General features: G+C 35.1%; 1 long non-coding RNA gene across 1 annotated transcript; it reads left to right on the top strand.

The window, feature by feature from the left end:
• The first annotated feature begins 44,246 nt into the window (after window positions 1-44,246).
• On the top strand, window positions 44,247-53,799 carry LOC136309502 (uncharacterized). The gene is made up of 4 exons (XR_010726281.1): window positions 44,247-44,368; window positions 45,772-45,825; window positions 47,351-47,549; window positions 53,495-53,799. It is a non-coding gene; the product is annotated as an uncharacterized lncRNA (long non-coding RNA).
• Window positions 53,800-72,089: the final 18,290 nt, after the last annotated feature.

The following is a 72,089-nucleotide window of genomic DNA, read 5'->3' as shown; positions in this document are numbered from 1 at the left end:
TATTTTATCTTGGTTGGTAGCTTGTAATTTTATTCTCTCTGCAAGGGTCCTTTACAGGGCAATATTTCAATTATGACGAGTTCTACTTTTTTTTTTTTTTTACAGGGACAGAGAAAGAGAGTCAAAGAGAGGGATAGACAGGGACAGACAGACAGAAACGGAGAGATGAGAAGCATCAATCATTAGTTTTTCGTTGCACATTGCGACACCTTAGTTGTTCATTCATTGCTTTCTCATATGTGCCTTGACCGTGGGCTTTCAGCAGACCGAGTAACGCCTTGCTCGAGCCAGTGACCTTGGGTCCAAGCTGGTGAGCTTTTGCTCAAACCAGATGAGCCCATGCTCAAGCTGGCAACCTCAGGGTCTCGAACCTGGGTCCTCCGCATCCCAGTCCGACACTCTACCCACTGCGCCACCGCCTGGTCAGGTTTATGACACATTCTAATATGTCAATTTGTTCTTTTGTATATTGAGTTTTGCTGTCAATTCTAAGAAATTCTCAGCTTGTCTTAGTCCTCTAAGATTTTTTTATTTAAAAAAAAATATTACATTAAAATCTGTGATCTATTTTGAGTTAATTTTCATAGGAAGCATGAGATATATGTTAAAGTTTATTTTGTAAGTCTATGTATTTTTGATTGTTTCAACATGCTTTTTTTAATTTTATTTTTTATTTATTCATTTTAGAGAGAGAGAGAGACAGACAGACAGACAGACCTAAAGAAGGAGCAGGAAGCAGCAACTCTGATATGTGCCTTGACCAGGCAAGCCCAGGGTTTCGAACCGGTGACCTCAGTGTTTCCGAGTCGACACTTTATCCACTGCGCCACCACAGGTCAGGCAAAAATGCTTTTTTGAAATGGATATCTTTCCACCATTGAATTATTTTTGTACCTTGGTTAAAATTCAGTTGGGCATATTTTGGTAGGTTTTCTTCTGAATTCTGTATTTTTCCCGTTGATGTATGTGTCTTCCTCCAGCGATACCACACAGACGTGGTCGCTACAGTTGTATGCTAAGCCTTCCCATGAGGTAGACTAATTCCTCCCATTTTGTTTCTCTTTCAAAATGTTTTTGACTATTCTGTCATGTGCTTTTTCTTGTACATGTTAGAATAAGCCTGTCTATATCTGTAAAATAAAACAAAACAAACAAAAGGCCTTGAAAGGATTTTGAAGGGAATTGGATTAAACCTATAGTTCAATTAGGAGAGAGCTGACATCTTTCTTAAGCTGACTCTTCTAATCATGAACACAGTATGTGTAATCATTTATTGAGTTATTTTATTATCAACTTTTTGTAATTCAGATAAAAAATCTGTGCATGCTTTGTTAGTTTTATACCTCAGTACTTAATTTCCTTTGGGAAAAAAAAAAACGGTATATGATCGCATATTCTAATATTCCTTAAGCAATACGACCTATCTCACACTCTGAGACACTCCCCAGTTCCAGTCTTCAATGGTTTTATTTCTTCTAAGGATGAAGAAAGTGAACATGGTGATCAAGTGTATTTTGATAAGATTCATGAGGAAATGGTGGTAGAATCTGAAGGGTCTTCTTCTGATGCCAAGCAGTCATTAACCCCTCAGCAGTTTAGCCAACCCGAATTGAATGACTTAGTAAGAGATTTGGGCCTATCAAAGAAAGCAACTGAGTTATTAGCCTCCAGGCTTCAAGAAAAGAATGTACTTCACTGGTCAGCTAAGGTAACCCATTTCAGGAAGTGTGAACAAATTTTTGTGGATTTTTTTTCTGAAGACAAACACTTTGTTTATTGTCATGATATCAGTAGTCTTCTCAGCCAGCTAGGTGTTACTACTTACAGTCCAACAGAATGGCGGCTATTTCTTGACAGCTCTAAATGGAATGTGAAATGTGTTCTCCTACACAATGGTAATGTTTATGCAGTGGTTCTAATTGGTTATTCAACTCATCTGCAAGAAGATTATAATAACAGAAAAATTGTCTTCGACTTTTTGAAGTATGAGGAGCATACCTGGATCATTTGTGTGGATCTAAAAATGGCAAATTTCCTGCTAGGACAACAGAAAGGTTTCATGAAGTATCCTTGTTTTCTGTGTTTGTGGGGCAGCCAAGCTCAGAAGAAACACTGGACACAGAGGAGTGGCCGAAACGTGAAGCTCTGGAAGTAGGGATGCAAACTATTGTGAATGAACCTGTAGTTAATCGAGACAGGATCATTTTTCCCCCACTTCACATCAAACTTGGCTTAATGAAGCAGTGTGTTCAGGTTTGAATAGAGAAAAGAATGCTTTCAACATATTATTTCTACTTTTCCTGCCTTGTCTTTCAAGAAGACAAAAAAAGGTTTATTTGATGGACCTCAAATTTGAACTCTCATACGTGATGAAGGATTTGCCAGGAAGATGAATAAGGAGGAGAAAGCAGCATGTCAGTCTTTTGTGGCAGTTACAAAGAACTTCCTTGGCAACAAAAAAGCAGAAAACTATGAACTTCTGGTTCAGAGGATGCGGTTGGCTTTCCACGACATTGGATGTAACATGATCGTTGAGATTCACTTAAGGAATGGTCACCTTGATAAGTTTCTGGAAAATCTTGGAGCTGTTAGTGATGAGTAGACTACTGCTAGAGCATTAAATGAGATTGTCCTCAACAAGTACACAAACTCAAGAGCTATAAACACAAATATTTGACTGAATAGAATTTAAATAAGTTTTGTGCAAATTTTATGATTAAAACAAGTGTTTAATGCAACAAAAATTTTATTTCCCAGTGTTATATATGCAGCAAAAATATTTATCAGGAAAAGGATTAAAAATTAAAAAAAATTAGACAAAGAGAAACTTACTGAATAAAGTGCCAACGGATGAATTTCAAAACAGGGAAGCATGAATCTTAAAGATACGTGAAGATGAACAGAGAAAAATGAACAAATACTTAATAAATGTGTGGACAATGTCAAACAAATATTGACTATATAAAACAATATTATATCTAATTGAGGAAATATGTCATATGAAAGAAGGTTAATACTGAACAATAATAGCATGTAAGATAGGAATGGGTGTTTATTAATGTTAAAATACTCTGAATTTCTTTTGTAGTGCATGTGTAGATATATTGATTAATGGTACAATCTGTTAAATAAAGTAGGCATGAAAATTTCATTTTTAAACACTAAGATAAACAGTGTTTAATTCAAATTGGTACTATGATAAATTAAATAAAATTAATTAAGATTACAGAGCAGGAGAAGAATGTAAGCATAGAAGAAAATGGAACTAGGATTAAACACAAATAAGATAACTGAAGTAAATCCAGATACGTCAGTAATCACTGTATGCATGAACAAAATTAAACGGCTCATTTAAACAGAGTGATGTCAAATTGGTAAGAAAAACAAAATCAAGTTATGTTTACAAGAAACACAGTTAAAACAAAATGTTATAACCTTGAACTTAACATGGAGACACATTCCACTAAGATCAGGCCAAGGACAAAGATGTCCCATCTCACTACTTCTCAAAATCTTCCTGGAAGTTCTACTTAATGCAATAAAAAAAAATAAAGGAAAAACAAAAGATAGGCAGATTGGGAAGTTAGAAAGAAAATTGTCTTTGCTTCTACATGATATGATGGTCTGTGTAGAAAATACAAAAACAACTGACAGAAAACTCTTGGCACTAGTATGGGAATATAATAGAGTTGTAGGATATAAAATTAATATACACATGTAGGTTTAAAATATATATACAATATAGATAGAAAGAGAGAGAGAGAGAGAGATTTTGAGAAATTTATTTATGTCATATTAAAGGTTGAGAAGATCCATAATTTATCATTTGTAAACAAGAACTGGGAAAACCCAGAGGAAAAATTAGTCTGTTTTTGAAGGCCTGACAACCAGGGACCCTATGGTGTAATTTTAGTCCTAGAGTTTGAAAAGCTAGGAAGTGTCCCAGCTCAAGCAGACAGTCAGGAATTAAAAGTGTCAAATTCCTCCCCTGTCTGTCTTGCTTTTTGTTCTGTTCAGGACCTCAAGAGGGTAGATGGTGCCCACCCACATTGAAGAGATCGATTTTCTTTATGGAGTCCACCAATTCAAATGCTAATCTCACCTGGAAACATTCTCACAGACACACCCAGATATAACCTTTAACTTGGGCACCCCATGACAAGTCACATAAAATCAATCATCATAAAGTCCATGCATAGTTTTTTCAGGCAATCATGAAAGTATTATAATAAATTAAATGTATTTAATCATAAATCTCAACAAGTTGCAAATAACTGGAATCATACATATGTCATCTGAGCGACCATATGAAGGCGTGCCAATAATCAATAACAAAAATATAGAGAAATGTTCAAATAATTTAAAACCAATTTATATACCTCAAAGAATTCAGATCAATGAAGAAATCATAAGGTATTAAGAAATATATTCAACTAATGAAAATTAGATATAATGTTTCAAAACACCCAGGAAATGTTTGTGTGCATGTCTGTGTAAACCTAGCAAAATGTATGTAAAGTGTTTAATAGAAAACATGATAAAAATTAATTGAGTCATTAAAAGAAAACAAATATAAATGGAGAGCTATATCATGTTTATGACTGGAAGGAAAAACAATTAAACCAGCATTCAACCCAAACTGAGCTATAGATTTCATTTTAATCAAAATTGCAACAGCACTTTTCAAGAAAATTTGCAAGTTGATTTTATATTTTTTGGAAAAGTAAAGGTCTAGCTAAGCCACTCCTGTAGAATAGAAGATGAGGACGATTACCTTACCAGATAACAAGAATTATTAAAATTATGGACTATTTAAGCCACTAAATATCAATGGGGAGTATAGGCAAAACCCCCCACACGAGGGGCACTTGGTATATGACAAAGTAACACTGTACATCCTGAGGTAATAGGATTCTTAAAATGGGGAAGATGACAAATTGAATTTGTATTTTACCTTAAACATTCAAACAATTCTTAAAGAATTTAAAATTTAAAGGTCGAAAGAAAAAAAAAATCATTTTCATGGATCAGGTTTGGCACAGAATTGATTTAAAAGACACAAATATTTGTAACATACATAGAAATATTAATATTTGACTACACTAAAAATAAGCCATTTTATTTATCAAAAGGCATTCTAAGTAAAGAGATACACAAACTACAAGATGATAGTTAAGCACATACTGGCAAGAAAGGATTAATATCCAAAATATATGACTTCTATCAATTAGTTAGAATAATGAAACTGAATTTTATACACATTAGACTGACAAAAATAAAAAGTTTTATAATTCCAAGTTTTGGTGAGGTTTCAATCAATTCAGACTGCAGACATTTTGATGAAAGTAAAAATTGATCCTACCTCTTCAGAAAACAATTTGGAATTATCCTGCAAAGTAGACTTTATGCAAACATGGTTCAGCTAGTCTACTTCTTGCTATTTATTTTTGAAATAGCTCATTTAAAAACAGGGTTTAAATGGAATAATAAAAAAATTCAGGGTAGTCATAACTTTCATAAAGAAAATGGTGAGACCACAGGAAACACATTTTTTATCAGATAATTTCTAATTCTTAATTTACTTGATTAATCATTGCTGTGCATTTTATAATAATGCTTTATAGTGTATGTCTATTTTACATACATTCTTTTGTACATATTAAGTACATTATACATTTTCAAAAATTGCTCTAAGTAGTTAGAAAAAAGATTTATAATTTAAAATATATATATGTATATGAACTCAAACTAAAAACTTTAAAATATTCTTAAGCAGAAGAGGAAATGATGTATTTTTATGCTGAGGGAAGTTTAGTAGAATATTTTTTCAAATGATGCTCATAGTATTTATTATGGAATGTAGCATGATTGATCCAATATATATATTGGATATATTTTTTTTAGAGAGAGAGACAGAGAGAGGGACAGATATGGACAGACAGACAGGAAGGGAGAAAGATGAGAAGCATCCAGTTTTTGTTGGGACACCTTAGTTGTTCATTGACTGCTTTCTCATATGTGCCTTGACGGAGGGTGGGGGTACAGCAGAGAAAGTGACCCCTTGCTCAAGCCAGCGACTTTGGTCTCAAGACAGTGACCATGGGGTCATGTGTATGATCCCACGCTCAAGCCAGATATCCTGCACTCAAGCTAGTGAGCCTGTGCTCAAGCCGATGAACCTAAACTCAAGCTAGAGAACCTCAGAGTCTCAAACCTAGGTCCTCCGTGTCCCAGTCCGACGCTCTGCCCACTGCACCACTGCCTCGTCAGGAAAGATTGATCCAATATTAATAGTTAAATATTGCCTGAAATTTTTATGATAATTTTAGATGCAGTCAATGATTTTACTACAGGTATTTTTACATAGTCATCATTTTTTTTGATAGATTGGAAATAAATTAGTGCCTCATAAGCCTTTGTCCAGTATTCATGCAAATGGACAGAGTATGATAACTTTTTTAAATGTTTGTTTTTCCAAGGTAAGTTTTTCTATATTAAATATTCTTAACAATTACATGCACAAAACATGTTCAGCAGCTACATTATTCTAATCACTTTGTACTTAATATCAAAAGATAAGTAATGAGTTGAACTTTCTTGAGGATCATTTTTTAAAATGGAACCCTATGGACTCAGAACTTACTAGCATATGGGCATATATAAGGTCATGATAATACTAATACTCAAATTTCCCTGAGGTATTATCCCACCTGCAGAATACCATTCTTTATTCACTTAGCAACATCTGTATTATCTGTTTTTTAATTCCTAAGGAAAAATAAGTCCTAATAGGATTCAGTTCTCTTTCTTCTTTTATTCTGGTCCCCTCGTTGATAATGTCCCCGCACCTGTTTACCTAATGTTACACTAACTCTCCATGGGGATGCTGGCTTCCTGTCTATAAAAAAGTCAATGACAAGTGGACCCATTGTTTCACCCTGAGAGAGACCTGGACAACCTCCCATGAGGCATTAAGGAGAATGGTCTCCCCTCCAGAATGGATGTAAATGGGAAGCTGTACAAGGAGTTCTCTGGGAGATAATGGTGGCTCAGACTATAACAGAAGGTGAGAAGGTTAAGAGAAGTGAGTGAGTGGAGACCAGTACTTGTTCCCTGATTCTTTGTTAACATAAATAAATAAATAAATCACCCAGGGACACCATTATTGATATGGGTTTAGAAACAGAGATAAAATCACAATGTCTTTTTGTAGAGTAGTTAAGAAGCTTCTGTTAAATTATTATAAATCTAGGTAAACCAATATGGCCAGACCACAGATTTTTAACGTAAGGTTGCTGTAATTTCCTTCTAAATAAAGAAGTCCCTAAAACTTAAAATTCGACAGGGTGCTCACTGTCAGGGCTCTGTGAGTGCAGGGTTTGCACCTGAGCGTGAGTGTTTGGGCCTTAATTACGCTGTTTGCCTTCCCTACTCCTGACTCTTAGTGTTCTAGTGGATGCCTACATTCAATAAATCTCATTGTGAAACAGGCTGGGACAGAAATGTATAAAGGCAAAGTATTCTCTGCAAATAATCACTGCAGATTATTTTTAGTTACCTACACATTGACACTCTACTGGGATAAACGAAGGAAATGATATGAGTCAGTTTTCCAAACACCTTTCTTCATATAGACAGTAAACCTGGAAACAAGTTGTCCCAAACCTCTGTTTCTCACCTGATACAATTTAATTATAGTCATGTGATAAACTGGCTTATTTCCTTTCTTGTTAAATTCCAAGCCAGTAGAATTTTGAATTAGAGCAAGTAAATCCAGTCTCGCTACGTGATCTAGACAGGTCTGTGTTGCGGTTTGCATACACACGTGCCTGGAGGTGGAGGTAGTCCCTGGAGCAGGCCCCAGTGTGCATGCCTTGTTTATGACACTCAGCCTCAAGTTCACAAATACTGCGCTAGAAAACCAAATGGTTCTGCTCATACAGCATGTCGTCTTTCGTAGCTACCCTTTAAAGGCTCTGTCTATAAAATGTAGTATTAAATGTTTCTATTTCCTCTTAATCTATCTTCCTCCTTCCCAACTACAAAGGACATAACAGTAATAACAAAATCAGTAAAAACTCAGCCGTGCACAACCGAAGCTAAAACGATGCTAATTTGTGGCCATTCTATCCAGGAAGATGGGAGATGGGAAGGTGCTCCTGACCACTGAGTGTGGTTTGCTCAGCAGTAGCCAGCCAATCACCGAGCCGGACACTGAAGGATGACAGAGAGCTGTGGTTACTGTGTGTATGAGGAGACATCAAGTTCCGAGGCAGACCCAACAGGCTGCAACCAAAGTGACATCAGCACCAGCGTAGCGAGATGATGCCAGTAGCTAAGCTGAAAGAAATTTGAAAAGAAAAATGAGCGAGACCAGGGAAGGCCAAATTTGATGGATTTCTAAATATTTTTATTAATTTCATTATTTCGTGTGGGACTGGTGCACTGGCCACAGCTTTACTGCCTTTAATTTCTTTCCTTGTTTCTGCAATGACTATTTTTTTTCCATCGGAATAATTTGGAACAATGCTAGCGTGCTGCTACACCTAACATAATATTTGTAAATAATTAATTTCCTTACTTACTTGAACTCAATCGGCCTTGATATAGTTATAACGTTGTCTACACAAAGGCCACTGATATCACCGATTGTTTAGTTTTTAAATGAACTGGTAATTAAAATATAGAAATAACCACACACAATTACATGTGCAAAACAAAACCTCCTGTCGCTTTGTGTCAAGATCTGTCATGAAGAACAAAAAAGCAGTGAAAGCAAAGAAAATGTTCATTTCTGTAGTGGGTTCCTGAACTCAGAGAAGAAGTCTATTTCAAGAGAACATGCACTGAAACGCTTATATAATCATTGGCCATTTTGGAAGGGTTCCTGAGAAATCATACACCATTATCCCATGTCTCCTGGTCCCAACACCACTATTCTTTGTATCACTTTTCATAGCATGAAACTTTTGTTCCTGAGAAATCTGAGAATTAGATTTCATAAGCTTCCCTGGTGTCTCTGTCTAGCATTAATCCTCAGGCTACAATTATACACAGCTAAATTTAATCAAAAACTTATATTTACCTAGCGGAAAAATAAAACACTACAGAGAATAACTATGGGTACTATTATCTTATTTGGCAAATGTTCATTCATAAAAAAAAAAACGTACTTCCCACCTTTGAAATTGAGTGCTGACATCCAAACTTATTTTGTAGAAACGCACAGGAGCATTTCACCTGAGAACAGATTTCCAGCTCACTATTGGAGTTCTCCACAGCCTCATTCAAAATCTCATTCCCGATTGGCTCCCCAGAGACTGGAATTTTCCTGGTTTTTATTACATTCACTAAGAAGTGAGAAATTGCTTTTATCTTGCACTTTTTTTTATCATTTTAAAGTAGAAATTTTTAGGGTATTCCACCTCCCTGAATCAGGAAATGCCACTCCATTGGAATCAATCATCAATGTATATATCAAGTGTTTCTATTTTTTGTTTGTTTGTTTTGATATAGAAAAAAAATATATTTTTTTAATAAAAGTTATTCCAGACTCTAGTTTGTTTTGAATTTTTATCCTCTTTTTAAAGATATTTTAAGACATTTCTACTGTGCAAAAAAAAAAAAAAAACTGTTTGAAAAATTGGGGGGCTGGAATGAACAGTAAAGTGAATTAGAATCTGAATTTTTAAGGATTGCCAAAAGTGGTTTTTACCCATCTTTTGCGGTGTTACTGATGTTATAGCAAGATCATATTATTTAACTGAAACTCATCCTGTAATTTTCAGTTAAATTTTAACACAGAATCAGAAAATTACAAAACCTTGTTTGATGAAATTACCCCCTGAACATTTTCTGATTTTAAGCAGTGACCTAATACTTTTTTCTTTTTTTCCATTGTCTTTTTTTTTTAATTGAATTTATTGGGATGACATTGGTTCACAAAACCATGACGGTTTCAAGTGTACAACTCAATGCAACACCATCTGCCCACCACATCCCGCACCCTCTGCCCCAAGCAGTGTAGATTTCATTCCCGTTACCCAACCCCCGCTCCTGTAAGTCAATGGTAACGGTTAACTGTGTCCTTCTTTACTCTTAAATACACAAGTTTTCTAAACAAAAGAGGAGCAAAACAATTGTATCCACCTTTTTCCACATGGGAAAACCAAAAACAATCGCTTGCTTCACATAAAATTATTTGATTTTACGGTATAGTAAATAGATAAAAGATCAGCTAATGAAAAAATTTCTTCTCAACTTTTGTCCTATTCTTTTCCAGAGTTTGTTAGTGGATTTTTATCCTTTATAAGTGGAATCCTGGAGTCGATGTAGTTAAAGGTCTTTATTAACCTAAAGGTATTTCTAAAGTTTTATCATTGCCTACTACTTTTAATATGAAAGAATTAAAAGAGCTTTTAAAAAATCAAGTATATAAACAGGGCATAGCATGGCCATTAAACAAAAATGGTCTCAGATTTTCTCAACAGTAGTTTTAACTAGGGTTTAAAAATTTTTTTAACATGTAATTTGTCAAATTAAAATAATATAACAACAGAAAGTGTGAACTCAATAAAACAGTATAATTTAAAATAAACATAATTTAAAATATATCTAGATTTTCCAATATTTTGTAATCAAAATGATTTTTGTTGTAATAGCTCAAGTGTTTACTAATTAGTATATTAAGAGAAGAACAAATTGAGTAATCAATGTACTCCTACATCCTTGCTGTTAATTCTTAAAAAAAATGCAGAAAGAAATAGAAAAACAATGTGTCAAATTTTTATCTCTTTAAATTAAAAAATAGCAATGGATTACTAATACTGCTTTCAGTGAAACACACTTAGATATTTTAGCTTAGAAATTTAAAATCCACAAGCAGTGTAGCGTCCTTCCTTTTGAATCAAAGTCTCACGCATTTTTATCTATCTCTCTTATTTAATATGCTACACCTTACTTGAGCTAAGTTACTATTCAGAAGCAAAATTTTAAAACTTTGCACCGGGAAACATTGAAAGTGCTCTCTGCCAAATATTATTTTACCCTGGCCATATTTAGGATATCCTCGATAATGTTTTTTGCTATACTTTTATTTTAGCTGTATTTTTTATACCTTTGTAACGACCTTGGGCATGAATAAGCTCATTAAAAATTAAATTGCTTATTACAGCCTGGCATCACTTTCCACTTTGATCAGAAAGCACAATGGGATCTTTGAGTGGATTTACCTATAAAATATTCTATCAATGAGAACAGAAAAGGCAAGTTTAATAACCACAATCCTGAAACAAAAGCTACACAAACGCCACCAAGGGAGTGATAAGAAAAATGTTACATGACAAAAATAAACTACAGATCTGTGATATTGAAATTTGGTGTTCTATCTTGTTAAGTAAAGCTATTTGAAAACTTGAAAATCTAGTCAATTTCAGTTCTACAAAATTATGTTCTGCCAGTAAACATATTTTATGGATAATGTTGATGTTATCATCTCTTTTCTTCCCGCCTAAAACAGGAGAGTACTATGAGCAACTCTTGAATAATTTCACTGAAAAGAAAACAATTTAAGTAGGGAGTATTAAAATGGTTCCTAAATTAGGTATCTGGATACCCTTAAGGCTTTATTCTCCTTTTTAAAATCTGGTTGCTGTTATTCCATGGTTTTGATTGTGCTATAGCAGTTTAGTTCGATGTACTCTATTCCTAGAGTTAGAGTATAATTTATAGTTGTGTATCTTTTCAGCATATGGGGAGAGTATTAAAGTAGAAGCAAAAAGAATTATAACAGAGATTTACAGCAATTACGTATGAACTAAAATATTCTAAAAACTTTGACTTGCATCAAAATCACTTCATATTTACAGTGTATAAATTCATTTGCATTTGAAATTTAAAGGCTTTACACTTGGGATTCCATTGTATAGATGAATGGAAAAAGAGTTGGCAATAAAACATATTATATTTATGTCTACCTTACGTCCTTGAATGGAGTTATATCAGCACGGAGAAAAAGAAAGCTTTTAAAGAGGTTTATTTTTTTACTGTTAAATTGAAATATATTCTAATAAAAATGTACAATTTAATAGTATATAAATGAAAATTCCAATATTATTCAACTCAAATTGGCGCAATATCCTTGGAATTATCAAAAGCCTGCCATGATCACCATCACTTCTGTTTGAATGTCAAGTTGAAGCCAATGAAAGGAACAGAGGGTCTATAGAGACACTAATCTGTGCTTGGGAGTTTCCATGATTATAAAATAAATTTAGGCCATTTTAAAGCAAGAATAATTAAAACAAGTTCTGGAGATGAAATGCATTTCCATTATTAAACACTAAACTAATATTAGTTTCTAACTTATTTTATACTTAAAATATAAGAGAAGGGACTTAGAAAAATAAGTATTTGTTTTCTATATAACATACCTTTATAGGAACACACCATTTTGCTAGAGTGACTATGTACTTATAGCCCTGGATATTTCTTTACATTAAAATTAATTAATTTATAGCATTTATTTATTTCTAGGTAGCTATACTGCCTCCTGTCTGAAGATTTAAAATATATATTTTAAGAGTTTTATGATATAACATAAGCAATTTGGAAATACTCGCCAATTTTGCATGAGCTCTCACAGTAAAGGACATTTAAAAACATAGCCAGCTGGAAGTACAGCTGGAGATGTAGGCTGGAAATATATCAGCATATAGCCTATTCATGATAGTCAGTTTTTCATGCTGACATGTAGTTGCAACATTTTAATACATTTATCTCTTCTCATATCCTAATTTATTTTGGCTGTTAAAGTTTTTGTTATTATAATTATATATTCATGCCTTATAGCATTTTACCTATGCCTGAATTATCTCAATATATAAATTAGCAACAATTATATCTTTCCACCAAGAAAGATATATGATTTCTAGGTTATTGACATACTGGTGATTTGATTTATAAAAGCCATTTTATTCATTTATAGTGATATCAGCAAAAAATAAGGAGTATAAATTAGCAAAGCAAAACTCATTGTTCTTTAACTAAGGAGTTTGTAAGTTATAATTGTTATCCGTACCATTTGTCCCCATATCTACTAGAATCTACAGTATTTTATTAAACTATATATTTACTAGCCTAGGTTATAACACTTTTCCTACGCATATAAGTTTTCTTTAGTCTTTTATTTTGTGTGTTTTGATTTTATTTAAAATTGAAGGAATTAAAGCAACTGGACCATGACCCATTTTTCTCTCCTTCCCTGTGGGACATTCTCGGAAGGCAGGTGACCCAAGCTAATCTTCCTGAACACACGCTGATAATTGGACCTCTTGGCAAAGAGACTAATTGTATTGCTATGAGGAGACATTTTATCTATGGAATATTTTTAACACACTGGCTGCAGTTTCGTATTGCTTTTAGAAAGCAGACCTAGAATCCCTACACTTACAAGGCATGCTCTTTGGAAAACATCATGTAAATTACAATTGTATAATTCGCAATCAGAATTCTCTTCCTGTGTGATACATCTCATCCGATTAACCTCCTTAGAGTCCTCATCTAGTACTCTGGGCCAGAGAGCTCATGTGAATATTTTCAATTAGTCAAAAGTGATTCAGAGGCAAAGGTCTAAAGAATAGCTCTTTTTCTTAGGTTCAATGTATCTGTAATTAAGACTCGAGGGAGACACTTGCCACACAACTTGAGGAATGGTTCTCAGAACACGAGATGGACTGGAATCCACCAGTGGACTGAGCTTGAGCCCCAAATTCCAATGGAAAATGAGCTTAGCTCCCACGGAGAGACTTCCCTTTAGTGTCTTCTTTGGTTGCAGCCAAGGGAAATATTGAAAAAGAATATCCAGAAGACAGAGACAAAGTCTATGGAAAAGAGTGGACAAGAGTGTTACCAGCCCAGTGACATTACCGAATTATTATGAAGTTGTGTCTGCTTTGCAACTTTAATTCTTTCCCTTTCTGAATAAGATTATAATTGAATTTATTCTGTACTTATTGGGTATGTCCTGTTAATTAATTCTTTGATCTCTGAATCCAGATAAGCTACCTGAAATTGGGCATAGTAAATGTGTGGTCCTGGACACTGATTCTAATGCTAGGCTGGACTCCTGGACTTAAGGCTTGGGGAAAGGGGGCTGAGCATATCTGCATATAAATAGCAGGGAAGTTCATTTTTTAACTAGAAGACAGTTTTGTAAATTAATTTTCAAATTATTTACCTCTTCTCTGCTGTTATTAGGATGAATAATGGTCTCCCAATAGTGGCTGTGACCTAGTCCCCAGAATCTCAATAAGATAGTTTACATAGCAGAAGGAACTTTTCAAAGCCGATTAGTATGATTAGTTTGTGAATTTTAAGAAGGGGAGATTATTTTGAATTTTTCAGGTATGTCCAGTGAAATCATCAGAGTGCTTTCTAGAGAGAGAGGCAAGAGGGGTCGATGTGGGAGATTGGCTTTGAACTCGGGGGGGGGGGGGGTGTAAGAGGAGGGAACTAGGAAAGAAATGCCAATAAGTTGGATAGGAAAAAATTAAATTCTTCCTTCGATTTTCCAAAGGAAATGAAGCCATGTGGATACCTTAAATTTGAGACTTCTGACTTTGAAACTCTAAGGCAATTCATTTGTAAAATAATAAATCCATAAGATAATGTGTGCCTGACCTGTGGTGGCGCAGTGGATAAAGTGTCAACCTGGAAACGCTGAGGTTGCTGGTTCAAAACCCTGGGCTTGCCTGGTCAAGGCACATATGGGAGTTGATGCTTTCTGCTCCTCCCCCCTTCTCTCTCTCTCTCTCTCTCTCTCTCTCTCTCTCTCTCCCCTCTCTATAATGAATAAATAAAATCTTTAAAAAATTTAAAAAAAGATAATGTATAACACTGTGTTACAGCATCAATAGGAAACTAATAGAATGATTTTCAGTTCTTTCTCCCATGGAAAACTATACTTTCCCACCATTTTGACATCATCCTTGCCAATGTGACTTGCTTTAGTTAATGAAGTATGAGCAGAAGTAACATGCCATGCCATTTCCAAACAGCTATCACATCGTCACCATAGTTTAATTTTGGTTTGTTTCATTTTCTCCAGTTCAGAACAGCCATGTCCTAGATATGGCTATCTTCATTTGCCTGGGCTTCAGAGTGGAAACAGACATAACAAGACGATAGTTAACCCACAACGAATCTAGGACATGAATGCAAAACAAAACATTGCTGTTATAACTCCCTTGCTACACGGCTATTGTTTAGTTTTGACAGATTTGAGATTATTCTTCAAAATTTCTAAGTCTTTCCATATAGGAATGTATATATCACCTTTTGCACTTTTTTAAAGTCTCTCCATACATTTATTAAAGCTTTCATTATATATTGTATGCATCTCCTAACATTTTCTCTAGAACTGCTATTATTATTCTTTATAGTTTTTAAGCAGTACTTCTTAGTATATAAGAAAAAAGAAATATGAACATGTCTTTATGTAACTTAAAGCCTATATGTGTAAAAATAGAGGTTATGAGCCCTGACTTTTTTTTATATCTCTTTTCTGTTGGGCTTCATTATTTGTTGGGTATAGATTTTCTGTGTTATATAAATGTATTTCCTTATTAACTTGTGAAGACCCATGTATTAAAGAATATTGTGGCCAAATAAATTCTTATGTATAAGTACGTAATGCATGTTATATATATATCATATGTAGTATTTATATTATATATACACATATGTACCTCTCTATATATTGAAGGTTCCATTCCAAATATGCTCTGGATTCTTGTGGTAGACTGAATTCTTCTTCAGTTCTATACTCACAGAGTTATACATCTACAGCTTGCCATAAACTACAGAGGACTTCCTAGGAAAATAGGTAGAGAACGCATTCCTACTCATCAACCATGAGCTTAGCCACATGACTCGCTTTGATCAATAAATGTTAGTAAGCATGCTATGAAAGGAACAATGTACTTGATCAGTTTGGGATTAGCTTTTTGTACGTCTGAATTCCTTCATGAGAAGCACTTCCCCTTTGGCAGTCACCGATCCTGGAAAGAAAATACATATGGAGCAGACCTGTACACAGTAACAGTGTGAAGCCAAGCTCAGCTGATTCTAGTTGAGTTCAGTAGAGCCACATTTGACTGGTACATGCCAATAAGAAAAATAAATTTGCATTGCTGTTATCCATTGAGAGTCTGCGGTTGTTGATTAAGGAAGATTGTCAGAGCTTCCGGGTTGGTGAATGTGTGGAGATTGGGGGAGAAGAGAAGTGTGTGCCAGGGGAGAAAGCTTCACCCCCTTTCCTCGTACCTTGCCTTGTGTAGCTCTTCCATGTGGTTGCTCATGTATGCCCTTATCACATCCTTCAATAAACTGGTGAAGAGTGCTGGTATGTCTTTGAGGGACTCTGCACCTTGACACTTCCACAAGGACCTGATGAATTTTTATGGAGCTCTAGCAGTCCTGATATTGCCTTCCCATAATGTCATTCATAATACAACTATCTTAAAAATGTATTTTATTGAGAAACTTCTAAAAATGAAGAGCTAAGAGAGAAGGCTTGTCATCAGTCATCATGCTTTCTCTTTCAATGCTATAAGACAGTGGAGATGGGGGCGACAGCAAGCTGGGAGGTGGCTGTGCGGATGAAAAGAGACTTTGCTGGGGGCTGAGGGTGCACGATGAGGGGTTCGGCTGGTGTTAAAATCTGTATGGTTTTGCGAACCAATGTCATTCCAATATATTCAATTAATAAAGGAAAAGATGAAAGATATTTTTACCAGACAGATTTGATACAGGGCAAATTATTATTAATGAGTATGTATATGTCAGAGTATATCTACATAATTCAATCAAAGAATTTCTACTGATTAGTCAGCACTAAAGACAGAGTAAATAACTGGAAGGCAGGTGCAAGAAATAACTCAGACCACATCTCAGAGACAGGGGAAAAAATAAATTAAAAATGTTACAAAGATGTAGGATAGAATATACAAGACTAACATAACTATTTGGAAGTCTAGAATGATAGAGACAGAGGAGAAGTTATTTGATAATATAATATTTATAACACAGTTTTTCAGAGTTGTTGAACAATGTCAATATTCATTTTCAGATAACACCAAATTTCTAACTTGTCAAATTAAAAAAAAAATTAAGGAACAAATACACATATCCTTGCAGAACTGCAAAATATAAATAATAAAGTAACTGAAACACAGCCAAAAATGCTGATAATTAAGGGGCAAAATTAATTTGAGTATTAATTCTTTTTTTTTTTTTGTATTTTTCTGAAGCTGGAAATGGGGAGAGACAGTCAGACTCCTGCATGCGCCCGACCGGGATCCACCCGGCACGCCCACCAGGGGCTACGCTCTGCCCACCAGGGGGCGATGCTCTGCCCCTCCGGGGCGTCGCTCTGCCGCGACCAGAGCCACTCTAGTGCCTGGGGCAGAGGCCAAGGAACCATCCCCAGCGCCCGGGCCATCTTTGCTCCAATGGAGCCTTGGCTGCAGGAGGGGAAGAGAGAGACTGAGAAGAAAGAGGGGGGGTGGAGAAGCATATGGGCGCTTCTCCTATGTGCCCTGGCCGGGAATCGAACCCGGGTCCCCCGCACTCCAAGAAGACGCTCTACTGCTGAGCCAACCGGCCAGGGCTGAGTATTGATTCTTAATGATACTCTTTGGAAGCCATAAATCAATACGCTACCATAAAAAATGTACAGAGGAAAAAATTAGCTGTCAATCTAAAACTTTTTAACGAGTGAAAAAGCTTTTCATATTCAAGAAAAAACAAGTATCATTCCAGTAAACAAACTAGTAATATTCATTATCAATGCAGACTCATTTAAAATATCCAGTGTGTCCGGAAAGTCAGGGTGCACTTTTGATTGGTCACAGGAAAGCAACAAAAGACAATAGAAATGTTAAATCTGGCCTGACCAGGCGGTGGCACAGTGGATAGAACATCGGACTATGATGCAGAGGACCCAGGTTCGAGACCCCAAGGTCACCAGCTTGAGCACAGGCTCATCTGGTTTGAGCAAAATCCCATCAGCTTGAACCCAAGGTTGCTGGCTCCAGCAAGGGGTTACTCGGTCTGCTGAAGGCCCACAGTCAAGGCACATATGAGAAAGCAATCAATGAACAACTAAGGTGTTGCAACACGCAATGAAAAACTAATGATTGATGCTTCTCATCTCTCTCATTTCCTGTCTGTCTGTCCCTGTCTATCCCTCTCTCTGACTCACTCTCTGTCTCTGTAAAAAATAAAAAATAAATAAATGAAAATTATAAATATTAAATCTGCACAAATAAAAGGAAAACCCTCCCAGTTTCTGTAGGATGATGTGGCAGCATGTGCGCATGCGCAGATGATGACGTAACACCGTGTATACAGTGGAGCAGCCCACGCCATGCCAGGTAGATATGGATGGTACAGAGGAAAGGTCAGTGTGTTCTGTGGCTCGCTAAATTCAAATCCCTGACCAAAGTGCAACGTGAATATCGGCGCGTTTATAATGAAGCGCCACCACATAGGAATAACATTACTCGGTGGGATAAGCAGTTGAAGGAAACCGGCAGTTTGGTGGAGAAACTCCGTTCTGGTAGGCCATCAGTCAGTGACGAGTCTGTAGAGGCTATACAGGATAGCTACCTAAGGAGCCCTAAAAAATCTGTGCGTGAGCCCACATCGAACTGCACTTAATAGGTATGAAACTGGGAGAGTTTTCCTATTATTTGGTGCAGATTTCAAATTTCTATTCTATTGTCTTTTCTTGCTTTCCTGTGATGGGTCAAAAGTGCACCATGACTTTACGGATACACTGTGTATGAAGCCTGGCCAGGCAGTGGTGCAGTGGATAGAGCATCGGACTGGAATGTGGAGGACCCAGGTTCTAGACCCTGAGGTCTCCAGCTTGAGTGTGGGTTCATCTGGTTTGAGCAAAGCTCACCAGCTTAGACCCAAGGTCACTGGCTCAAATAAGGGGTTACTCGGTCTGCTGAAGGCCCGCAGTCAAGGCACATATGAGAAAGCAATCAATGAACAACTAAGATATCGCAACAAAAAACTGATGATTGATGCTTCTCATCTCTCTCTATTCCTGTCTGTTTGTCCCTCTGTCTCTGATTCTGTCTCTTTAAAAACAAAAACAAAAACAAAAACAACAACAACAACAAAATATATATATATGAAGATCATTTTGTTCATTTGTTTCCACACAGAAATGAAGTCATGTGGTCCTTGTCTTTCCCTGACTGGCTTATTTCAGTTTACATAATGTTCTCCAGGCCCATCCATGCTGTCGCAAAGGGTAAGATTTCCATCTTTATTTATGGCCGAGAAGTATTCCATTATTTAAATGTACCACAGCTCTTTTTTAACCCACTCATCTACTGATGGACACTTGGGCTGGCAACTGTCAAAAAGGAGGGTGGCTGGATACAGAAGGAAGCATAGAAAAAAAAGAAGTTAGAAAAACTCATGGACACGAAGTACAGTGTGGTGACTGTGGAAAGGGGAAGAAGGATGGGAGCAGGTACAGGAGGATAGAGGGGGATCAATGGTGATGGACAGAGATTGACCTGGGGTAGTTGGTGAACATACAATACAGGGTACAGATGACGAGTTGTGGAATTGTGCACCCAGAACACGTATACATTTTTTAACCAGTATTACAGCAAAAGATTCAATAAGAAAAAAAAAACCCATAAAAATTAAAAGAAATAAAAAACACCATATTCAGTAAGTGCTGCACAATATTTCATAACAGTGTGAATATAAATTACAATTCTTGGGTAGTCTCCCCACTAAGGTACACATGGTTTATAATGCAGATGAACACTTTTCAATAACTATATATTTTAATGTATACTTTTAATGTTTTCAAATTTTAATGCTGATATAAAGCTCTCCTTTTAAAAATCTGTTTTATTAAAATAAGTGGTCAAACTAAAGCGTCCCAAACAAACACTGGCTGTAGAGTAACGATAATGTTTAATTGTAAGGATAAAAAGATGGATGGGTATGAACAAAGATTCCATAAAGGTAGAGAAGTGACTTCAAAGTTAAATAGTTCTGATATCCTAGTTTTGTGCAGAAAAGGTAAAAACTTTCTGTGCAGCAAAACAAACAAACAAATAAAAAAAACCTCATCAACAAAATGAAAAGGTAATCAACAGAATGGGAGAAATATTTGCAGATAATTTATCTGATAAGGATTTAAACTGTAACAGATACAGAACTCATACAACTCAGTCAGCAACCAAAAGATGGACTCCACAATGGAAAGAGAATTTGAATAGACATTTTTCCAAAGAAGACCAACAGGAGAATGAAGAGTGCTCGATATCAAGAAGCATCAGGAAATGGAAAACTGGAATGACTGTGGTATGTCACCGAATATCTGTTAGAACAGCTGCCATAAAAAAGACAAGACAAAGTAAATACTCGTGAGGGTGTGGAGAAAGAGAATCTTGGTGTACTCTTGGTTGGACAGTTCCTATTAGGAAATCAGTCTGTTTAAACCACTAAAAATTTGGAACTATTTATACCTACAGCCTAATCTAATCTACCTTGTTGGTTCTTTGAAAATAATAATAAAAAAACAAAGACTTGGTTATCATAAACACATACACACAAATACATGAGCTCATGTGCACAAAGAATATATTTGAATGGAAAACAACAAATAATATAGATGCCACAGAGACTAAAATAGAATGCAAATATTATATATGACAACTGTTATGTCAATAAATTGATAAAATAAAAATAATTTTAGAAACAGCCTAATAAGATTGAGTTAGGAATGATTGAAAACCGATAATAATGCTTTACTAATTAAAAGATTCAACAAGTATGTTAAAATTTTTACACAAATGAAAGTTATATCAAAGTGTCTTTAGAAGCAAGTTTTACCAACTATTCAAAAAAATAAATCATTCTAATCTTAATAGTCTCTCAGAGAGACTAAAAAAGAAAGGAACATATTTATATATCATCTTTTTTTATTTATCTACCAAGACATTAATTCCAAAACCTAACCAGAAAAATAATATGAGAAGAGAAATTTACATATCATATTAGTACTATAATAACAAAACAAATTCTGTAATGAATTAAAAATAAAAAGATAAACCTGACACAGTTGGGTTGACTCTCAATAACAGAAAAAATGGATAAAATAAAATATAATTATTTCAAAAGTTACAAAGGCTTTCAGGAGAAATATGTATCTATTGTGATTAAAATGTTACTAGAAATGTAAAATAGTATGCCCTGATAAAGAGAACAATAATGAAAATGTAGTGTTTAATAGTCGAACATTAAAAGCAGTTACTTTTAGACCAGATACAATCAAGCCACATCTATTTGACAATGTGGTAGACACCGTCAACATGAAGACAGGAAATGAAAAAAAAAAAGATTAAAAATGAAAAAAAAGAACACATCATTTATTTTGGAATCATATGATTGTGATGTAGAAAACCAGAAAGAAAACACATGAAAATTTTAGAAGAATATACAAATGTGCCAAATTTTGGGGATTATCAATATATATGTCAATTGCAATATGATACACAAGGAACAATATTAATTAATGTAATCTAAAACTGGCAATTATATAGTTGTATTAAAAATGACTTAAGGCCCTGACCGGCTGGCTCAGTGGTAGTGTGTCAGCCTGGCGTGCAGGAGTCCTGGGTTCGATTCCTGGCCAGGGCACACAGGAGAAGCACCCATCTGCTTCTCTACCCCTCCCCCTCTTCTTCCTCTCTGTCTCTCTCTTCCCCTCCTGCAGCCAAGGCTCCATTGGAGCAAAGATGGCCCAAGCACTGAGGATGGCTCTGTGGCCTCTGCCTCAGGTGCTAGAATGGCTCTGGTTGCAGCAGAGCAATGCCCCAGATGGGCAGAGCATCTCTCCCTGGTGGGCATGCCGGGTGGATCCCGGTCAGGCGCATGCGGAAGTCTGTCTGAATGCCTCCCCATTTCCAGCTTCAGAGAAATACAAAAAAAAAAAAAAAAGGACTTAAGATATGCAAACTCTTACAGAAAAATATTTATTTATATTTATAGAGAATATAGTTTTAATAAAAGACATTGAAGCAGGTATAAATAAAGGAAGTTTACTATGATGTTGACTGCAAGACTCTGTGCTATGGAGTTGTCAATTTTCTGCATGTAGATCTATTTATGAATGCAGTTATAATCAAACCTAACAGTACATTTTTAGAATCAATAAACTGATTACAAAATATATCTGAAAGAACTGAAAGACAAGAAATAGCCATGACTTTTTTGAAAAATAAAGAGCAAAATTTAAGGATCTTACTAAAACTATGTGGTCTTGTGATAAGAGAAAGCACACAACAACATATTTAGAAGGTATTTTAAGAGTGCATTTTTGCCTCTGGATGGAAAGGAGTTCTTAAATCAAATGTAAATGACACAAATCCTAAGTGGAAAATATTGATTATCTGGTCTGTATTTAAATGTATGCCTTCTTTTCATTAATATATATATGTATATATATATATATACACATATATATATATTTTTTTTTTTTTACAGAGACAGAGAATCAGAGAGAGGAATAGATAGACAGTAACGAAGAGAGATGAGAAGCATCAATCATCAGTTTTTCGTTGCAACACCTTAATTGTTCATTGATTGCTTTCTCCTATATGCCTTGACCGCAGGCCTTCAGCAGACCGAGTAACCCCTTGCTGGAGCCAGCGACCTTGGGTCCAAGCTGGTGAGCCTTGCTAAAACCAGATGAGCCTGCGCTCAAGCTGGCGACCTCGGGGTCTCAAACCTGGGTCCTCTGCATCCCAGTCTGACGCTCTATCCACTGCGCAACCGCCTCGTCAGGTGAAAAATATAATTTAACAACACAACAGTATACAGAAAGATTAGGGTGTGCTATAATGGCTACTCTCATTACACATCACTGATTTTAGAGTGTAAACCTGTCCAGTTGTATTATAAACAATTTAGAAATCTTGAGTGAAGTTGAACCTTTGGGTACTGTCAAAAGTTAAGAAAGGATAAATTAAAATCAAGATCAGTTAAGGTAGCATTTAGTAGGAGTTCAGCCTGCATAGAACATCACACTTTCTCTATGGACATCTTGAACTGGACATCTTGAAATTCAAAACTTATATGAAAGTAAAGTCATGACATTACAGGGCAGCTTATAAAGTGAAAATGGGAATGTAGTTCAACCTTCACACTGATTGGTTATTACAATGGGGTTTTGGGTGACAAGGGATTAATTAAAATATTATCATGTACCACCTTAGCAAAATGATTTAAGGTCCTTTAATGAGTATCAGAGACATTCACAAGAAATAACCTAAGTTAAGTTTCCCTTATGTAAATTAAATAAGTTAGATTTAGTTTTGCTTACGTGGCTTAAATGGTTCTGTCTGCTCAGGGAATTTGGTCTGCCAAAGTTTGGTCTGCCATATGTATTTTACTTTAACAGCACCTTATGGTAAAATCTCGACATAAAGCTTGCACTAGAAATCCTTTATCCATAGCTGCATTGATAAGAATAAAAAAAATTAAAAAATAAACAGCTGCCTCAATTTCCATTATTAGAATAGTAAAATAGGTGAGTGCATTATGGCATAATTATATCACAAAATACTACACAGCAGTAAAAATTAATGAAATAAAGTTGTAATGCACAAACTTGATTGATTCTCAGCGTATACTATAAATTTAAAAATCAAGTTACATAGAAAATAGAATTGCATTTATATAAAATAAGCAGCAAAATTATAGATAAGCACATAAATGATAGATAGATCAATAAATAGATAGGTGGTAGAACCAGAAATTCAATAGAAAATATTAAGAAGTTATGGTTATGATTACCACCAGAGGTATTTGTGTGGGTATGCTATATATGTTATTTTAAAATATGATAGATTTCACAATATTAGCAATTTTAAAATTAAAGGTAAAGGCATTCCTGTTTTACTTTTCTTCTAATGCTTTTGACCTGCGTTTCTATATTTTTCCTTGTCAGTGTTAAAATTCAATCATGTTCAGTCTTCAACTAGGTTTAAAATCTTAATATTGTTTATGTTTCCCTAGTGTGCCTGAACACCGAGGTCTTATGTTTAGACTTTTAAGACAAAGTTTCCTTCCTCCAGGTATGTTCTGCATACGGTAAGTTTCCTAAGATCTGGGATGCCTAGAGTCTCTTTATTTTGCACTCATGCATTTAAATGATAGTGTAAAATGCTTCACTTTTACAGTAGTTTAAGGATATTGCTTCATTTTATTCTTGCATTCGGGGCTATAGTTGAGAAACCTGATGTTCAACTTACATTCTTTATTTTTATGTGATCTACTTTTGTTTTCTTCCTGAGTGATTGTCCCTGATATTCTTAAGTTCCCCTAGCATGTGTCTAGTGCAAGTTATTGCTTCTTTTTCCTTTTAGGAGTTTTATGAGCCGGACGTCCAGTGTAAGTGTGTTAGATGTGATTTTGAGTCCCATGGGGCATCTCCTAAATTTGAGCAGCAGCCGTGGTGGATAAGCATCTTGGGGGCTTCGCAGCAACCCACCCCGGATCACTCTGCTTCTCTTCCTTAGGGGACTGGCTTCCGCAGCTACCTAGGACGATCCACAAGTTTTAGAACTTTGGCCCCCAAAGACCACTTTTGGGATCAGTGGATACCAGTCCCGAGTTTCTGTCATTAGGAAAGACAAATCCGAAGCATATTCTAAGATGGTCTTCAGGGCCTCAAGTTGTTCACGAACAGATCAGTTTCTCTGTATCCCATCTTGTTCACTCCTACACTCTCACTTCCTGTGATCACCTGGATGCCTGTGTCTCAGGTATTGTTTTATGGAGACACACCTATAAAGTTTATATTGTTTTCTTAGACTTCTGGAATGCTATACTTTATATTATTTCTATAAATGCACACTCTCCTTTTTCCTTTTCATTATTCTTCTCTTCAAAGGCTCCTGTCAGAGAGAAATAAATCCCTCTAAGTCTATCCTTTACATGGATTACTTTTCTAATAATTTATTCCTAAGTAAGCTTTCTGGAATAGTTTCTCACTTCAATTTTCCAACTCACTAATTTTCACTTTGCCTGTACCTTGTGAGAGTTTTAATTAAAAAAAATGAGCTTTGGATAGCTGATGCAAGGTCTGACAAAATGTAATTTGTATTGTGAACATAATATGAAAAATAATCATTTGTCAAAAAGTAAAATAATGTGACTTAGTTTATTCTTTGTCAAAAAAAATTACTGTATCTCAATCTCTTCAACCACTTAAAGATATTAGACTGTTATACTCACTATAAAATTTTTATAGCATCATTTATTATAAAGATTTTTGAATTTTCTGCCTGATCAGGCAGTGGCACAGTGGATAGAGCATTGGACTGCAATGCAGAGGACCCAGGTTCGAGACCCCGAGGTCACCAGCTTGAGCACAGGCTCATCTAGTTTGAGCAAAGCTCACCAGCTTGGACCCAGGGTCACTGGCTTGAGCAAGGAGTTACTCGGTCTACTGTGGCCCCATGGTCGGGGCACATATGAGGAAGCGGTCAATGAACAACTAAAGTTCCACGGTGAAGGACTGATGATTGAGGCTTCTCATCTCTCTGAATTACTGTCTGTCTGTCCCTTTCTATCCCTCTCTTTGACACTCGCTCTGTCTTTGTAAAAAAATATATATATAAAATTAAAAAAAATTTTGTGAATTTTCTCACAAATTCCATATATTCTTTGAACATTTAGGTGTCTTTATATGTGTATATACACACACATAGACATATATATGAGCATTTGTATATTAAATTTTAGTAGTAGTAGTTTAAACAAATTGAATTTTCTTATTATCACAATTTTTCTGGGCCACTAACCAAAATATTCTAAAGCATTACATTTGAACCCCCCCAACCCCTGAGATCTTAACTAAAACTGTATTTGAGTGCTTAAATATATATATATATATATATATATATATATATATATATATATATATATATCTCAATTGACCCAAAACAGTACCATGGTCTAGTCACTTCATATAATATACTCTGTAATTTTTACATTTTCAAATTTTATACATTTTTTCACTGCTAATTTTAAAGATCTATTTTGAAACATAATTACACAGATCTCCTTTAAAGTTTTGGAAAGGAGTAGGAAGAAGTAGGGAAATTCCTGAGCAGGAAAAGAACTCCCATATTTTTGCCCTATGGCTTGTGATCAAGTTGCTTATGAACACTTATTCGTACTGTGAATATACCGCTGATTATATCAGTAGCCTTTGTCCCAACCTCCAGTCTTCTCTATTTGTCATCTAAATTAGGAAGATAATAATACTTACCTGCTTCCCAGGGGTGGTGAAAAAAGGAACTTATTTTTATTTATAAAATGCAGAAAAATATATATTAATAAAATTAAAACTAGTTTGTCTATTTTAGTTTTCCTTTAGAAACTGAAATTATTTAAAGAACAACAAAATCTGCAAAAGAACCTTCAAATAAAGTTTATGTACAATAACTTTGTTCTTTGCTCTATCTCTAGACTTTAGCTACAAGCATTTTTTCAAAAGATGTTAAGTTCCTATATTTATTGCAGAGTTAACCTTAATTTTAAAACTTTAAAAATATATAATTCATAGGTTAATTTAAGTTGGCTGAATTCCATGTCATAAAGCAAACAAATCGCATTATTTATGTTTTGGAAATTTTTAAATTTTGTAGTGAATTATTATTATACAGTACAGTATACTTCAGTATTTAATCTTTCTATCCAAAGGTATATTTTGTATTATCAAAATTGCTTAAATTTAAGTACTTAAATACTCAAGTTATTATTTATTGGCTAAAAGTAGCAATATTTTGATTGGCTATCTTAAGTCTTGAAGGAGTAATTAAACATAAAGTTGACTTTCAATTTTTAGTGACACATCAGCTTATTACCTGAAAGGTAATTTCACCTTGAATCAATACTCACATTTAATTTAACTCTGTAATTCATCATTGCACATCACACCAATAGAAATTTACTACATATAGTTTGAATAAACTAATTTATGGTAGCGGGTAAGAAATGTTAGGACACTTGTTTTGCTAAATCAAATGGAAAAAGTTTCTGTTTGATTGATGTCAATACCTAATTGAAGTAGCTATTTCTGTTTATATGATAGCAATTTGATGATATAGTGCTAGGTAACTAACTGCATTTTTTTTGTTACCTTTTTTTATTGCATTTCTGAGTCATAGGTCATACTATAATCTACTTCTATTCAATGTAGACTTTGATTAAACTAATCGGTCCCGTGGATTTGCATATCTTCATGTTTTACTTAAAATCTTTCAAGGACGTCTCTTAAATCTGACACAAATCCCTGGTGAAATTCTCACAACTCTACTATGTAAAATAGCAATAAAAATCAAGAGTTAAAAGATATAGCACATATTTACAGCTGTACTTAACAACATTCTGTAAAGAGCATCTTGACATTGAACGTCTCAGCATACAGGATGAACAAAGCACTTCATGTATAGCTATTTCTACTCCAAATCACATGCCCTGTCTTCATTCATGAAACCTATGGTCACAAGGGCACCTTTATAATTCATACATTCAATAGCTGTAGTTTAGCATTACTTTTTAAAAAGAGATTCTACTTAGATTTGGGCTAGCTTTATATTGGTCATGTGAAGGCAAAAATAGAGAGCCGATGGGATTTGACCTAAGAAATCCAGGATGCCTTACTTCTCAACCTTTCCTTTTATCCACGCAGATCTCATCATCCCATTAATTCAAATTCTCCATTCCGGTTTAAGCAAAGGTGAAAGTACAAGTTTAGATAAAGGGAGCCTGTACTTAGTTTGTATGGATTCACGTAAAGGGTATGTGAAATATGAGAAAATGAATACAGTGATAATAATCTCTTTGTTATTGCAGGTTTTTATGCAACTCAGGGAAATGCTTCAAAAAGAAAAAAAAGGATTCTCAAGGAAATTTTTATTGAAAATCTGTAACAATACTCTTTCTTCTGTATCTTTAGGTTAAAAACTGAGTTTTAACTCAAAATATGTCCCCCACACGGGTAGTTCCCCCTAGTTTGAAAAGAGTACTTAATTATCTTTAGGATGTTTCCTTTCGGATCTACCCCCTGAGGTTCAACCGCTTGTTCCATACTTGTCAGAGAAAGGTCAGGTCTCCCTTGTGTTTGTGGATGCTTGGTTCCACTTAAAGAGTTTAAAAGTCAAGGAAGAGAAAGAAGATGAAACCGTTACTTTTTTTCTTACGAAATACCTCTTTTGTATTTATCCTTTAAGGAATAAATTTTATCTCAACATAAAATACAGATGATTTTCACTTATTCGGTGCTCAAAATTGGAGTAAATATTTTCAAGCTATAAGACTGAAATTGTGAGTTATTATTAAACAATTAACAAGCACAAGTTATTGACGGTGAAAAACCAATTTAGGATAAATCACTCAAAAATCACTAAGTGAGAAAAGTACATGCTATCATTTAATAACATTCATCTTTACCCATGTCATAGAATCATAATTCTGTATCAAATTCTTAGAGAAATTATTGTGTAAATTATAGTCCCATTAAAAAAAAATGAATGAAAAACTAAAAGATTAAAAAAATGAATGAAAAACTAAAAGTTTATCCAAATCAGCAAATTGTAAATAAAAGTTGTCAAAGTTGTCAATATCTGGGACACATTCCTCCATGCTTGCATCAAGTCACCTGCACGGACTCTGGTCAGGGACGTGGACAATGCGTTTAAAAATATATGAAGTGGCTCACAGAAGAGCAGCCTGGGGAGGAAGATTCTGAAACCTCACTGGAATTAGACAGAGCAGGAGACCGAGGTCTGACAGCTGAGCAACACCAGGAGGGGAGAGTTGTCCTCTACTGTCTGTCACCGCATTTCTGGACGTTAGCCATCGTCACTGTTGTCCTCAATTTCAGCAGAGCTGCCAGAGGAAAGCGAACATAGCCTCTCTGCACCCCATCTTCTGGCTCCCGCACTGTGGGTGACAGTATTGTGGGTTCTCCCTCCACCACAGGCAGGTGCTAATTGAGAGAGCTCAACTCGCTTTGAAGATGTCTGCAATCCCGCCAGCAACGAAAACTTGTGGTATGAATTTTTCTAAAAAATAAAAAATAAATAGCCTTTAGATGCCCACAGATGATGTCCTCTACATAAAAATGTTTCATTCATTCATTCCTTCATGTATTTATTACTTATTTATGGCACACAGAGCAAAGAATTTAGCAATACTAAATTTTTTTTTGGTTAGATGGGCAAAGTGACTATGGAATCACTCCTTGATACGTTCATCAAATATTCAAAGCACTTAATTTCATCAAATAAGAAAAGAAAGAAGTGAGGGAGTAGACAGCGTTGTCTGACATTCACATCCCTTTCTATTGTTAGTTACAGCCGCTTCCTGTGTAACCACCCAGCCTGATGGAACTTCTGGGTTGTGTTCGGTGTCCAGGCCTTCCTGTGACTTATGCCTGAAGGAAATGGGAGGGGCTCCAGGCGGAACCTACTGTCTGCTTCCTCTTATCGGCACGGCTTGCAACCAACTATCTGGTTGCGTACATATTTAATATGGGCGATATTTTAATGGACAATGGTAATTTGGGGAGTTTCAAATAGTTACTAATTTCCATACCTATTACTTATGAAGTACCTTAATTCTTTCTTCAATGTTTTCTAGGCTTTATTTTCAATAGGTACAAAAGAGAAGTAAGATAGATAAGTGGATAGATAGAAAAGCAGATAGATAGTAAGAGAAAAGGAATGAAAAAAGGAAAGAAGGAAGGGAGGGAAGAAGGAAGGAAGGAAGGGAAGGAAGAAAGAAAAAGAAGGATAGAAAGAACAAAAATATATTCAGGAAACAAACATATCACAAAACTATTTGATATTTATTAGAATTATATTAATATTTCTAGTCTTTCCTAATAAATTCTTTTTTCCTAATAAATTCTTAATAGTTGTCTTCATAAATTCTCCAGAAGAATATTGTCTGCCATATTTTAATGCTTCATCAAACTGTCTAAAAGTTTGTGCATGTTTTTTACTTTCCATGAAATCATCAAAATAACAGAATTCAGTGGTTTCAGCTTCTTGAACTGATTTTTAAAGTTTATCTGTTGTAACTGTTACTTGTATCACACAGAATCCAGAGGATGACAATAACTGTTCGAAGAATAACCTCATCATTCAACAGGAGCTGAATAACCTTTGGCAGAAAATAATGCACTCCGCACTTGTTTTTGATTTCCTACTACCTAGATTAAAGTTTGCACGAGAACGGCGTCTCAGACCACTGCAGAAATAACACTCGCAGCTGAAGTGCTTGAGCGCTTGTAACTTCAAATGAAAAGCTATTGACTTAGCTCACCTTTCAAGGACAAAAACTTTTCTAATGACCTCTGCAAAAAAATAATAAAAAAAAAATGAATCTTTATGAAAAGTATCAGAGTCTAGGAAAAACTTTTCTCCTCAGACCTTGGAGAAATATCTCATGGAGATTCAGAAGCAGAAGAGAGATTCTTTTAACTACAATAATACATTCAGCTGCCTTGAAGATTAGACTAAATTTTTCTCCGGTTCAAGATTCACTCTTGCATGACCAATGATATCTTTAGTCAATTGTCAGTTATACCGTTTTAACCCCGCAGTACCCACCAACTCTTAGATATAAAAAGTAATTTTATGGCTAAGCTGGAGTAGATTTCTCTTTAACTCATTTTCTGTATGCTATATTGTTTCAAGATTAATGAAGTTAAGCTATTTATTTATTTATTTATTTATTTTTAAACGTGTCTATCTGTTTGTCCCTCTAAAGAAGGGGAATGAAAGTCCACTACCTTCCTTCCGGGCTCAGACCAGGATAGCATACATCCATGTGTCCTCTCCAAAGACATGCACCATGACGGATAAGAAAAGGTGTGTATCTCAGACTCATTTTTATATTTGTATCCACAGGTGCCACTCTATGTGCTACACTGGCCCCTCAAGTGTGATGCCAGAGTTCTCCTTGAAAAACGTGCCCGATCAGATAATTCCTCTGATTCGTATCATCAGATAGTTCCTTCTTTTCCACGTAGTAAAAGCCAAAGCCCTTAGCATGGCCACTGTATGAACTTCCCAGATCTGTCTAGTTACCTGAGGCCTCTTTTTTCCTGTTATTTTTCCTCACTCACACGACTGCACCTATATGAGTATCTCTGCTCTCCCTCAAACACCCAGGCATAATACTACCTTAGGCCCTTGTGCCTGCTTCTGTCATATTCCACATGGCTCATTTCTCATGGTCACTCCCTCACCTTTCTCAAGGTTTGGATTAAGTAGCATCTACTAGGGCTTATCCTAACCTTTTTTAGTGCCACCTGCACCCCTCTCACCTCCAGCAGTCCATACATTTCCCCCTCTATTGCATGACTGTCCACTGAAGTTTGTTACATCCCTTTTAAAAAACATTTTCTTAAGTGAGAAGTGGGGAGGCATAGACACAGACTCCTACATGTACCCTAACTGGGATACACCTGGCAGGCCCCCTACTAAGTGATGCTCTGCCTATCTGGGGTCATTGCTCCGTTGCTCAGCAACCAAGCTATTTTAGTGCTTGAGGTGAGGCTGTGGAACCATCCTCAGCCCCCGGGGCCAACTTGCTTCAACCGAGCCATGGCTGCGGGAAAGGAAGATAGAAAAAGAGAAAGAGAGAGAGAGAGAGAGAGAGAGAAAGAGAGAGAGAGAAGCAAGAGGATGAGGAGTGGAGAATCAGATGGTCACCTCTCTTGTGCATCCTGACTGAAAATTGAACCCGGGACATCCACACACCAGACCGATGTTCTACTGCCGAGCCAACATGTCAGGGCCAGTCTGTTATATAGTAACATACTATAAAATTTAGCAAAATTTAACTAAATAAACTGAAATATACTTCAATTTACTAAATTGTGTATAAAAATAAAGCTACTCACAATTTTAGTCTCCAGTGCCTATCCAGCTGTGATGCTGAGATCAAGAACAGCCATCACATTTCTACATGGTAGGGCAGCACGCCAGCCACGTCCTTGAGAAGCCCTGCAGGTGTCAACAAGGAGATGTGTTCAAGAATGACTGCAGCACCCCTCGTCGTAAAACAAAAACATGCCAAGCTAAAACCAGCGAGTACATGAACAAACAGAGATGCAGTCCATCAGTCATGAAGATTAAGTGGTGACATGCTATGAAAGTGTACCAGGAACTCTTAGTAATATAACTTATGGTCTTATGTAAAAAAATTTTTTTGACAGAGAAAGAGAAAGAAACAGAGAGAGGGACAGATAGGGACAGACAGACAGGAAGGGAGAGAGATGAAAATCATCAACTCTTCATTGCAGCACCTTAGTTGTTCATTGATTGCTTTCTCATATTTGCCTTGATTGGGGGCCTTCAGCAGACTGAGTAACCCCTTGCTCAAGCCAGCAACCTTGGGCTTCAAGCCAGTGACCATAGGGTCATATCTATGATCCCATACTCAAGCCAGCAGCCCTGTGCTCAAGCTGGTGAGCCCGCACTCAAGCTGGTGACCTTGGGGTTTTGAACCTGGGTCCTCTGCGTCCCAGTCTGATGCTCTATCCACTGCACAACTGCCAGGTCAGGCAACTTACATTCTTCTTAAACATAAGAGAAAATTGATTGTTTGATACTACAAAATTTTTCTCACCTGCCAACTTCAATTTTACAGAATCCGTCAATGATTTGTAAATATGATCAGCATCACCAATTGGAGCAGAAAATTAGGTAAAAAAAATAGACTCTCAACAATCGTAAGTAAAAAAAAAATACAAAACAAAAGTTTGTTAAGAAAGATCTATTTCATTCAGAGGAAAATAATTTATTACCTCACCTCTTTGCCTGCGAAATCCCTCTCAGTACTCCCAATCACAGTCCATCTACAAGAAAGACCTAACACGTCACAAAGGCCATGCCATTGGAACATGGTAAACTCCTGTTTTGAGGATAAAGGACAAGAGAGTTTGAGAAACACTCCCATAGACCTGAAGGTTTACAAGTCGCACTGAACCGTCACTGAGCATCGAATCCCCAATGACAGAGATATCCGTGTGATTTTTAAAATACACTCTGTGTGGTATGTGTTTGTGTCTGTTAGTTTGATATGTAGGCTTACCTTGTATTTCTTTAAATAGTGTCTGAGCATACATCCCTACACATCTGGGCAGCTGCACTCTATAAATTTAATTATACCAAAAAAAAAAAAAAAAAAGGAAGAAAGAAAGAAAGAAAGAAAGAAAGAAAGAAAGAGAGAAAAGGGAAGATAGAATAAAAACAGGATACTTCTTTAGGAATTAGATTCCATTCTTTTCGACATAAAAAGGAGGGTGTATACCAAAGTCAAAGGAACCATTAAACGAAGTCAAGATTTTTTCTTCTTTCTTTTTTCCTTTTTTGTCCTATTCCAATTTGACCTGTGTGTACACTTAAGCTAATTCAATTTCTATTTTTGTTTGGTTGTGTGGTGAACCCAGAGAAAGTCTCAAAGTGACTAAAAGATAGGAAGCCAGCACATGTCACTGCCCTCCATGGAAAGAGCAATTTTTATTGTTACATTTGATGGAACAAAAAAAGTGGTAATACATTATTCAAGATAATAATGGTCTTAAGGCATCTCTGTAATTTTTTAAATGGTAAGCTGAGCTTTATATCAGAATATTGTATGGTAAAATTTGTGCTTGGGGCTGATGATCTTGTTAAATTTAAACACCAGTTTCTTAATATTACGTTTATATTTTTCACTTTTAAGCCATCATTAAACAAGTCTACCACATTGACTGTATATACATACATTGAGGTACTTGAACTACTATATTTTTTAGTACACTGTGTTTTTAGTCAATATAAAAGTTCTTTACATGAAGTCATTGGTGGAATATAGCCTCAGGCATATTGCAAGGTATCTATAACAAATCAGATTTCTGCGAGCTATACTTTAATTTGTCCTAAAATTCCACTTTGAAATATCCAATTAACTCTTCTGTTTGACCTCTACCTCATGAGGTGCAAGTAGAAAAGCCTTTAAGGCAATGGTTAATTAGATACACATTTTCAAAGTTAGGAGTTTGAAGAAGTGCCTTTATAACTAATTCCTTGGAAGTAGACAGATATATATAAGTAATGTATTTTACTCTAATTTCTGTGTTTCACAGAATAAAAAAGCTTGACCTTCTTTATGGCTTTCTCTTTGAAAAAAGTGATAACTGATTTTTAGAAATCGTATCATTGCAATTAAGAAAAATTATTCCTGTTTGTCTCCTGGTTTAAAAATGAATCCCTATTAAAGAGGCAGGAAAGGCTAGAAAGTCAACTTTGTTGTTGATTTATCTCAGGGCTTTTATTCTGATGTTTTTGGAAAAATGTTGAAATGAAAAAAAAGTGTTATTCCTAGAGTTGTTGATCGGTATGTTAGTTTCATTGTGACAATAATCTGGTTAAAGGCTTCACAGAGCCCTGGACGGTAGGCTCAGTCAGTTAGGAGCATCATCCCAAAACAACAAGGTTGCGAACAACAAATAAATGTTTCCCTTTCCCCCTCTCTTCTCTGTCGCTTCTTCTCTCTGCTTCTCTGAAAATAAAAAAGAAATTAAGTCCTGGCTGGACAGCTAGGTTGGAGCACTGTCCCGGAGCACAGAGGTTGCTGGTTCGATTCCCCAGTCAGGGCACAGACAGGAGCAGCTCCATGTTCCTGTTTCTCTCTCCCTGACTCTCTCAAATAAACAAACAAACAGAAGATTTCATAGAAATGAAGGCAAAAAAAAATACATGCTTTGATGTAACTCCTACTCCAAACATCAATTATAGACAAGGTATTATTTATATGTATACACCTAGCTTCAGAAAGAGTATCTTCACAGAATAAGAAAAGAAAGAATAAATGAAATAGTAATTTAGACTGAGCACTGAGCCCACTGTGCCACAAAGCAGGAAACTGTTGTAGTGCTTTGATTCTAGAGGGATAAAGAGAAATTGGAGGGGTCCATGTTAATTACATCTGGCACCAGAGATACCAAATTAAGCTTACAACAACAGAGGTAGTCTCAAGTGGTGAAGCTCGGATATGGTTGCATCAGCTCTCAAGAAGCAGCCTGTGGTTACTGAATTCTGAACCTTAGGAGGGAGGACAATACTGAGCTCGCTCTAGCTGTCATAGAGATTCTCCTTATAACATATAACTGTCACCATGAAGCTGGCAACGTGCAATGTGCCAGGAAGCTAGTTGTCCATAAACAAAACAACCTCTTTCTTCGTGTGTAAGTAAAAGTAAGCACACAAGGACAGACTGAGAAAAATAGAATAAAACCAAACCATAAAAGTAAATGCCTCCTATTTAAAATGAGTATATAAACATAAATAGAAAGTAAAAACTTAGAATCTGATTGTACAAAGGATAAGCAGTAAAACTATAACATAGCTCTATGTTTGTTCATGAATTGTAAAAAAATCCGGCAAGTATTTAAAATTTATTTTCAAAAATATAAATGAAGAAATGACATCCATAAAAAATAAGAAATTATGACATATTAACATGATCAAATGAGGCAAATTAAGTGGAATCTGATAGTGAACCAATTATATTTCTTCCACATGAAAAATACAGCCTTTAAATGTAAAAATGCAAAGAAGGAATAAACTTTATGCAGTATAAAAATAGGTAATTGGAAGATAAAATTGAGAATAATCACATAGAATTAAGCATCAAAAGATAAAAGATTAAAAATGAAGAAAAGCAGAAAGTGAAAGAAGGATCAATTAATTCAGAAGCTAGTATTCTTCTGAAAAGTTAGAAGACAGAGAAGGAAGTGAATAGCAAAGAAATGGTATTCAGATTTTATTTCCAGCATAAGTATATTTCTTACGAAGGCATTATGTTGAAATAGCACTCAGTATATTAATACAGAAAACAATTACACACGGGCCCTCACTGAACACCAGGAATAAATAAGCAATTTTAAATAAATATCAGAAAAAGGAAGCACATGAACTAGTGTAATGATAATTAAGCTTACAGCAGTGTGTCTACTGCAGCCATTACTGCTGGAGGCTAATAGGGCTATATAGGTAATGAGGAAATGGGATTCTAGGTCCAAGCATTTACCTTGCTTCAGATGATACCACAAGCTGCCACTTCCTTCCAGAAGGAAGTAACTGTGGTTGAATTATTTCCTCTTGCTCCCACTTTGAACAACTAGAAATCCAGATTTACTCTGTGAACCGATGGCCTTTAGCAAATTGGGGATCAGGTGATAAAGTACTGCAATCTCACAGAGAAGACAAACGAACCAGGTGAGTCAACAATGGTTCTGGCCATGTGAGGTATGAACAGTGGGCCAGTCCAAGCACCAGAGCAGGAAAGGAGTGGAGAGAAAACACTCCAGAAATTAGCAAATGGTCCTCCCCCTTCAAGTCTAAGGTCCTACACCGATCAGCAGACTGTGTAAGGAAACTGACAGAGGTTGGCAAGGGAAATAAATACCTGGAAGGATTAGCAGGAACAGTGCAGGACAGGCAAGCAAGGCTTGGACTCATGCCCATTTCCACCAAGCTGAATGCACAAATCCAAAACTAATGGGACACTGAATAGAGTATAACATCTAGTGGGAGAAAACCCCCTACACTACACTGTTTTAATTTGACCTAAGATTGCTCACAGTTGAGGTTCAGAATAATGAAATTATTTCCAAGGAAATAAGCAAACAAAGCTCAAAAATTTATATAGGAATTCAAAAAATATATAGAACTCACAACATTAAAATCCAGCATCTGACATCTAATCAAAATTATGAATCAGACAAAAGAAATAGAAAATTATAACTCATGGCGAGGAAAAAAAATCAGAGTTGACTCAGAAATGGCACAAGTAATTGATTTAATACACAGTAACATTCAAAGCTAGATTACAACTCCATCACCTATTTCATCTAGAAGCTAGGACCAGGTTGACAATGTTAAGTAGAGCTATGAAAGAAATAATAAAAGACTCCAATTAAACTTCTAATTATGAAAACTGCAAAGACTAAGCTGACAATCCATTAAGTTGATAAATGTAACATGAGAAACCTCAGAAGCGAAGATTAGTAAACTTGAAGGCATAGCGAAGAAATAACCACAAGTGAAACAGAGAGAAAAGATTGAATGGTAAAGAACACATCGCCCTGGCCGGTTGGCTCAGTGGTAGAGCGTCGGCCTGGCTGCAAAAGTCCCGGGTTCGATTCCCGGCCAGGGCACACAGGAGAAGCGCCCATCTGCTTCTCCACCCCTCCCCCTCTCCTTCCTCTCTGTCTCTCTCTTCCCCTCCCGCAGCTGAGGCTCCATTGGAGCAAAGATGGCCCCGGCGCTGGGGATGGCTTCTTGGCCTCTGCCCCAGGCGCTAGAATGGCTCTGGTCTTGACAGAGCGACCCCCCGGAGGGGGAGAGCATCGCCCCCTGGTGGGCAGAGCGTTGCCCCCTGGTGGGCGTGCCGGGTGGCTCCCGGTCGGGCGCATGCGGGAGTCTGTCTGACTGTCTCTCCCCGTTTCCAGCTTCAAAAAAATACAAAAAAAAAAAGAACACATCAACACAGCATCAGTGAGGTGTGATAAAATTTCAAGCAGCCACTGTAGAGGAAACCGGAGCTTCATAGAACTGGGATGAGCGGTAGGGAGCAAAAAACCTTTAAAGGTATAATGGCTTAAATATTTTAATGCAGGTAAGAAGGAAGCAGCACATCTCTGAAGTACTAGGAAAAATGGAAAAATTACCTTATAGACGTATACTTAGGAGAAGACATCTTTCAAATAATTAAGGTAAGATAAACAAAAAAAAATCATTACACATGAACTTAGAATTCAGGTTGGATGTATTAATAACAAAGTAGATTTCAGAATAAACAATAGTATATAATAAAGGTAAAGAGGATGAAGAAACTGCAATCAATACATCAGCAGAAATTAACAATACTAGTCTTTCATGTTCTAACTGAAAGAAATTCAAATACAAAAGCAAATGCTGCTAAAACTGAAAGGAGAAGCGCATAATCCGTAACACCACTCTCAAAATGAATGATAGAACACAGAGACAGAATATCAGGGGGATATTAAATACTTCCAAGATACTATTAACTAATACTTTCCCGTGAATGTTTGATAGAACACTCCGCTCAATAATCACAGGATACACTTTCTTCTCAAGTGAATACAGAATATTTGCCAAGATAGATGATAATCTGGACCATAAAAACCAGTATTTTTAAAAGGATATATTGTTACAAGATATGTGCTCTGCCTATAACTGCATTAAATTATAAATCAATAACATAAAATATCTATAAAATCAGCCAATATTTGGAAACTATATCATATTCAACATGAGTTGAAATACAGTCATTGAGATTATTTGTCCTAAATTTAAAGAGAGGTTATTTAGCATTGTTTTTCCTTTTTCTCTAGGCATACTGAGTGAGAGAATTGGAGTTCAATTACAGTTGCATTTTACTAATTCAACTCACAGGAAGTGAGAGAGGACCACAATTGTTGAGGGTGTACACAGGAGACTTTATTATAAAGTTTGACCTTGGAAATTAAAGGACGTAAAACAAACAAACAAATAAACAAAAAAACAGTGTTTAAAGGAACAGAGGTAGAGTGAGCTTCCGTGGGGTTAATGGGTCCCTGGAATTGGGGTTGGCCTTGGGAAGATGGAAGGGAGTGGTCCCAGTGTGACACTTGAAATTTGTAATATAGAATGTTTGAATTATTGCTATTAACAGGGTCCCAAGTTAAAGAAACTACTTTCAGACTGATAAAAAAATATATTCGGAAGAAAGTAAATTGGAAATCTATGTGGTAGTATTTAAAATTCAGTCACCACAAAAAAGAGAAAAAGAAGTAGAGATTGAAAGAATGTCTTTACAACACAAATAACTAATAAGGAAGCAGAAACAGAAATATGAGATTTCAAAAAAATATATATATGTAAAGCTAACTTATCCATAGAAACAAGGACAAATAATGTGAAGAAATTACTCAAAGTAATAATGAATGGTCATCGAACATAAATGAGACAGCCTCATTACTGAACAGAAAAATGCATATTTAAGAAGATGAAATCCCTCTCATATGCAATAATTTTAAAAGGTGATTCATCCCAATACATGGAGACACAAGAATTATCACATTGATTGGAATATGAATTGGTCAATCAATCATTTTGGAAAGCAATTTGGCAATATCGGTGGAAGCTGCATAGACTATAATCTAGCATTTCTGACTCTGGATAAATACTCAAACATGTGTACGGGAAAGCATAAACAATAATATTGTAACACTAGTTACGGTGTGAAAGAAATTATAATACTCACACATAAGAGAATAGTTAAATACATTGAGGTATTATGCCATGGATAAATTAGAATAAAAGAAAGCTTTGTATCTGAACTGAACATATGGATATTAAATTTAAAACCAAGATACAAAAAAAAGTAGGTTTAGTACAATGTTGTTTATATAACATTTCAAAGCAACGTATATAGTATTAGTGTTTATGGATATATAAACATAGAGGTATATAAAAACTATATACAGTAATAATACAAATGAAGATTTCCTATGGAAATGAAGACAATGGAGTTGCATAGTAGCATGAGAGAAGGGATTTATTTTATTTGTAGTGTTCTGTTTGTTTTAAAAAATCTTAAAGAAATATTGAAAATAATAATATTTTTATAACTGTTTGATGGGTATAGAATGAGGGTTATCTCCATGCTTTCCATTATTTTTTGAAATATATCATCATGAAAAAATATATAAAATACTTTTATCATCTGAATGTAAATAGAAAATAGGTAATATTCCAGGAGTACTATAATTTAGGATAAACAAAATTAATAATTTTAATATTATTAAATCACTAAGAAAGTATTTATATTGGTTGGAGATCATATACTCTCACAAGTGCAGTGTGCAATTTGGCTTTTCACTGTGTATAGCCATAATCAAACACCTCACCTGGTCATAGCTCGCTTTTCTTTCAAATATTTGTGGAAATTCAGTTATACTGTAAAACTATTTATGTTCTATAGTTTAAAATGTTTTTTATATATCATGAATGTAATATTTCATACAAGAAAAGTAGATGCTCTTTCAGCAAATAGTTTAATAAGTTCTTCTGAGAATTTATTCATATAACTAAGGCATTCTCATTTTATAGCTTTCAAATTCATCAAAAATATTCATTTACTTTAAAGTTTGCATTTATGACATAATCAAGGGGCCTATTCAAAAATTAATTAATACTTAGAAGTTAAGTGACTAAATGTATTTGCAGAGATTTTATCCATGTTGTAATTATGCTAAGCTATTTACAACTGTTTCATGAAAACATTTCAATACATGAGAGAAGGAAGTAACCTATTTTGTCTCAAGAAATCTGGATAGATTTCAAATAATTGAAAAAATGATAATATGTAAGGAATAATTTTAATAATAGGAAAAACTTAAAAGTTTTTTAACATGCTAAAATGTCATTATTTTTCCATTGTTTTTGATTATTGAGATTATTTTTACTTTTTTTACTGTTTCAGACATTTAAAAGGGCTTTAAAAATTTGATATACGCCTCACTTTAGCATTATGTATATTTTTTCCTAAAAGTTTCCATAAACACACACTCACACACAAAGTGCTGTTGCTCATTATAAAAATATTAATAGCTGCTATGTCATCAATGGTGAAATATTTTTTTCTACAGTATTCATTAGTAAAAATTTTAAACTATTTTGTTAAGTAATCAGAGTGACATTAATAGATGACTAGAAATATTTTAAATGATATCTTCAGTATTTTAAAATTAACTTTTTATATTGATAGTATAAGATTAGTGTCCCAGACTGCTTTAATTATAAAGACTTTTCAACAATGAAACTATTCAATGTGGGCTCATGATTTCTCTCTGTCTCAATGAATAATCATGAGCATAGTTCAGGAAAGATTTTGAATAGAAAAATGAAGGTTAAGAACAATGAGTACACATATTATAATTTTTAAAATAGTATTAGCACACTCAAAAATGAATTTAAAATTTTGTGAGTCTTCTGAAGCATAATTATTTTTATGGGTGGTTTTGTATTGAGTAATATCATTCTAATTATACAAAAAAAGTTTGAAAGATCTTACAAAAATATAGTTAACAACGATTTTCTTTGTGGTTCGATACTGCTGCTTGAAATAAAACAGAAATTCGGTTGTGGAACAAAGAAGACACTCCAAAGTTACAACGAGCAAGAGTGAGTAAATTTTTATTATTCCAATAACAGTGGAGAATGTTTACAGGGTTTCGTTTCTCAAACAAGTTATGTATTTCATTTTGTTGGTTAAAAAGACAGACATTGCAAATAATACTGGCTTTTCAAGAGTTAAGTAAAATGATCTTAATTCTTTCTCCATTTATGTTATAGCCAGCTTAAAGTTTCAGAAAGATTACAGCATCTGTTTTTGGACCATCATTTATACCCTGAAGGGGCTGAAGAGAGGAGCCAAGATAGGCTTTCCTGAACCTGCACCAGCTCCTGCACAGGTGATATGTGGTCCTAAGCAGCCTCTCCATGGTTACATTGTTGGATTGTCCAACACTATCTGGATATAGCTACTGAATGGGCCAGGAAACCGATTGTAATTCTGTCCAGGCTAAATAATAAAATCGTGTTGTGATACTTTGAATGCCAATTAACTAATCTCTGTGTCTACTCCTCTTTTTTAAGGGAGGGTTATTTCTTGTTTGTAGAGCGTAACAGAAAGGGCTTCAGAGGAAAGAATTTGTGTTTGTACAAAGTAAGGGCTCTCTATGAGAGTGTGAATAATGAGGGGAACATGGCAGGTCACAGAGAAAGAGAAAGCAGAGATGGAGCATGTTCTCAGAGAGGTTGGGTGTGAGGGAAAACAGGGTGGGATTCAGAGAACAGGCATGAAAAAGTCAGTTTGGTGAATGGCTGTCTGTCTATCATTAACACACTTTTACCAAGGCTGTCAGCATTGTTACAGCTAATGGTAGTCTCTTTGCCACTTACCGGCTTTGCAAGTTTTGGCTTGCTCCAGCTGTGTTACAGCTGTGTTACTTTGGTGAATTTTTCTCCTTTTGAATCATTTTAAGGTGGTGGGATTATATTTTTAGTATTATAGATTTGTTAAGATGATCAATAAAGCCAAAACTTAAAGTGCTGCAAACAACCCCTAGTTGGTAATAATATTATTTATTACTATAATTATATTTGCATTTATAATCATGTTTCTATCATGTGTTATTTAATATCATAACTAATTATATGTATAATTATTACAACTAATGCTATTTAGTATATCATTGTATTGGCTTCTGTTTTGTCCTTTGTTGCTCATGCATATGTATTGATGTATACAAGGGCATGTAATCTGATACATATATACAGCATTCATAGAAAGCATGCACCTTTTCAATAACAATACGGGCATTTACGTGCTACCCCCAAACATATTAAGTATGTCTGTAGCCTTGAAAAGACTACCGTGCCCATGATAATTGCAATCCAAACTTATGTCAAGGTCACCACTAAATTCACATTTGTATTATTCATTTCTATGTTTTTATTTTGGATTTTTCATTTGTATCTTAACACAAGGTTGCTTAACTACCACCGGAAATATATGCTCCTCATTTAGTGTAAAGCTACCTCGAGGAAGTGGCTGCTGCTCAGGGACTCTGTCTCCCAGCCCCCTTGTGTGTAGGGAGTGACAGTGTGACAACGTCTTGCTTCCCTGGAATATGAGGAGAATGTATGGCTGGACGGAAGTGTGACCGCTGGTCACAACTGAGTCAAGAAACAGAAGGAGCCTCCATGCAGAGTCAAGCTGCCCACCCACGATCACATGCTTCAGGCAGTCACGTGAAAAAGTAATGCATTCTGAAATTCTGAGTTTTTCTTATTGGATGCAGCTAACAGCTACACAGTATATGTCTAACTATCATTTATTTTTTAAATGATGCCTGTTTTTTACACTTTACAAAAACACTTATGATAGGTATCATTCTATGACTTGTTTCCATTTTTCAAAATTAAATTTTGTTTTCTAACATATTTTTATGCAAGTATCTATAGATCTTTTCTTTCTTGTTCAAATATAATATTCTGTTGAAATATGCTACATTATATTTATTAAACTTGTCTTTTGATTCAGCTGGGAAAAAATGTCAACTTTATGATGGTTAATGGTATACCTCTTCCCATATTGTTCAATAGATTTTTATAATTTTATTCCTAAAGGCCTCTTACAAAATTTGCTGGAATTACTTCTAGATACTTCATGATTTTTATTTCTGCTATAAAAAATATTGATGTTGACAAGTATTAAAACTTGCTTTGGAAATGTTAGAATATAAAGAAATGACCGTTAACATGTGTTGATTTTTTTGTTAATCAACCATAGCAAAATCTATTATTAACCCAAATAATGTATCTGTAAGTTCCTCACATGTATATATATATACACACACAAAAAAAAGATTTTTATTTGTAAATAATTATAATTTTGTTTCATCATATTAAATCTTTTTTTTTATATCCTGTTCAGGATCTCCTGAAAAACAAGATTCACAAAAGTGTATAGAGTTTGCACCCTGTAATCTCAATTCTAATCCTCAAAAATGCAGTGCCATGTAACTACTAGGATTATGTTTATAGTAAATTTTGAGGTACAACATTTACTTTGTAAATAAATGCATTTAATTTTTGCTTGCTGAGAGCTTTTATCAAAATTTGGATAATAGATTCCATTGCCTTTTTTTTTTCTTTTATCAATGGTAATTATATTTTTCTTCTTAATTTTAAATATGCCTGTTTACAACATTTTATTTCGGAATGTTCAAACAAGAATACATTCTAGCTAGGACTCTAAATTGGAGATAATATCTGTTTTGCATGTCACTGTGTTCATTTGCTAATACTTTAGTATTTTTGCTTTTATATCCATGAATGACATTGAGCTACAATATTTCTGAGATAAAATGTTCTTATCTGCTTGGACCATCAAGGATATATATTAACCTCATGGCATTGGCTGGAGCATGTTACTCCTTTGATCTGCGGAGTATATTGTATAAAATCAGCATCATCTGTTACCTTCAATGAGAGATTAAATCTGACCTTAACATTGTTTTGGCTTGTTAGTTTCTTTGTGAAAAGACTGACAAACAAGTTTAATTTCCTTAATTATTACAGAATTATACTGTTTTTCTGTTTCATTTGAGTCAAGTTGGGTGAGTTGTGTATTTCTTTTTCTATTTTAACTTGTTTGTTACTTTTCTTTAAATAATTTTAATATTTTAATAATTTTAAGTCTATAGTAAAGCCTCCTATATTATTAAAAATATATTTCATGTACCATACCTACCTCTTTAAACTTTCTAATATTGAAGGTGTTTTCAGAATTTTCTTAGTCTTTCCAAAAGGAAATTTGTATTCTTGTTCTGATTGTTTGCACTGTTTAGTTATTACTTTCTTCTTCTAAATTCATCAGGGTTTTTTTCTACCATTCTATTTTCTACCTTTTTGTTAAAATGGGATGAGTAGATATTGAATTTTTTCTTTCTTATGTTTCTTGAATTTTCCTCTATGCTCTGCTTTAGAGTCTTTAAACAATTTTGTGTAAGCCACTACACATAGCCATTTAAACATTTTCATTTAATTTTTTAACTGAGGCATGATTTTATAAAGTAAAGTATATAACGGTCAGATTCTACCCTGATGAACACTTACAACGCCATACAGCACTATAGCACTAAACATCTCCTTTACCTAAGTAGGCCCCTTAGAGGCCCTCACAGTCAATCCACACTGTCTGCAGGAAGTCACTATTTACTTTGGAACTTACTATCCAAGGAACTGTATATGTTCTTTTGTGTCTGGCTGCCAGCACTATATATTTTGACAAATTGTTCCATATCCTTACCATCACTAGGTATTGTTCTCTAAAAAAAAATATATCAGACTTTCTATTAAGCACTTCTTTAGCTTTAATTGGTCACATTCCTTATTGTTTAATTTTAACTCTTGTTAATTTGTTTTACAGGCAGTCCCCAGGTTACAAACAACATAGGATTTTGTAGGTTTAAAATTATTCAGGAATTTATATGCAAAGAAAGGTAAAAATAAATATTATGTTAAGATAAACATCTAAGTTGCATTTAATAGGTAAATGTACCTGTTCCAACTTACATTCAAATTCATCTTAAGAACAAACCTATAGAATTTACCTTGTTTGTAACCCAGGGGCTGCGTGTATAATGTTATTTTGACCAATGAACTAGAAATGTGTGCTGTATTTCAGATGAATGTGAATTTTCTAGCTATGGGTTTATTACACGATCATTTTCTATATTATAGCAATAGTTTTAAATTTATGTAACTTCCTGGGATTTTTTTTTTGAATTTTTTATCTTATTGGAGGGATCCTTAAAATGCTACCATTTTGGCCTTAACTTCTATTTGGTTTGATAATAGTAATTAATGTATCATCATAAATTAAATACATACTGAGTTTAATATTATTAAGAATATGTTTTAAATTTTGATGCAATGGTTCAAACACATCTCTTAAATTTAGCATTTTGATTTGTTTGTTATATCTTATTTGTGCTTTCTGTTTTTATTTCCTTATCAGATTGTCTGGTTCTGAGGTTCATTACTGTTTCCCAATCTATTGTCACCTTCTTTTGTAAGTAATTATCCTTGTTAATTGTTAATGGCTACTTGTAGTGGGGAAAAACATGTTTCTGTTTATCAGAGGGTGTCTTTATTCTGTTTGCTCTGTCCTTGTTCTGTTCTTGTTCTTGAAATATGGTTCCAATGATTACAACATTCAAGGTTGAAAAGCATTTTCTTGCAGCACATTAAAGATATAACAATTTCTTGCACCCCCTTCTTGCCCTTGAAGAGTCAGCTCTTAGATTAATTGAAGTTCCTCCATAGGCAATCTCCTTCCATCTCCAACTACGTCTCAGACTCCCTCTCCACCTTGGGTTCACAGCAACTGCATCGTGCTTGCCTAGGCGCCTCATTTCTGTAGTTCTCTGTCTTTTTTTTTTTTTACACCATCAATTTGATTAAATGATATTTCTGAATCGATTCCTTCTATCTGTCTGCCTATCTATCATCTATCATCATAATCTATTTGTAATCTATGCAGATTAATTATAATGGATAATTATAAGGCAGATGGATTTTAACTACTTGATGCAGTATTCTCTACCAAAGAAACTGTACTTTAGTAGATTAGTGGGTCACAGAGAGTATTGGGAGTATACATATCATTTACCACAACAGGTAATACTTAGGCATATTTACAAACATTTAAGTGTTAAATATTGTTCCCCTGAAAGAAAGTATATTATTATGAGTAGACTTAAATAGTTTTGAAAAATAAATCCTGGAATGAATACAGTGGATATGACAGAACAGATGACCCAAATTGGGTCTCCACTTTTGGTGATTATGATTCTGCTTTAATGATGATAGCAAAAATATTTTATTTGTCTTACAGTGAAGATAAAATTTTTATAATTGTGAAGGGTTGAAATAATAATGTGAAGGAAATACAAATAAGAGGGAGCCTAAGATCTATGTTCTATAGCATCTCACAAAATACATTGCTAAGAAGAAAAAGCAAATAAACAAAGAACAATAACAAAAACATCCCTGACAGCCAATAGGTGGCCTTTGGCAAGGAGTTGTTAGGCCATGATGTTTCCTCTTGATCATTTGATCATTTCTCCTGATCAACCAGTTTCTAAAAAAAAATCAACAATAATCAGAGAGCCCCATTTTTGACCATGATAAGTAGAACAAGAAGAAAGCAAGGTGATTCTATACAACTCTATTTACAGAAGCAAAGAGACTCTGCCTTCACATGAATGATCAAACACACCGCCTTCCCAGCTAACAATGGATTATTACTCTTTCATTGAGCACAATAATCCTAACATTGCATTGCTTCTTTACCTTTTGATACAAATTATGAATATATCCAATCTCCTGATTGCTATAATCCCAACAGGACCCAATCCAGGTCAGAATCCTTTTCTTTTTCTTTTTTTTATTTTACCACAAAAACTACCTTTGATATGTCATAAACATATAATAATCACTTCATGACTCCCTCTGATGGAGATACTTCTTCATTTCTTTGGTAAACTCTTATTTTCTACAGCAGATTAATAATCTCATCTTTCTTTGACTATGAGCATATTCCTAGTGCCCTGAATGATGGACTTCAACCAGACTGGAGATTCCACTAAGATCTGTCTGAAAACCTCGCCATGATGAACCTTGACATGTCATGAACCAGAGCCCTTGACTAGGAAATAAATAGTGCATATATCTGAGACTTCTCCAATCTCTACTAGTTCAAAGGAATGGCCTTGTTCTTCCCAAAACCTCAAGGTAAGTTTCCTGAATTCTGATTACTTCATTGAGACTATCAGAATTGGTCTTATTTTATTTGTTTGAGCAATAAATAAAAACATTATTTCTTAATAATGCAATCTCCATTTGAAGGACATATTGACTGAAATATGGATCTTAAATCTGGGTTACACACAGATCTCTGTGCCATTGTTAGTAATTTTCCAAATCCTAGGTCAGAAAGGGAAGAGCTTATTGAAACATTGAGATGTATCCTTCTACTTACAATTTACTTCTTTCTTACCTCTACTAATCTGTGCATTCTTTTGGTACACCCAGAGGATAGAAACATTTTGCTGAAAAAGGTGACTTGGCAAGGAAAATAAACAAAAACACACCTTTTTTAAATAAATACTTGTCATTATTGTAAAGAAAAGAATTAGTAAAAATTTAATCATTACATCCTGCAAAAAGTGAAAGGAAAATGTTAAATTTATACTTTATATATTTTTCCTCATCTTTACATTTCTTCTAGAAGCTTTAACTCACAGGTGAAAAAGAGTTCAATTCTGACTCTTTTTCTTTTTAAATCGTGGCCTTGGTTGCTAGGTTTCAAACCAAGAAAAGCAGGATACTTAAATATAGGTATGATTCAAAGGGTCCTAAAATTTTGTTATCAATTTAGTAGTCTATAAATTATATTAAAGTTTCATGTAACTGACATAATAGATATTCAATTATGCAAATTAAAGAAAGTTAATAATATTGATTTAAAAAAACACCTCTGTTTTTCTTCCGAGGTTATATTATGCAAAAATAATATAATCACAACATTCTACAATGACAAAACATAGAATTAAATTACTTACGGACACCTAAATTATATTGACTTTATGAATCAAGTGTGCTTATAAATATTTTCTTATCTTTAAGATTTTTAAAATATAAATTTAGGTTTAGGTATATGAGATTTTAATGAAGAATATTTTGAAAGTGTTTAAGTTTATGAAATTGTCATAACACAAAATAAAGAAGTATTAATGAAAATTATATATGCAAGTTGTTTTGTTGACTTTAAAACCTTAGCCAAATGTTAAACTAAGTTAATTAAAATATAACATTGGAATATATTTACAATTTTTGAACAAGAATAGCATACATATCAGTGATCACTGAAAGTAGTTATAATTTATTCCTAGTTAGTAGGAAGCTTATGACACTTTGCACAAATGCCTTTGAGTGTTATTCTAATTATGTTTATTTTTGCCACCTTAATGTATAAGTAATATAAAACGTTTGCACATAGAAAAAAATAGCATGCATTTTCTACTTGTTTAGTTTCCTCTTGTGTTTGGAGAAAACAAAGTGAATTGCTTCAATTATCGCTTTTAATTATATGAATATTTGAATGTATACAAATATTAAAATCCCAAAAATACATAGGTATATAAACATACATTGAGAAAATTTTCATGATTTATTAAGATTGTAAATATATTATAAAATCATATTGCCTATTTAAGTTAGTGATACAGTTAGCTGTAAAAGATGTTGAAAGCTTTATACTGCTTATCTATTTGTATATTTACATATCTATGGCAATGTAGGGGTAAAACTTATATGTCCTTGTTATTGAGAGTAGAAAAGAAGGCCTGACCTGTGGTGGCGCAGTGGATAAAGCCTTGACCTGAAACACTGAGGTTGCCAGTTTGAAACCCTGGGCTAGATTTGGTGAAGGCACATATGGGAGTTGATGTTTCCTGATTCTAAGCCCCTGCCCTTCTCTCTAAATCTCTTTCTACCGCCTCTCTACAATGAACTTAAAAATAAAAAAAGTAGAAAAAAATGGTGGTTTATAAATCTTTTACTGCAAATTGTTACTTGAATGGTACTTCACCTAAATCAAAGAGGGTGCTAAAAATAGTTACATTTGTTTGATGGATTCCAAATTTTATTTAATGCAAAAGTATTGTGAAAGTCCTTTTATGTAAGTAACTCATATAAAACATTACAAATGAAAAGAGAAATCTGGTCTTCTTTGTTTAAACTATGTACAAGTAAGTATACCATATTATACTTCAAAAATAGAAATATATTTGATGATGTAAACCTTTTGGGTTAAATACACAAAGACTATAAAATCACTTTCTTCAGAAATGCTTAATTAACATTCTAGATTCAATCATTTGGCCAATCACAAACAATCATAATATACTCTATGGAGATATGTTAATGCTCTTGTTTACTTTGTCTTTACTTTTCTGTATGAGTCACTATAACACCCTGAATCCAGCAATCTTCTCTTATCTAAATTAGACACAAGTTCACAATTCCCCTCTTTTACAAAACAATCTTTGTCATTTGGGGATGCCATGGACATCCTGACTAACCAGTTAAACAAAAGGCAGTAAAGTGTCTCTAATATAAAAAATTGGAAGGATTGGCCTGACCTGTGGTGGTGCAGTGGCTAAAGCGTCGACCTGGAAATGCTGAGGTCACCAGTTCGAAACCCTGGGCTTGCCTGGTCAAGACACATATGGGAGTCAATGCTTCCAGCTCCTCTCCCCTTTCTCTCTCTCTGTATCTCCCCCCCTCTCTGTCTCTCCCTCTCCTCTCTAAAATGAATAAATAAAAAATTTAAAAAAATTGGAAGGATTCACAGAAAATAGAGTTTTGAGAACAAAGTTTCTTCTTTTCATGGTCATTAGTAGATAGATCGGAGAGAGACAGGTCCAGCCGGGGGTCAGACTCTCTGATTCACAGCTCCATTAATTACTATGACATGACAACCCCAGAAGTCAGTCTGCAGCTGCAGCAGTGAGACCAGGAGGGGCAGATATACACAGCAGCAAGTCTCTAAAGTGAGCAGAGGAGACCCAATGGCATACAGGCTAATGTAGGTTTTGTCACGTGACACATACTCTTGCAGAGTGACTGGATGGTGAACAAAATATTCAGGTACAAGAATTTACATGGGTCATATTTGTCTAGCAGGAAGAATAAAAATATAATTTTCAAGTTAATTTCTCTATAGTCTAGTCCAGTGGTTCTCAAAGTGTGCGGCAGGGTGCACTGGTGGATTTTTGGAGTTTAGATTTTTAGGGGACAGAGCTTTGGGGAATTGGCCGCAAGCTGACAGTTGGCCCAACCACCCACCTCACTTGCCTAATTAGGTTGCAAAAGGCTGTTAAGCTGTGCTGCTGGATTGTTTACACTACCCTCCATGTTCCCTGGAAAGACTGGAGGCAAGTTTCTTCTATCCTTCGTTTGGTGTAAAGTTAAGATGATATGTATGGTGGGGGTTTTCTGCAGACAACACAATTAAAAGTAAAAAGAGAGGAATTTTTCAATATATTAATGAGGAAATGAGAGTTTGCCTTTCAAATATATCCCCAAACATTGAAGAAATCGCTAGGACACATCAGGCTCATTTTACTCATAAACACAAGAATGAAAATACAACACATTTGTGCCTGGACCTGCAGAATTTACTACATCTTACTAAGAATGTGCATATATATATATATATATATATATATATATATATATATGTATATAACTTTTTTTTGTCTTTTTTATTTTTAAACCCTCTTTTTTTACAAATTCTAAAAAGCATATCTCAAAAAAATGTAAAATAAAAATGTTTTTAATGTCAAAATAAATTTAATTTTGTCATATTTATTTCATTTAATTATCATAAAAGCATGTTTGGACTTTATATTTTTTCTGTAATATTTGAATTAATGATTATAACATATTTCTCAGAAATTTGTATATAGGGCACCTACAATTATTAGGATTTTAAAAGTTTGGGAACCACTGGTCTAGTCAAATGGACTCAGGAAAACTCTATATTTAAGGAAGGCCTCTGAGGTGAGAATAAGGTAATTTTTAAACTTTTTATTTATAAGAACAGTCTAAAAATAATCACATGGATTTTATCAGGCTATTATTAATCCCTAATTTATTTTATTTTATTTATTTTATTAGGGTGACACTGGCTAACATAATTACATGGATTTCAGATGCCCAATTCCACAAGGCATCTCTGTACACCGTATTGTGTCTTCACCTCTGTCCCCAAGTCAAGTTTTTGTCCATCACCCCTTCACTTTATTTTTTGTTGAGGGGTCGACTATGCTCCTTAATATCCTCAAAAGATCCTTATTTTATTTATTTTATTATTCCTTCTGACTTTCTTGTATGGCTGTTGTTTCATGTTCTCAGTCTGTGTGCTATATTTCTTTCATATTTTCCTTCATTTTGGTTTTCATATTATATTCTGGAATATTTTTCTGGTTCTATATACTTTAGCACATTAGTTCTTTAATCAATAGAGTTCCATTGAACACAAACTAACCTAATAACTACTTTGTTTGTATACTCTAACTACTGTGGGTTTTTTTTTTATTTCAATTGATACTTTTTATTGTAAGACTTTCAGTAGGTTTATTTTCATAGTGCCTTTTTAAAATTTAAATCTCAAAATGATTTTGTCTCGTTCCATAATCTCTTCTCATGGTTTCTCACTAGCTGTCCAATCTCACCTCTATCAGATTCCTCATTCATAAGGCTCCAAACTTACTGAAGCTGTTTACAACCTATGCTTTATTTTATTCTAATCAAATGTATCAGTATTATTTTAATCTTAATTTTCTACAGAAAATTGGGGCATGGTCAGTAGGTGTAAGCTCATAAGTATTGACAAAGATGATAAAATAAGGTCTGATATTCATGTATTATTAATCACTACTTCTGATATGGATAGGAAAGTCATCTTTCAAAATTAGTAGGTTTGTTCCCATCAATAGCCACTTCTTTAATTAAAATGTAGTCTATTAAAAAAAATAGAGAGTAAAAGGACTCATGCAGGAGAGATTTAAGTACAAGATAGGACTACAGATGGACCTGAAATGTACATTCTGATCAAAGTGTACTAAGAAGACTGACATAAGATTAAACTGCAAAGGCAATTAATTGTTGTATGAAGTACTGACATTTATTTTGGCCTTGATATTTCTAGTATTTTGAATACTATTATTTGTATACAAATATAGGAAAGATTATCATGATCCAAAATTTAAATGATTATATTTTCAAAAATCTTTTTATTGTGATGGCTATATAATCAATTGTGTGACTACTTGGTGAATAACTTCATTCCCAAATATAAATTTTGGTTGAAATTTAAGAATGGAAAAAACTATAAACAGATTCTAATATTACTTGGTGAGATAAAAGACAATTCAGTGCTAATTTTCTTTAAAAATGTTACTAATATTTTATAGAATTTTATTTAATAGGCCTGAATAAGTGTATTAAGAATACTGACTGTATTTTACCCCTTATTTTCTGTTTAATAGTAATGTTACACTAACTTACTGAGTTCTCCAATTATAGGCTTATATTTTTAATGGAACATTATTTACACTTTCTTAACTAGAAAAGACATTGAAGATCATTGAAGTTCAACATTTAAGACACAAATCCTAATATTAACTTTCGGTCTATTGCCAGCATAATTAATGTTTGCCCGGACTTGTCCGTGTCTGCTGTTCTTTAAAGTCAAACACTATAAAGTTAGCAATAGTCTGTCATTTAAATACCTTTAACAACTTTGGTGACACTAGGTATGTGTGCTTGTATTCATGTCACTGTATCTGCTGTCTTGATTGAATTATTAAGATTGCTCATTGTTAATATGAACTTAGTAATTTAACATTTTATTTTAAAAATTAGTGAATTCAAAGCAGTGAAACAAGTATGGTTAAAAAAAAAAAGAAAAAGAAAAAATAAATCAAAACTCTATCTTTCTCCAATATGGTCTTTGATATCAGAGGATTTTTTTTTAATAGAGACAGAGAGTCAGAGAGAGTGACAGATAGGGCCAGACAGAAAGGAAGAGAGAGAGATGAGAAGCATCAGTTATTCTTTGTGGCACCTTAGTTGTTCATTGATTACTTTCTCTTATGTGCCTTGATCAGGAGCTGCAGCAGATCAAGTGACCCCTTGCTCAAGCCAATGACCTTGGGCTCAAGACAGCAACCTTGGGCGTCAAGCCAGCAAAACTGAGCTCAAGCCAGTGACCATGGGATTATGTTTATGATCCCATGCCCAAGTCAGCAACCTTGTGCTCAAGCTGGTGAGCCCTCGCTCAAGCCAGTGACCTTGGAGTTTCAAACTTGGGTCCTCTGCATCCCAGTCTGATGCTCTATCCACTGCACCACTGCCTGGTCAGGCAATATCAGAGGACTTCTAATGTGAAAGAGTCATCCTTCATTGTGTTAAAAACATCTGCCCTACCAAATTGAAAAATGGTTGCAAAAATTAAAATACTCAAAATCTATACAAGATAGCAGCTGTGTTTATTCTATTTGAGTAACCTAAGTTACTCATCAAATATTTTTTATCTTAAGAATGTGCATTTCATGGACATGGGGGCTGGAAATTACCCTCTTCTTTATAATCCATAAGTAACAAGCTCTCTGTATAAGGTGTACATGTATATTATATACCAAGTGTATATATATTAATACACAAGAGTATATGTATATGGAGCTTCACTGTGCACACAGACATATGTATACAAACATAAATATATACATATATACTCACTGCCCATAGAGACAGTCTGAAAGAATCGGAAGGAATTAGAAATCAATGCATACATACATCTGTGTATGTGTATAGAATAAACATAGTTGAGCCTTAACAAATGTGGAGGTATATAGGCACTAACCTCCCTCCTCTACTTAATCCTTGTATAATTTAAAATAGCCCTGCACAAACGCAGATACCCAACTGGAGATGGAAAACACAGTTGACCCTTGAACTACACAGGTTTGAACAGTGCAGGTTCACTTTTAAACAGTTGAGATAGTTGAATACGCATTCAGAAAAAAATGTATCTTGATTGCTCTCTCATATCATAAGCACAGTTTTTATCGAAGTCTGTAGAAATAAAATACAAAAGGACACAAAGGATAACCACACACACACACACACACACACACACACACACACACGATTGTGGGGCATGGAAATATTATTAAATGGAAACCCAAAAGCATTATTTATTAAAAAAAAAAAGAGAGGATAACATAATGCCTTTGCATCAATACACCTTTGAATCAATACATAAACTGAAGAAAAACCAATAGATAATCAGCCAGATACTAGAATAGGAGTCTGTTTGTTTACTTACAAATTGTAAATTAACATGGAAATTTGCTTAACCACTTTCCTTAACAGATAAATGCAAATGAAAGCACAATATGATGCTATTAATAGCAAATGATGCTATTAATAAATGAAACACTTTCATAAACTGCTCATGAGAACATAATATCATGGCAGTATTTGAGAAAACTGTTTGAAACTATCCACTAATACTGAAAATACATGACTTATGGACTCATAGTTTCACTTCTAGCAGTAACTCGAAATGTGTACACAACTTTACCAAAAACATGTGCAAAGAGGTTCACTGCAGCACAATTTATTAAAGTCAGACACTGGAAATAGCCAATTATCTATCCACAATGAAATGGAATAAACAAATGTTCATATTCATACTACAGAGTAGCAATTTTTGACATTTTCTATCACATGGCACACATAAACTTCAAAATTCTTCAGTGCATTAAGAAATGTATTATCTTTTTTGTCGATCTGACAAAAAAAGTAGACATAATTTTGACTTATTCCCACTGGAGAGCTAGTGTTGTGTTGGATGTGGTCACTTTTTTACTTGATAACAGGTCAGAGCCCTGACTAAATAGCTAGGTGCTATGTGCGTTAAACATTCCTGTGGTGTACCAGTCGAAAACAGCTGCAACAGTGACGCAAATTAACAAATTACGGTTACACACAACAAACTGGCAAATTTCCAAACAAATGTTTCATGAAAGAAATGTGACACACAAAAAGAAACATATTTAATTACTTCACTGTATAAAGTTCAAAACCAGGAGGAAAGAACCCTGATCACTGATGACAGAAATGAACAGAGGGGTTACGTGGGGGCATTTGCGTCTGAGAAAGGGCAGGATGGGAGGTCTCTCTGGGATTGGCAAAGTTCCATTTCTGAAATTGAATCACGCTTTCATATTTGTGATCACATTCTGAAAATTAATCAATCTGTAAATTTCAAAGGATTCCTAAAAATTATTTTACCTTAATAAAATTTTTCTCTTAAAAATTCTTAAAGGGTCAATAGCTCACACAAGGTTCATAATATGGCAGCTTCTAAAAGAAAAATCTATCTTTTATGTAAGTAACCCAATTACAAAGAAAATTCAAATTTAATTTTCTGTAAAATATTAATAACACAATTTGCATGACTCTCACTTAGCTAGTTAACTAAGACTGGCACCAACATGTTTGTTATTCTCGGCTGCTTTAATCTCATCTGGTCTAGATAGTTCTAGGAAGCTTTTTCTGAACAAAAAATAAATATTTTTATTTACAGTAATCAGTTTTTTTTGTTTGTTTGTTTGGGTTTTTTTGTATTTTTCTGAAGCTGGGAACGGCGAAGCAGTCAGACAGACTCCCGCATGCGCCTGGCTGGGATCCACCTGGCACGCCCACCAGGGGGCGATGCTCTGCCCATCCGGGGTGTCACTCTGTAGCAACCAGAGCCACTCTAGCGCCTGGGGCAAAGGCCAAGGAGCCATCCCCAGCGCCAGGGCCATCTTTTGCTCCAATGGAGCCTCGGCTGTGGGAGGGGAAGAGAGAGATAGAGAGGAACGAGAGGGGGAAGGGTGGAGAAGCAGATGGGCGCTTCTTCTGTGTGCCCTGGCCGGGAATGGAACCCAGGACTTACACACGCCAGGGCGACGCTCTACCACTGAGCCAACCGGCCAGGGCCGACAGTAATCAGTTTTAATTTTTACTTTTCAATTCTCTATTTTGTTGCATTTATTTTATACATTTTATAATATAATACTTATATATAATAATACATATATAAAAATTTATATCCAAACATATAGATACTATTAGAAATGATAGCATACTTAACACATCATTTCACCTGTATTATTTACTTGTTATATATTATGAATATTCTCTTTATCATTATTTTATAAATCTTATTTTTATTAGCTGTTTACAATGATATCAAGAATTATTTATACAATTACCATTGTTGGATTTTTACCCTATTTCTGAAACAAAAAGTTTTTGTTTTTCCTCCTCAGATTCTTTCCCAGATTTCTCACCACCTCACCATCGCTTTAAGAACTTTTTTGGGCCACAGACCAGTTTAATGTCAGAAAATATTTTTACAGACCAGCCTTTAGGGTGGGATGGATAAATTCACAAAATAAAATTATGTGACTGGCATAAAAACTGTGGTATTTTTTTTTTATTTTTTAGAGAGGAGAGAGAGTAAGAGAGAGAAGGGGCAGGGAGGAGCAGGAAGCATCAACTCCCATATGTGCCTTGACCAGGCAAGCCCAGGGTTTTGAACTAGTGACCTCAGTGTTTCCAGGTCGACGCTTTATCCACTGCGCCACCACAGGTCAGACAAAACTGTGGTATTTTTAAATATAATTGTCAAACTTACGAGACAAGCATCAAGAGTGAGTCTTAGACAGATGTAACAGAGGGAATCTGATAATTTTTTAAAAATATAACATTGTTCAGACTTAAATATAAATAAAACAGAAATATGTAAGTTATTTATTCTTTCTCTGAGAACCGGTACCAAAGGGCCCACGGACCGGTACCGGTCCATGGCCTAGGGGTTGGGGACCACTGCTTTAAGGTACAGATGCCTAAGGCTCAGACGTCGATCTCTTCTGATTTCAATGGAGCCATATTATGCACTATGATTTACTTCTCTATTTCTTATTTCTATTTCATCACTAGTTGAGAAGAAACCATTCTAATGAAAGGTTTTTCTTGGAATATTGATTATGGGAAAAGTCTGTAAATAGTATTACAATGTTATATGCAATCTCTCTTTCTCTTGCATTTTCTTCCCCCACCATACAGAACAGGCATGCACACACACACTCACAAGGCCTTATTTTCTGGATTTTCCTTCCTAAACCCTTTATCGTTCTACTTTTTAAATTATTGCTATATTGTTTCAATCCTCTTTATTTATGTGTTAATATGTACTAGTGCTAGTTGGCCTAAACAATTTTTTTTAAAATATCATATTTGCACTTGGAGATTTATTCTAACATGCTTATAAAGGTTATAATTTTGATGAAATTACAGATTAGTTTGCAAAGAATTGCTTTTGAGTCAATCCAGGCTGCCACAGGAAGCCGATGGCATGATACAAATGAGATGTGTTCAGGAATCTTCACATGTTAAGAAATATTTGTAGAGGGGTGAGTGCTGTTAAACAGTACGAAGATGTCCCACTCTCAGGCCAGAACGGAAGAGTGAGGACACCTCAGGATGGAGAGAAGGGCACACGGTTGCGCCCCTTTGAGCAATGGAGCTACACCCAGTTAGGGTTCTCAGCCGAGAGGAGGAGGATACGCTGGGAGGGACCAAGTAAATAAATAGTAAGTCTCTGCCTGCCCTGCCACGCGCCTGTCAGCTCTCCTCATTGGCTGAGTCCAACAGGAAGTCAGTGGGTAAGGGAGTCCTGTGAATGTAGTCCATCGCCAGTCTCCAAGTCGGGAAAGGGTAACAGAAAGGTGACTCTGACCGGAAAAAGAGAAAAAACCCGACATGGTATTTTTTTTTTTAATTTCAGTTGTACATGCCTAATCATATTCCTCATTATTTATCTGTGCTCATATACTCTTCAGAAAAGTTAAAGAATGTTCTTCATGTCTTTTTCAACATGCGCCTTGCAAATTTACCTCTATGTGTTTACATTTGTGGTATATTGGTGAATATTAGGTTATATAGCGCATCTGGTAATCAGTGAAAAAAAGATACAATAAATTTGTTCTTGAACATCTTACTGAAATCTCATGTAAATTCCAATGTTTTTTTTCCTGTTTATTTTATTTTTTTATAGTGCATCTCAATTGGGACACAAACTTTTTTTTTTCTTCTTTTTTCTTAAGTTGGAAACGGGGAGGCAATCAGACAGACTCCCGCATGCGCCCCACCAGGATCCACCCGGCATGCCCACCAGGGGGCAATGCTCTGCCCATCTGGGGCATTGCTCTGTTGCAACCAGAGCCATTCTAGCACCTGAGGCAGAGGCCATGGAGCCATCCTCAGCGCCCAGGCCAACTTTGCTCCAATGGAGCCTTGGCTGCGGGAGGGGAAGAGAGAGACAGAGAGGAAGGAGAGGGGGAGGGGTGGAGAAGCAGATGGGCGCTTCTCCTGTGTATCCTGGCTGGGAATCAAACCCGGGACTCCTGCACTCCAGGCCGACGCTTTTTCCTGTTTATTTTCAGTGATTTTTCTTTGTAATATGATGTGGTGAGTGACTTCTGGTTTTAGTGTTGGACTTTTGGGTCTTCCCAGAGTTATTTACATTTATGGATAGCTGTGTCATTTATTTTGTGGAAGAATGGTGGCTGGTGTCACCCACTCCCCCATTTTGCTGACATCTCTATTTTAAATAAATATTTATGCAGTTGCTTTTCTGATATTTTTATCTATTTAGATTATTTTTCTAGAGCACATATTTTTCCATAAAAATATTAAGTGTTTTGTAAAAAAGTGATGGCAGTTTTATCTTTTTATAAATAGATATAAATATCTTCTGTGTCTTTTGAAATTTATTTTCTATTCTCAATACATAGCTGTACCTTTTCCATCTTCTCGTGATTATAAAAATTAAGTGAAATTTTTATCAAGGTAAGAAATTAAATATCTATTTCAAGGTGGCAGATGGAGCATGGTTGTCCCCAAATGTCCCCCATGTTTATCTGAAGTGGTAAAATATAATAATGGGAAAGTGATAAGAACATAATATTGAGAGAAAAATAAATCCACAACAATGCCAGATCATCCTAAATTATACTACTGAAGGACCTTACAGTAAGAAGACATTTTAATTGAGATCATTTAGAGCAAGTCAGAGTAGCGCATCTTCCACTCAAAACTTATAAAATTAATGTCATCGTTAGAAAGAGTCATTCTTCCCACTAGAGACACAGGGAAACTCCAATTGTGAGAATCTAATTGTTAATTAGGTTAATTATCAAATACATATACAGAGGAAATTTCTTCTTCCCTATGTTCACAGAGAACTTACCTTTAAAAAGATGTGCTAACAAAATGAATCTCTTACCCTAATTCATAATACTTTCACTGAAAGTGAAAAAGAATAATTACTTTGCATTGCTTATATAGTACCAGGCACTCTGCTTAAGAGCTTTACCTGATGAGGAATCCCAGAGGTTAGAGAGGAGGAAGTAGACAGATGTGGACGTGGACACATACACTTCTGCCCATGAACCAGCATATCCAGAATTAAGGCTGAGTTTACACACTGGCAAAGCATATCTAAAACTTATGCAAAGGACATAGGTTGATAACCCTAATTGAAAATGAATACCTAAGTACCAATAAAGAAAAGCCATCATTCCCAAACAAAACATAAGTAGGAAAAATAGAATTACAAATAGTCAATAAGTTCATGACAGTTGAGTAATCATACCACGATTAGAATTAATAGAAAGGAAAAGGTCCTGGCTGGTTGGCTCAGTGGTAGAGCATTGATCCTGTGTGTGGAAATCCTGGGTCTGATTACCGGTCAGGGCACACTGGAGAAGTGACCATTTGCTTCTCTCCCTGTTTCTCTCACTCTCTCTCTCTCTTCCCTTTCCATAGCCATGGATTGATTGATTAGGGTGTGTTGGCCCCATGCACAGAGGATGGCACTATGAGGCTTCTGCCTCAGACACTAAAAATGGCTTGATTATGAGCATGGCCCCAGATTGGCAGAGCATTGGCCCCAGATGGGGGTTGCTGGGTAGATCAGGGTGTATATGTGAGTCTGTCTCTCTATCTCCTTTCCTCTCATTTAGATTAAAGAAAGAAGAAAGGAGAGAAAGAAAGAAGAAAGAAAAAGAGAAAGAAAGAAAGAAAACAATATGCCATTTTCACCAAATAATGCCACATTTTTGAAGCATAGTAATACCTAATATAAGTGATAAGTTCAAAAGAAACATGTTCTTACACTGGTAGAGAGAAGGCGAATCTTTGTTCTAGTTGTTACCTTGCGTAAAACATATATTTCCAAATACAAGTTATGCTTACGACCTAAGAGAAAAAACAATAAGCAAAAAATTTTAGTTAAATAAAACTTCCTTACTTTATGTAGCCAAAGCCAATATCATAGCAATAGTTTAAAACAATTAAAATAAAAAACACTTAGAACCCATCCAAGCTGTATTTTAAATCACTGTAGACCAGAAAGAAAACAGAAAGGGCCCGCGGTAATCAGGGCTGACGCCTCAGCCCGCAGAGACCTGGCGCCCTTGACAGGCCCGGGCGCCAGGAGGCAGCTCCGGAGCCCGACAGGAACCAGATCCAAAACCGCGTTGTCTTTTCTCAGCAGCAGATAGATAGGTGGCAGTTACACGCTTTCTTTCCCATTTTATTTTTCCTGAGAAAGAAAATCTTCCAGCTATGAAAATGGTTTGTAATTATGACTTAAGTATTCATTCGTTTTTTGTTTTTGTTTTTGTTTTTTCTCTCTTTTGTAACCGACTTTGAATGTCAGGGAGTTATAGAAACCAGCCCCACAAAGTTTTCACCCAGAACAATTTAGACGCCAAGAAGGTGTGTAGCTGAGCTTCCACTCAGGGAGTGCTGTCTACAGATTGATGGTGACCATGAATTGAAACGGAAACAGGTAAGAAACAAAGTATTTTAATGTTGCCTTAGGGACCTTTTTTTTTAAATTTGTTTGATGTATATAGTGTGCTCACAAATCTCATTTCAAAGCAAAATATTTGGATAGAAAGATAGGAATACAGATATAGATATGGATACAGATATAAGTGCAGATAGATACAGATAACAGATATAAATAATCCATTAACATTTAATCCACTTCTAGTAAGATAATTCTAATTCCACTAATATGACGGACTGTAGCAGACTGTAGCAGACTGTAGAGGGGTTTTGTGTTGTTGTTGTTGTTGTTATTGTTTTTTTTGAAGTTACTGCAACAAAGTTTCTCAAATTCTGAGCTGGTCAGAAAGTAAGAGAACCTCATCCTTTGTGGGGACGGAGGTACTATTGTAGAATGAAGCCAGGAGACAAATTACTGTTTAGTACGCTTAGCCTTTCAAAATCAGTTGAATTATATTTGCATTATTAAATAAAAAACACTTAAATAAAAGTTAGAAATATCCAATAGAATAATTAAAACTGAATTTGTATTAAATAATATGTAGCAGTTGCATTCCAAAAACCATCCTTCATGGTGAACCTTTCAAAAAAGTTTATATATTACAAAATTGCTGTTTTTAAAGAGGCTAAAACTAATTATTTCATCACCATAACATGTTATTTATTATTTGTCTATTTTTATTTATTTTATTTTTTTAGTGAGAGAGGGGAGGGGAGAGAGACATAGAGAAAAACAGATAAGGACAGACAGAAGTGAGAGAGATGAGAAGCATCAGTTTTTCATTGTGGCTCCTTAGTTGTTCACTGATTGTTTTCTCATATGTGACTTCTCCAGAAGCTACAGCAAAGCCAGTAATCCCTTGTTCAGTAATTTTGGGCTTCAAGCCAGTGACCCTTGGGCTCAAGCCAGTGACCATGGGATCATGTCTATGATCTGACGCTCAAGCTAGCAACCTTGCGCTCAAGCCACATGAGCCTGCGCTCAAGCTAGCAACCTCAAGGTTTTGAACCTGGGTCCTCTGCATCCCAGGCCTACACTCTATCCTGTGTGCCACCACCTGGTCAGGCTTGTCTGTTTTTCTTAACAACATGATTGCCATATAGGAAGAGGTGATATTAGTACCAGTAGAGATAGGTCATATTATGCTGTAGATATTAAAAATATGTTTCTTAAGCCACTCCTGTAAAAGAGTTACATGCTCATCTCCATTTAGCTGAGGAATTCTGCTCATTTAGAGACTTAGGCTGAAAGGAAAACAAACATTTCAATTGTTGTTGGCAGCCCTGCCAGAGGGAAGAGGGGTTAGAGAGGGTATAAGAACAGCAGTGAAGTGTCGTGGCCTGGAAGTGACAAATGTCAGTGATGCTGGGACTCTTTGATTCAGTCACCTATTCTTACCTAACCTCAAGGTAGTCAGAAGCACAATCTTACCATGTACATAGAAAGGGAAAAAGTAGAAAATACTTGTCAAAAGTACGAATGCTGCTCTACCACGTTTAATGTGTTATTTTGTCTTTCTGAAGTTGTCAATACCAAGATGTCCACAAGCAAGTTTTGGTGATGAGAGAAACCTCAAAACACAGTAAATGTTGGTGGTTTTCATGTTAATATTATTTAGTCAGTTAAAGAAATGTTATATTGTTTCTTTTGTTCTACAAAATTCATTCTACTTTACAAAATGTATACTTTTCAGTGCGTCTTTCTTTTTGGATGTTCTGATAGAAAACACTGTATCCTGGAGTGAATGAATTGTTCTCATTCATTCATACTGAACAGCTCTTCTGTAAGACTGTAAAACATGATGCTTCACTGGCCCTGCCACTGATGCGTTGGATTACATATTCATGCTTTTATTAAAAAAATGGTGATGTCTGCACTACAAATATCGTGAGTTTGATCATTTAAAATCTTCAATACAGATACATTTGCATTACTGCATTGTTAAAGAAAAATGTATTCATGACACTTGTTCAAGAATGTAAGGCAGACTTTATGCAGAGGACTCATGCGATGGCTACAGGGAGGCTGCAGTGGGGTTTTGTAGGGCCGCGAGATTGAGCTCAACTTCAAATACTATAATACAAGGAGAGTGTGACCTTATAGCCAGAGAGCAGGGCTGGGGAGGAGGCTATCAGAGGATGGGAAATTTCGAAGAAGACGCTTTAGGAGTAAGATGAGATCCAAGCTAACCCCACATAACAGGATCCTGCTGAATGAAGGCGGGTCAGGGTGACGGGACATCACCAGAGAGATGGTAGAGCAGGGGTCCCCAAACTTTTTACACAGGGGGCCAGTTCACTGTCCCTCAGATCATTGGAGGGCCAGACTATAAAAAAAACTATGAACAAATCCCTATGCATACTGCACATATCTTATTTTAAAGTAAAAACACAAAACGGGAGCAAATACAATATTAAAAATAAAGAACAAGTAAATTTAAATCAACAAACTGGCCAGTATTTCAATGGGAACTATGCTCCTCTCACTGACCACCAATGAAAGCGGTGCCCCTTCTGGAAGTGTGGCGGGGGCCGGATAAATGGCCTCAGGGGGCCACATGCGGCCCGCGGGCCATAGTTTGGGGACCCCTGTGGCAGAGGATGAGGACGCTGACCAGATACCGTGTGAGCACATATGGAGGGCAGAGGATTCTGGCTGACCTGTCCTCACAATTGCTTTTGCCCCAATTTAGGCATATTTTATAGATTCTTAGGAAGAATGATCATTTTTATGTCTCTTATGTAAATTTTGTGACAGTAAAGAAGTCTATTGGAAGATTTCAGAATGCAGGATGTTGATTTCTCTTAAAGTATCTTTACACTTTTACCTTATGTGTAATGATACTTTTTAGTTTGCATTTTTTTTTTTGCATACAAGAATGTATCTGGTCGTGTTTGTAATATACTTAATTCAATAATTTTACAAATAATGTCTTTGGAATAATATGCAGATTATTTTAAATCACATATAGTTAGTTCCTACCATTATTTTGTTACATGTAAAAAAAAATCAACAAATTATAATTACTATTTTTGCCCTGGCCAGATAGCTCGGTAGGTTAGAGCATCATCCCAAGGTGCAAAGATTGTGGGTTCGATCCCCAGTCAGGGTACATACAGGAATAACTCAATGTTCTTGCCCCCCCCTCTTTATCTCTCACTGAAATCAATAAATATTGAAAATAAAATAAAAATCTTTAAAAAATTGTACTTACTTTTCAAATGAATAATATTCATCTGTATCACTAAGCACACCTTGTATTTAATTCTTATAAACTTTCAAAGGCACAGAGCTCTATAGTCAACAATATTGTGATAACTGTGCATGGTGCCTGGTGGGCACTGGGAACATGGGTGGGGTCCCTTTGTCAAGTGTATGATTGTCTCGTCACTATGCTGCACACCTGAAACTAATAGAAATTTAATTGAACGTAAACTGTAATTGAAAATAAAATTTAAATTAAAAAAAATGATACATACCTCACTCCTTGGTAAATTTAGTAGATTTTATAACTGATTAGATGGAATAGAAGAAATTGAAAAGGAATTAAAATTGATAACTATAGAATTATCTTTAAATTAATTTAATATTACAAATTCAGGTAAGGCAAAAATTCACCTTTGTTTTCTCTCCTATTTACCCCTCTCTTTTTTACTTCAATTCTCTCAGTTAAATACTTACTTTCCCTTTTATTGTGATGGAGTTAAACCAGGGCACCAAGAGCAAAGCTGAGGCTGTTTCAGTCTCAACTTTCTCTGATGTACAATAATGGCAACAGCTAAGTTACCTTTCTCCCTGAACTGTGAGGACCTTAGTGCAAAGAGCTATGAGAAAGCACTTTATAATCTCTAGACCGTGACTGAATATGCACTGCGATTAAAACATATTCTTGGCCCTGACCAGGTAGCTCAGCTGGTTAGAGTGTTGTCCTGATCCACTAAGGTTGTGGATTTGATCCGGTGGTCAGGGCGCACACAAGAATCAACCAACGAATGCATAAATAAGAGGAGCAGCAAATCGTTCTCTCTCTCTTTCTTTCCCTCTCTGTCTCCCTTCCTGTCTCTCTCTAAAAATCAATCAATTAAAAAATTAAAATATATCTACTTTACTGCAAGTTTATACTCCAAAGATACTTGAGATATATATTTATAGATTAAAACTAAACAACAGAAGTTGAGAAATATTTTTCATTTCATGTGAATATAAAATAAACTCCTGGAAGCAGATCCCTTGCTTTGGGAACACAGTTTACCATTTTCTTAGCTTTCTGTGAGTGTCTGTGTAGCTCCCACCAGTAGTTTTGCATAGGTTTATTTCAGTGATATTTTTAGAACTCATTCTAATAGAGTGTTCAAGTCAGTGGAAAATAAACATAAAATGTTACAAGAAATGATTAATAATTTTCATGAAAAAAAACTATTTTCTGTTGGGATAAAAATTAGAGATGTAAACATTTTGCCTAAATGTTTCCATATTATTTTCTGGTCTTAATATCTCTATTAAAGTATAACCTAGTGAAGAAAGAAATTCAAATCCATCAATGAATTTGGAAGTGACTAAATTTTGTTTTATTAATGCTTATAATGAGCTTTGTCACTGAGTTTGAAATATTATACTAGGGACTGGCCGGTTAGCTCAGTGGTAGATAAGCCTGGCATGTGGATGTTCCAGGTTCGATTCTTGGTCAGGGCACACAGGAAAAGCAACCATCTGCCTTTCCTCCCCTCTCCATCCTACTTTCTTTTTCTGTCTCTCTCTCTCTTTTCCTCTCCCAGAGCCATGTCCTGGGCACTAAGGATGGCTCCAATGGAGCCTCTGCCTCAGGCACTAAAAATAGCTTGGTCATGAGCATGGCCTCAGATGGGCGGAGTGCCAGCCCCAGATGGGGGTTACTGGGTAGATCCTGGTTGGGGCACTTGTAGGAATCTGTCTCTCTGTCTTCCCTTCTCTCACTTGGAAGAGCAGAAGAAGAAGACGACAAAATGAAATATCATAGTAAATGTTAACTATAAGATTTTCTTTGGAAAATAAATAAATATTTATTAATAGCTACAACATTGTCTCTCATTTAAAGAGACCCTCATAGTTCTGGAGGTTAGAGAGCCAAGATCAAAGTGCCTGCAAGGTGGATTCCATTCTGAGGCCTCTCTCCTTGACTTGTAGATGGTAACCTGCCCTCTATTTTAACATGGCCTTTTCTGGTCCCTTATAACAAATACGCCTAACACTGAATCACCATCAAGAAACGTCTCAAGGTGCTGATAACACAGCAACCAGGCTCTGTATCTGAGGGTCTCTTAAATTTCTCATCTTTCCAGCCACCTGTTACCTTTCTGATGCTTTCTAAAACCATGCTCTTCTACCTAGGAGTCTTGATGCCTTCTTAGCACCCTTGCTCTTTGGAATCTGGTCTCATCATTACCTTTGATCATGCTTGTGCAAGAAAAGCATGGTAGCATCCCCACTAAAGGAAACAAGTTTGGCTCTTCTGTTTATATTTTGACTCACTGCAAGGTTATTAAAATAATTTGAAAGAGAAAACAAACAAACAAAAAAAAACACAAGCAAACAAGCCAACCAGCAGTCCTGTAGGATTGGGCTGCAACCCTTAAGACCTCTTTTAACCTCTCAATTTCTGAACTCCAAATGCAGTCACAGCGAGGAATAGGGCTTCCAGCTCACATTACCCAAATTCAAAACTAACTGCAAAAGACAGGAATTAACAGAGTGTGGTGCTGGCATAAGGATACAAAAGAAATCAAGGAGTGGGAGGAGTGATAACTGCTATAACATGGATGGACATTCAAAACATTAGCCAAAGTGAGAAAAAAAAAAAAAACCCAGACGCAAAAGACCATATATTGTATGATTTGATTTATATAAAATGTGTAGAATAAGTAAAACCTGAGGCAGAAAGTAGATTATTAGTTTCTAGCCATTAAAGGAGGAATTAGGAGTAATTGCAACAGGTAGGAATATTTCTGGTGGCTAATGAAATGGTCTAGAATTAGAAAATGACACTAATTTCATCATACTGTAAATGAACTAAAAATTTCTGAAGTGTGCATTTTAAAGTTATTAAAATATTAGAATTTACAATATATGGCTATATCTTAATAAAAATTAAGAAACCGTGCAGTGCACATGCCTTGGCTGTTGGATAGCGAGTGATCTGTAGTCCACACGTTCTGCTTCATGTTCTAGTCTTTCTGCTTCTACTTTACTTCCTAAAATTTAGTTTCGTTATTGAATCTAAATAATTTTCAAGATTCAGTTTACAAAACAAGCTTGTCAAGATACTATTATCATTATCCATCACTTTATTTTAGACTATGATTCAACCTCATGTAAATTCTTAAAACAAAATTGCCTATATTCCCTCTAAGTGTATTTTTTCATGTCTGCCTCGCTGTAACTATTTAAGGACAAATAGTGTATTAATCTATCCTTATTTCTTCATTAATTTTGTAGTACACAAAAGATTCATATCAATCAATCAATGTAATGACTTTTATAGGTAGAATTTTTTTTTGTCATTTATTTTAGAAAATATTGAGAGTTACTGCCCAAAAAATTTTATAAAGATATAACTAAATTTTTAATTTAATTTTTTTTATTTATTCATTTTAGAGAGGAGAGGGAGAGACAGAGAGGGAGAGAGAGAGGAGAGACAAAGAAAGAGAAGGGGGAGGAGCTGGACGCATCAACTCCCATATGTGCCTTGGCCAAGCAAGCCCAGGGTTTTGAACCAGCGATCTCAGCATTTCCAGGTCGACGTTTTATCCACTGTGCCACCACAGGTCAGGCACTAAAATTTTAATTTAGAAGTTAAACTTTATATTCAGATATTTGTTTTATTCAAAAACTCTCATTTATGTCTATTGTAGCTGCATTGTTTTTCTCTTTTTGTATCTGTAAAAGATTTGTGCTTGAAAATGTTTGGTTAAGGAAGGCCTTGTTTGATGTCAACAATGAATACAAATTATTCTTTTTTAAATCTGGCCCTCTTCAAAAATCAATGTTCACAAAATTAAAAAAGAAAAATGTAAGAAAACTAAATCCAAAAACAGGAGCTATGGAATCTTTCTCTTCATCAAACAATAAAAATTGGTTTAAAAAAAAAGAAAAGATTAAAATATCAAAGGATATAGTGCCTAGCAAATACGTTAATAAAAGCGTTTATGGGGAATAGTGTTGTGCTTGTTGGAGCGGCCTAGGTATTTTCAATGTAGAAGGAGTTTATAATACGTATTTTCTTCTTAAAAGGCTCTTAATGAGTCATTGATTCAGATAGTTGAACAGGGGACTTGTTTATATGTTCAGAAAGTATAGGTTAAGGGTAGATTCAAGGGCACTATTTTTCATTGTTGATTTTTATCACAAAAATGATTTTCTTAAGTTTTTAATTAAATAGAATTTAATTTTCTCATATTTAATATTGAAAATGCTGGCATTTTCTATTTTATTATCACAGTGCCTATGAAAGTCATTTGCATAATATATCTCAATAAATACAAAGATTAAAGCTATATTTTTCTATCTGAAAGTCTATTCTCAAATATTCACCCTCTTAACTAAGTACTATGTCTCATCTTCAACAATCACATTTTGTGATCACTTCTGCTTATTATTATACAGAAGATGCTTAATTAATAATGCTCTCTGGTATGTTACATTCCCAATAATATTACAAAACGTCACATACAATTTGGTGTTGGGAACTCAGAATATGTTCTTACAATTGATTTTACACAGTTGTTTAGAATTGTAATTAGAGCCTTTGATTAGTTTTTTCAAAATTTATTGAATGTATGTTGCATGATCTTAGATTCTTAAAATGGCTATTTTTTTATATCACTGATATTAAAATAAAAAATATACATAGTTTAGTTCAGGCAAAATTTAAACTATTTATGTTGGCTTTGCATATGACTTAGAGCAGAATAGTTATGGAGGACAGGACAGATCTCCAGGAAATGTTACGGTTTATAATATGGGTCACAGTCGTAACCCTAAGGATGACATCAGTTCTTATGCCTAATCTCATACAGTCATTTTCACCAAGGTAGATTTTGTTCTCCTTTATTTGTCATTGTTTTTGCTTGTACTTCCCCATACAGATTAATAAGCTATAAAATAAATATTCTTTTTATAGCAGGATAAATTTTAGCCATCAGGAAGAATTCAATACATATTATGAAAATGTATTTTATGTAAATAAATGATTTTTACTTAAAAAATCCGGAATTGACTCACGTCTTTGTATGGCCGGAAGCCACTACCTGCCGACAGTTCTTCCTTCCCTGCGCCTCCTAACTCTTTTTAAACTTCCTGTCGACGTATAGTATTGTTTGTTGTTGTCAGTGATTTGAGGCTAGTGAATTGATGAGTCAATCATCATCCTTTCTTTCAATAGTACAGAAAAGTAATATAATAAGTAAGTTCAGGTCAGGTAACTCACATAATCTCTGGGAAGGCCCATAGCCATGCTTGAACACATTGTCACCAGAGATAATACCTGGTGTCCATATTGCTGTCACTATAGTGAGATTCATCACAATTTGTGTTTCTGTTCCTGCTGTTTTGGGCAGGGAAGTCTGCTGCTATAATCACTACCACTGTTGCCTTTGAAAACTAAATTTCCTCACCTCCAAAGCTGAGTGCCTGCCTCTCCACATTTCTGGTTTTAAACTCAAAGTCTGTACTGATGGATCTCCGTGGTGAAGCCTAAAGTCACTTGCCTATATCCTACCTGCAAGGGAGGCTGGGGACATGAGAATCTGGGGTCTAGTATCCCTTGCAGAGAGTGACATGAAAAACTCTCCCCAACATAGAATAATTTGTAAAGTGGAATGTGACTACAAGGAATTAAGAATGTCTTTTTGAGGTGGCAAAATTATTTGCATGAATGTTCATTATAGCTTTTTGGTCAAGGAAAGAAAAAGTAATCTCTATTTATTTCATTGCTCTCATCCTTACAAAAATAAACTGTGTTTATATTATATATACATGCTTTTATATTCACTTATACACAATATATGACGTAGACAATTGGAACCATCATAAGTTGAAATATACTAATATTAATAAGACTAATCACAACTAATATGCATTTAGAACTATGCTATAATTGGCATTATATAATAGTAAAATCCATTATATAGTTAAAAAGGTAGTTAAAAGAGATAGATGATATTCCTTGTGGATAATCCCACTTTGAGAGTGAAGAATGATAGTAGTTAAGTAAAGCTATTAGTTCAAATTTAATCTTCCATGGATGTAGTGAGCTAAATTGTTTACTTCACAAATATATGTCTAGGTTCTCTTACCTGTGAATCTAAACTTACTCGGAAATAGGACCTTTACAGGTACAATTAAGTTAAGGATCACAGGATGAGATCTTCCTGCATATAGGTTGAGTCTTGCATCCAATGGCCAGTGTACTTATACAAGAAAGAAGAGGAAGGTTTGACAGAGCTAGAGAAGGAGGCCATATAAATGTGGAGGTCAAGATAGGAGTCACCTCACCATAAGTTGAGGAACGCTAGGGGCTACTAGAACCTGAAAGAGGCAAGCATGCTTCCCTAGAAACTTTGAAGGAGGTAAGTTATGCCAACACTTTGATATTAAACTTCTGGCCTGTGACACGGTAACAAAATGAATTTCTGTTTTGTGAAACCACCACATTTGCATGAATTTGTTGTGGCATACCTAGGAAATTAATACAATGGGTTAAAATAAGATATGTTTGCCCGAGACTTTTTTTCCGATTGGCTGTTACATTGATGTAGAATGAAAACTTTTCTCTTACCAGCTACTCAAATAGATGATTGACCACTAGGTTACTCAGGGTATGCCTGTAATGTGAATTATTCTAGCAAGCTGATAATTTTGTAATTCTATTTTAGATGAATGTTTGATAGTTTTGTGTAGCCTTTTGATTATAACTATCTAAGTGGTTTTTATTTTTTAAATGAAGAAAATGATGATTGTGAAATCTAGAGTTCTATTGATATTTTAGAATATTTTAGAATTGACCCCAAATATTTTGTGGTCTACCAACAGGGAAGGATATCTCAAATTTTTACTGCTGGGGACGGAAGTTAGCTGAAAGAGTTAGAAAAGATGAACTACAGGAGATCTCAGAGATGATGACTTCGGGTTGATTCAAGACTCCATTTTAATTTTGCTCTCTCTCACAAAACTTCTTCAACCATAAGTGAGAGTAGGGAGTTTTTACTCCCCCATTCTCTCATGGTATCTAGTACACTATCGTCTAGATACCATGCATTACGCATCTCAGTTTCAGTTCCTCAGCAAAATAGTCCATATATGGAATCTGTCTGACAATCAAGATTGTGGTGTTCTATTGCCTAATACAGCAAATTCACCTCTGAGGTAAGCCCATAATGACTTTTTTCTCTAGGACTTTGTCTACCTATCCTATAACCCTTTGGAGTCTCTTTATATTTTTAACTACCTTATCTGTTCAGTCTCATTGCCAGGTATTCCTGAACACAAGTGTCACAAAAATCTATTATAATAGACTTTCAATTGTTATCCTTGTCATGAGCCTTTCTTTTTTTTTTTTTTTTTTTTTTGCCTCAATATTTGCTTACCCTTACAGGAATCAATTTCCCAAGATTTTCCTAGTTTCAGATTCCTCCATGTCAATGGCTTAGTCATCCTTTTAACTGCAGCCTGGTAATAAAGGCTTCATCTCATCACCTGTTCCCTTCTGTTCCCTTCTGTTCCCTTCACAAGCCATTGGTGAGAAATGAGGCTTC

This window comes from Saccopteryx bilineata, chromosome 6 (assembly GCF_036850765.1).
Source record: "Saccopteryx bilineata isolate mSacBil1 chromosome 6, mSacBil1_pri_phased_curated, whole genome shotgun sequence".
In the NCBI taxonomy this organism is placed as follows: Eukaryota; Metazoa; Chordata; class Mammalia; order Chiroptera; family Emballonuridae; genus Saccopteryx; species Saccopteryx bilineata.
This window is presented reverse-complemented; position numbering and strand designations above follow the sequence as displayed.